Genomic DNA, 72,089 nt, shown 5'->3' with positions numbered 1-72,089 from the left:
GCAGGATTCTCTGAGTGGGACACTAAGAAAGCAGAACAATTTCAAACCTTGAAGGAAATGAGGAATTCTGAAATATAAAGGTAAGGAGGAAGCCTCCAGGAATAAAGGAGGCAGTGTATAGACATTTGAGAGAGCTATGTATCAAGAACAGAAAGAAGCTCAATTTGACTTAAATGGAGTATGTGTAGGGAGTGGGGGATAATGTTTAAGATTTCTGGAAAGATAGTGAAGGTCTTTCAACATCAATAGAAGAGAATATATTTTATTCTAGAAGAATAGGAAATCACTGGATTCAAAGAATGAAATTGGCAGATTTCAACTTAAGGCTCAGTTAAGTACATTATCTACTTGAAATTTTTCCTGATCCCCCAGAAGCTAGCGCTTTCCACCAAAAATCATTTCTTATTTATTTTGTATATGTCCATGTAAGTCATTTGGCCATTCTTACTGGGGCAATTGTACTAATTGAGAGGTGGGGGGAAAAAACAGTTGCGTGAGACCAATGGAAAAAGCATCCCCATAAAGAAAAAAATACTCATTCAGACTATAGATAGTTAAAATGTGCTGTTTCCCAGAATCTAATTTATGAATGATTTGACAAGAGAACTTTAACTAGGAAAGCCTGATACCTAGAATTATTTAGTGACTATAAAACCACTGTATTTTGCTTAGGTGTAATTTAGTTTATTGAAGTGTGGATTTTGTTTAAAATTTGGTTAAAGTTTAGGTTTGGATAAGAGAGAGATTTTGCACAAGAAATCTTGCTTTGGCACAATAAACTTGGTCAAGAACTAAACATGCAATACCAGATCAAACTTCCCAGAGGATTTGAGAGTACTCACAGAAAGATTTCAGGATTTCCTTCATGGAAAAGCTGATTGAAGGAAATGCTTTGCTACTGGGAAGAACTGGTATGAGAAAGAAAGTTCTATCTTTCCCTTTCCCTGCACTGCTGTTTATTTCTTGAGAAGCAGAAACTGATGAAAGTTTAGCCAAAGGAGCAAAATCTATACAATTTTTAAATTTAGGGGAAAATGATTGATCAAACTGTGAAATATTGCCTTAGAAGTACAAAAGAGTAATGCCTCAAATGCAGCAGCCTGCAGAGAAATGTCCTCACCCAGAAAGAGAGTTCAGAGTCCCAGGTAAAAACTCTGCCCATCAATGAGTGGTGGAGTAGAATCTCTCTGAAGGAGACCAAAGCTACCACTTGTAAGTTGTCCCAAGTACAGGTGACCCTATTCTTATGCCTCCAAGTTTTGATTTTGTAATTGCATGACCATTCTCTTCCGCAGATACTGTGTGCTTTGGTGAAAAAATATATTCCAGTTTTATGAGAGAGTTGTTATGTTTTAATCATCTTTGCATAATCTAAAACAATTCTAAAGGACTCATGATGAAAATTCACATCCAGAGAAAGAAGTGAATGCAGATCAAAACATATGTAGTTAATTTTCTTATTTTTTTTTCTGGAGTTTTCTCGGTCTGTTTTTTTTAATATCATTACTAATATAAAACTATGTTTTATATGAATGCATATATGTATATATATATATATTATCTATATCAAATTGTTTACCATCTTGGGGGGGGAGAAAGTAAGGGAGGGAGAAAAAACAAAATTAAGAAGAGCATTAAAAATTGTCTTTACATGTAATGAGGGAAAATAAAATAGTATTTAAGAAAGAAAAGGGGAAAAAGCAAGCTTGCTTTGCTCTTGATTTGTCAAATATTTCTGATGGAGTTAATGGTATTATCTTGGCTGGATTATTTTAATTAGGATGTTGAATGTACAGTGTTGCCTCCCATCAAAGTTACTCCTCAGACCTGACAGTGAATTGTAGTATTTTGGCCGTTCTGTCTGAGAACCCCCTTTTCTACCTGTTATCATGAACGTGCAGATTCAATTTAATGAACCAGCCTAGAAAGTAAAAAAGAATGATGGGATGATTTGTCACATACTACACACACTCACATATACACACACACATAAACACAGACATACAAACCCCTATTCATAGACATACAAACATGCATATATACTATGTTTATATATACATATATATATGTGTATATATATATATACATATATATGTATATATATATAATATATATATATATATATACTATATATATCATCTGTCTGCCTATCAATATAGTTTTTCCCAGATAATTTCTCTAGTACAGAGCCTACTGCTGGATATTTGCTTATGCCTATTCTAGTAAAGGATCTGGCAAAAAGTAGATCCTTAATAAATATTTGTTGATTAGTTGTTATATAATAGTACTTTTCTGCTTCTCTACAAAGTTAATTCTCATACTGTTGGTGATAACAAAGTGTTAAATAGTTTTATACCCTTTGCTCTATAAATCAGAATTTCTTTTAATCAAAGAAGAGTATAATTAAGTTATCATTGAGGGAAAATAATTTCACATTATCCAGATTTTAAGATAAAAGTGTTCATACAGTTTAAAGACTCTTTCCTTTTATTATATAAAGATCAGCATGTGAATTATATTGTTGGGAAATTTTCTGCAGAAAATAGATAAAAGGGAATGTTTACTCTTTTTGAATGAGGCACATAGTAAGAAACATCACAGAGATCCAAACATTTTTCAATCCAACTGTGGTCTCGATTACTAGATGGAAGAAAGTATTCTTTTGCTATTCTGGATTTTGGAAGAAAGAGGTGGGTGATAAAATAAAAGTACATAGTTGCCAAAACAAGTATATATATTCTCCATCCCTACAGACCTTTGAAAATAGATTAGATGATCATGTGCTTTAGAGAGAAGGAATTGTAAAAAACAAAAACCTTTTAGTAGGAGGCAAGAGAACTGGGTTGAAATTAGTGGGGTTTATTGCTAACTTTGTAGCCTTAGGCAAGTAACCAAATACAGCTGGACTTGTTTTCTTACCTGAAAAATAATAAGCCACAAGATCTCTTACAAATCTCACAATATATGATCTTACGATAGGCATCCACCTAATTAGATAAAGTGGTTTCTTAAAGCATTCATACTAGTGTTGTTCAAATGAATAAAAAAATATAGATCTTCTCTGTGAATCAAGTTCATCACCACCATCTATCTTCAATCGCTTGGGTTCTTAAAAAAATTATATTTTAGTGTATTTGTTTTTGTTAAATATTAATACATTTTAATATTTTGAATTTTCTAATTATATATAAAAAACAATTTTAACATTTAAAAATTTCAGTTTAAAATTTTCTCTCTTCCTCTCTCCTTGGTTTTTCCTTCCTGCATATGATAACAAGCAATTTGATATAGATTATACACATCCATTTATACAAAACATTTCCCCATATTAGTGATGATATAAAAGAAAACAGACAAAAAATCTGTAAAAGTAAAAATAGTATGCTTCTATCTCCTTTCAGAATCTATCAATTCTTTCTCTGAAGATAGATTTTCATTTTTTCATTTCATTTTTTGTCTTAAGTCCTTCAGAATTATCTTGGATCTTTGAATTGCAGAGAATAGAAAAATCATTCACAGTTGAACTTCATACAATATTGCTGTTACTGTATACAATATTCTTCTGGTTCTGCACATTTAACTTTTATCAAGTCATGTAAGTTTTTCCAAGATTTTCCTGAATCCTACTCATTTCTTATAGCATAATAGTATTTAATCAGTCATATCCCACAACATGTTCAACCATTCCCCAATTGATGGGCATCCCCTCTGTTTTCAATTCTTTGCCACCACAAAAAGAGCTGCAACAAATATTTTTGTACAAATGGATACTTTTCCATTTTTAAAAAATTTCTTTGGTTGATCTAGTTATTATTTAGTCAAAGAGTATGCACAGTTTTATACTTCTTAAGTTATAATTCTAAATTGTTCTCTAGAATGGTTCAACCAGTTCACAACTCCATCAACTGTGAATTGGTATCAATATTTCCCTAAATTCCTTCCAACATTTGTCAGTTTCTTGTTTTGTCATATTAGCCAATTTGATGGTGATTCCTTTGAAGATGATACCTTAAAGTTGTTTTGATTTGCATTTCTCTAATCAATAGTGATTTTGAGCATTTTTTATATTATTATAGATAGCTTTAATTTCTTCATCTGAAAATGGTATGTTCATATCCTTTGACCATTGTTTTGAGGAATGACATGTGTTCTTATAAACTTCTCTATTGAGAAATGAAGCCTTTATCAAAGATACTTGTTTGATGATTCCCCCCTCTCAGTTTTCTGCTTTTTTTCTAGAAGATTGTTTTTGTTTGATTTGTTTTGTGCAAATATTTGCTAATTATTTGCTTTCAAAATTAAAAACTCCTTACCTAATTTGATCCTACATTCTTTCCTTATCATAGATTTAAAAGGAAAGCTATTCTGTTATCACCCTTTAATGTCTAAATCATATGCTCTTTTTACCTAATCAATATATAGTATGAGATATTGTTCTATGCCTAGTTCCTGCCAGAATGCTTTTGTTTTCCTAGCAAATTTTTGTAAAATAGTGACTTTTTTATCCAAAAGCTTAGATCTTTGGCTTTATCAAATACTAGATTATTATAGTTGTTTAGGATTGTGTACTATATACTTAACTTATTCCAATTATTTACTACTCTATTCTTCACCAATGCCTGATTATTTTTTTTTTATTATACAGTTTGAAATCTGGCATGGCTAAGCATCTTCTTTCACGTTATTTTTCCCATTAATTCCCTTGATATTCTTGATCTTTTCTTCTTTCAATATAATTTTATTATTTTTATCTGAATCTAAAAAAACTTTTTTGTTAGTTTGATATGGCACTAAATAAGTAAATTAATTTATGGAAAATTGTTGTTTTTATTATATTTACTTAGGCTGTCCATGAGCAATTAATCCATGAGCAATTGTTCAGATCTGACTTAATTAGTATAAATGTTTTATAATGTGTTAAAATGCTAATTAGATTTGACTTGGCACATAGACTCCTTTCCAGAATGAAGTTATTTTAAATGGAATTTTGCTTTCTATCTCTTGCTACTGGATTGTTTGATAATATATAGAAATGCTAATGATTTATGTGGGTTTATTTTTGTATCCTGCTATTTTTCTAAACTTGTTAATTACTTCAACATTCAAGTAACTGCTGCCAATCCTATCACTTGCTTGCCAGTGGCTTACTAATATTGCTGGCTTGCTAGGTGTGCTCTGGTTCTCTTGCTTGTGTATAGTCTGCATTAGATTGCCAATGAACTCTTCTCTCACCTCATTGAGGCAGACCTTTCTTGTTGACTTTCTAATGATCTATCTTTTTAAAAAATAAAAATAAAGAATAATGAATAATAAAAGAATAAAGTATTTATACAAAAGATAAGAAGGGAAGATTTCAGTTGAGAAAAAAACATGTCAAATTTCTGGAATTAGTTGTCCCTCAATTTCCTCATCCATAAAATGGTGAGAACAGCACCTGCTTTCCACTGTTGTTGCAATGATAAAGTGATAATATTTGCAAAACATTTAGCACATCTTAAATACCATCTGCCATAATTATTAATTATTATCTTGTCATTGATAAAATAAAGTGTTCAAATGCAAAAAAATTTTATTGTGGTTAAAAAAGGAAACAAATTAGGTATCCATCAATAAATATCTAAGGAAATCATGGCATATGATTATAATGAATATTGGTACTGTGAAAAATCATGAATATGATATATCCTCACAACAACCTGGTGTGGTAGACTTTATTATTTCCTAGATGAAAGAAAGGGAAGGAAATGGGCATTTATTAAGCACCTGCTACTTGCCAGGAACTCTGCTAAGAAATTTATAAACATTATCAAATATCATGTTCACAACAAGCTTGGGAGGTAAGGACTATTATCATCCTCATTTTTCAGTTGAGGTAACTAAAGACAGAAGTCAAGTAATTTGCTTAGTGTGACACAGTAAGTATCTGAGGCTGGATTTGAATTTGTATCTTCTTGATTCCAGTTCAATATCCTGTCCACTGAAGAACCTAGAGGCTGATATATGGGAATACTATTACAGAAAGAAATTAAGTGACTTGCTCAGGGTCTCTATCCACAACACTACCTAACTGACCAAACTTATGTTACTAGAAGAAATGACAATGCCCTAACCCAAAACTGGGAAACTTAGAGAAGCTGTGGGTTTAAAGGAAAAGATAATCATTCCCATTTGAAATGACTGTGGGACATCCAAGTACAGGTTTCCATTAGATAGCTAGTGATGGGGGATTCGCATAGGAGAGAGACAATCTATGTATGTAGATTTAAAAATTCTATGCATGGTATGCTAATTATACCCATGGTTTCTGGAAATGAGTGTGAACCACTACATAGAATTCCCAATCCCTCTATTTTTGTCCACCTGCATTTTTTATTTCCTTCACAGGTTAATTATACACTATTTCAAAATCCAATTCTTCTTGTGCAGCAAAATAACTATATGGACATATATACATATATTGTATTTAATATATACTTTAACATATTTAACATGTATTGTTTCTACCTGCCATCTGGGGGAAGGGGTGGGGGGGAAGGAGGAGGAAAATTGGAACAAAAGGTTTTGCAATTGTCAATGCTCAAAAATTACCCTTGCATCTATCTTGTAAATAAAAAAACTATAATAATAATAAATAAATAAACTCATGGTTACTGATGAGTTCATGAAGAGAAAAAAATATAGAGAAAGAGAAAAGAAAAACCCTAAGACAAAGATCTAGAATACTTCTCACATGGAATACAGGATGCAAAGAAACAGTGAGGCCAGCAAGTGGAAAATGCAAGATACAATGTCAGGAGATATTCCTAATAAAGATTATCTAGGGGGTCAACTATATAAAATGCCATAGAGATATCAAAAAATAGAGACTGAGGAATAATATTGTGTGAAATAGTTCAGATTTTGCTAGGATGTTCTTGGAGAAAATGATTTCAGTTGAGTATTGAAGCCAGAAGCCAGATTGCAAGAGTTTGAGAAATGTGACAAGTAATAAAGTGGAGGCAGAAAGTACAGAAGGCTTTTTTCTAGGGAACTGATTTGGGAAAAAATGATATTAGGATGATAACTTGGAGAGATGTAAAGTTCAATGAAGGATTTTGAAACATGGGATATACTTGGGCATACCTTTAGGCAAAAAAGAAGTGATCAGTAAATAATGAACTAATGAACTAAATAATGAAATAATGACTAGAGTAATGAAATGGAAAGGCCAACTCTTGGAGGAAATTTGATGGAATGATATTAGGGAATGTGTAAAAATGTTGATCTTGACAAGGAAAAAACTTACTCAGATACTAGAGAAAATGGGGGAAAGATTTTGAGTTAATATTGAGGGTATTTGAAATATAGAATTGGTGAAAGGATGGTTAATCAAATAGATAATTTCAATTTTCTCAGAAAGTGTGATTTATGACCTCTTCAAAGAAGACAGGCAGATATATAATAAGTCTGAGGAAAGAAAAAAAGATTTGAAGCAGACAATGTAGGAAGTATAAGAGTTAATCAAAAATGAGTAAAAGGTTTGCAGTGTCATGATGTGTGTCTAGTAGTGATGAGTACAAAGATAAGATTTGTAGTAGGTTAAGTCAATATGGTTTTGCTACTTCATCGACTGGAATTTATAAAAAACAAATATAGGGGTGGGATTTAAACAAGACAGCATCAAATTGATCTGGTTAAGCACAGGGTCAAGACTGCAAATGGGGGAAAGTGAAATCAGAGCAGTTATAATAGACTAGATGGAATGAATCACTAGTTTTGGAAGAACAAAGTTCAGGGTCACATAAAGAACCAGGAGAATGTGGTCAGGTGGAAGAATTTCAGAAATATAGGTAGTAGAATAATCAGAATATCATGAGCATAATAATTCCTGGCTATTAAGGTACAAATTGTGGGGAAGGAGGAAGCTGATAACCTTGGAAAAACAAATTGTTTGAGGGTCATTGCCATGACTATTAGGGTCACAGAGTACAACAACAGGTATTGGAACAAGAAGACCACAGTCCGGGTATTAATTTATTTGAGACAAAAGGAAGATTTACCAATAGATTACTGCTCAAGAATCTAAAAAGGATAATGTAATGTATCTGGATTTAGTGACATTTAAGAAGGAAAAGTTTCTCAGCAGTGGAGGCAGGGCAAGTGTCCAAAAATGGCAAAAAGGAGGAATGCATTTGACTACTTCACCAGGCCTAGTGATTTTGAATGCATGAAAAAAAAAGTATACCCGTTATCAACTAGCAAAGGATATTATAACTTATTGGATGATCCATAATACATATTTATTGAGCATCTAATATGTGCAAAGTATTTTGCTTAGTGTTGAGTATAAACTTTCTCATACTAAAGACTTAGAAATGTGTCTGTTCTCCCATTATTACTTCATATAGACTGTAATTCCTATGCCTGCTTTTATTTCTCATTTAATTTGCGAAATGTGTCTGTTCTCCCATTATTACTTCATATAGACTGTAATTCCTATGCCTGCCTTTATTTCTCATTTAATTTGCCCTAACCCATATACTTAATTCTTTACCTGCTTATGACTCAGGGCTATCTCATTAATTAGTAGAGACACTGGAATATATAGTCCTCATTCTGAAAAAATTGAAAATGGGGTTAATCATGTAGACACAGTATTTTATCATGTCACTGCTACCATCACCACCACATCTATATGCTGGATAGATTATTTTGATTTAAATAAAATATTTCAATATAGTATTCCCTTTATCATGGTATTTTCCCCCTAAACCCACCATGATTGCTACAAACAATAATGCAATTCTTTTAGGATGTCTCTTAAAATAAAGCAAGAAGATACATAGCTCCAAAAGTTTTTCTTGGAAGTATTCACCTAAGCTTTGACCCTAGCCAATATAATGCCATTATTTATGTATTGGTGCCTGGTCCAAGAGCCCCGCAGATTACAGATTCCATTTTTATCATTCAAAGTTGTAAGTGAATGGGGAAAAAAAATGAAGCATGCCTTTCTGCATACAATCAAACAGTTTTGAATCTACTTTAGGACCAACATAATCTACCTACTCTCCTGCCAAACTCATAAGATGAAGGAAAAATAGCAGGACTAAGGAACAATCGTTTTTATTTCCAGACAATTTAAAACTTCTTGGGATCATTGGAGCCAAATCACTTGTACATGATGTGATTTTAAGTTCCTGATGGTAAAGGTTGTAAACAGTATAGATAACTACTTGCTTGAGTGCAAACAGCTTTGTGAGAGCCAGAACCTATTCCCCTTTTCTTTTCCTCAAACTCTAGGACCAGGATTTGGTAGATAGGCAGAAACCCAATGGGAGATTGAGAGTCAATAGGACTGGAGGCAATTTACCATTCAGAAACCTCTTCCAACTATGGATGGAGGGAGGGGCATTTAGGCATCCAAGGAAACATGAAGTGCAAACAAAAGAGGCAAACTGAATTGGAAGTTGTTCAAGTCAAAATCAGATGAGATTGCATAAGAATTTTGTAACTGGATAAAATTCCTCCCTTCAGCTAAATGTTAAGACTCACCTTCTGGTTTCATTTACTGCTATATTTACCAAAAGTGGTTTCCTCTCATGAAAAAGCTGTTTTCTTTTCCCTTTCAGGAAAATTTGCAAAATGTAAACTGTTAGATATCTGTAGTCTATCTCAGAAGATGCAGTTGGGGAAAATAAGGATATGTAAGCCCTGAAATGGTTTGGGTCCAATTCAAAGTTTTACTCTAGCTAGGCCTTATTATGCATGAACCTAGGAGAAACTACTGAATGTCCAGTCACTGTCCTTGACTAAATTTCGGGGACTGATAAGCCAAAACTTTTAAAGGAAAAACTTGTTCACTCTTAAATAATTCTAAGAAACTATATTTTATTTTCAAAAACATCATTTGAAATACACAGAGAAAAGCACATATATTTCTGAAATATAAGTATAACAGTAAGAGTTAATAAATTTTGTCTTAATAACATTTATATAGTTATAAAAATATACGAATATATAATATCATTAATTGGCTTACAAAAATTACAAAATGTTATCACTTTTTTATTGTTATGAACAAAGTTAGCTGAAACTAAGATATGCTTTATATTTTCCTTACAATTTCAACAGTCTCTTATCTACAAACTGATAACTTTTGAGTTTATAATTCTGACTAATTATTAAAATATTTTTAGAGGATATTTTGATTTTGGAGAGCTTTTTTCCAAATGTGGCTAAAGATAAAGTATGTATGTATGCAAATGGCCATTACAAAAGTAAGCTTGGCAGCTGGTAGTTAGTTGTCAGCCATAGAAGACCAATCAAATTATTCTTGTAAATTATAATTAGTAACTGACCCCAAAGCAACCTCTGTTAAATCGAGTAAAAAGTTAATGGGAAAAAATACTTGCAATTATATTTTCTGATTACCTGCAGACAGATAATAGAATTTGAAGATGATAGTGATCTCATGTACATCTATTGACTTAGCTCTTTGCCTGTTATACTACCCTGGCCGATCTGTACTGTATGAGTGGGGTTCTCTCTGTCTTTTAGGCCTAGAAATAAAAGGACTAGGAAAAAAAGACCATGCAAAATGGTATAATTATCCACTTATAAGATGTTACATTAGGAAATCTAGAAAAGTTTTTCTGACATATTGTATGTCTTTCACAAATAAAATTCTTTTATTGGGAATATTGTCTTTAACTCTATAGCTAAAGAGAAGATAGGACTTAATTGTCAATATCTCTGGGTGTGGTGATACATTGACTTAAATTTACACTAATAAATTAACTGACTCCAATTAGACCTTTTCCAGAGCAGTTTCTGATGGAAGTAATAACAGCTAGGGTCCAAAGAAGAGAAGTAGAGAGGAAAAATTTAATAAAGATAGATACAATTGAATAAAGAGGAAGGGGAACAATCTAAACTTCTTAGTGCTGAGACTTAAGAATGAACAATTATTCAATCAAGAATTTTTTTAGAATAATGTCAATTCAACTCTGAGATACCACCACACACCTCTTAGGTTGACTAGGATGACAGGAAAAGATAATGGTGAATGTTGGAGGGCATGTGGGAAAACTGGGACACTGATACATTATTGGTGGAATTGTGAATACATCCAGCCATTCTGGAGAGCAATTTGGAACTATGCTCAAAAAGTTATCCAACTGTGCATACTGCTGGATGCAATGTTACTACTGGAATTATATCCTAAAGAGATCTTAAAGAAGGGAAAGGGACCTATATGTGCAAGAATGTTTGTGGCAGCCCTCTTTGTCATAGCTAGAAAATGGAAACTGGGTGGATGCCCATCAATTGTAGAATGGCTAAATAAATTGTGGTATATGGATGTTATGGAATATTATTGTTCTGTAAGAAATGACCAACAGGATGATTTCTTTTTTTATATAGTATTTTTTTACAAGATATATACATGGGTAATTTTACAGCATTGACAATTGCAAAACTTTTTGTTCCAACTTTTCCCCTCCTCCCCCCACCCCTTCCCCCAGATGGCAGGTTGACCAATACATGTTAAATATGTTAAAGTATAAGTTAAATACAATGTATGTATATATGTCCAAACAGTTATTTTGCTGTACAAAAATAATCGGACTTTGAAATAGTGTACAATTAGCCTGTGAAGGAAATCAAAAATGCAGGTGGACAAAAATAGAAGGATTGGGAATTTCATGTAGTGGTTCATAGTCATCTCCCAGAGTTCTTTTGTTGGGTGTAGCTGGTTCAGTTCATTACTGCTCTATTAGAACTGATTTGGTTCATCTCATTGTTGAAGAGGGCCATGTCCATCAGAACTGATCATCATATAGTATGTTATTGAAGTATATAATGATCTCCTGGTCCTGCTCATTTCACTCAGCATCAGTTCATGTAAGTCTCTACAGACCTTTCTGAAATCATCCTGCTAATCATTTCTTACAGTTTGATAACTTTTTGAGCATAGTTCCAAATTGCTCTCTAGAATGGCTGAATATATTCACAATTCCACCACCAATGTATCAGTGTCCCAATTTTCCCACATCCCCTCAAACATTCTGCATTATCTTTCTCTCCTCAGTTTGCACTTGAAATCCCTCTTCGATCTGGAATTCTTACTGTGTATTTTCAAGGATAACAAACTTATGAGTACATATAGATCTTAAATTTATTCCTAATTTGATATTGCTAATCAAAACATCATCGAACAAATATATCTCTTTGGTACATTGGTCCAAGAGTTATGTATATATGATCTAAGCATATGAATGATGGACAGCAAGTTGGAAGAATCTTGTGGCAGTTTGTTCTATAAAGTCAAACTCCATTAATTTTAACTGTATTGTCTGAATGCTTTAGTCATATTTGTAACTGTGATCTACAATAGAAATAATCTGTCTGCTTGTCCTGGTTTCATATTTTAATTAAAGCCATCTATGCATAGGCCATTTTTATAATACAGATGAGGTTGTTGCTGTTCACTCTCCTTAAGAAGAAACTATATCATATATAATGTCCCCATACTTTTTATATTTTTCTCTTTGAAATATCTTGGAAATTGATTTCTGAATGTCATCAAAATTGTATTGCCTTCTGATTTTTACAGTATCTCAGATTCATTATCTTAGCATTATACTGTACTCCTCATTCTCCTTCATTGCATATATTTGATCAGTTGCCTAATCCTGCCATTTTATAGTACCTTTCTTATCTGACCCCTTTCCCCACCTTAGTTCAAGCTGTCATCACTTCTCACCTAGATTATTGCTACACTCTTAATTACACCTTTTCTAATTCATCTCTCACCATACCAGTACCTCCTATCAGTACCAAAGTAATTTGATTTAAGTTTAGATCTGATCCTCCGGTTTCTCTGCTCTCATTCCAGTGAATTCCTATTGCCTCTGGCATCAAACATAAATTCTTCTGTTTAGGTTTACATTTACCTGACCTGGCCCCAACTTGTCTTCTTAACTTCATTGGACAATACTTCTTTCCCTCACTCTGCTAACTAGCCAAACTGGTGTTTTTGCTGATCCTCACAAATGGTACTCCATTTCCCAATTCCATATATTTGCTCTGACTGTCTCCCATGTTTGAAATGCATACTGTCCTCACTTCTGCTTCAGAGTTTCTCTCCATTAAGGAGTTCAATCATCATCTTTTGCCTAAAGTTTTTCTTAAACCCCTGAAATGATATTGTTTTCCTCCCAAATCCCAATCCAAATCACATAAATATTCTATGTGTGTTTTTGTTTATTAATTTTTATTCATGGGAAATATATGTTTTATATATTTGTTTTACTTTTTAAAATGTAAATTTCTTCTGACTAGAGATGGTTTAATTCTTGGAACTTGTATCTTTAGCATCTAGCATATGCTAGATAAATATTGCTTAATAAATATATTGTATATTTATATATTTGTAATATATAAATATTGCTTAATAAATATATTGATTGATCAGTGTTAAAAACATAGAAGGGACTTTAGAAGATCTCTGGACCAATCCTTACTCTAAGGAATTCCTAAAATTACATACTTAACAGGTATTTAATTCAGCCACTGCATGAGGATCATGTCTAAAGAAGAACTACCTGTCTTTGTCACTTCCAATCAATTTATCCTCTGGGGTCAAATACAAAAAATCTATTCTCTTTTCTATATGATGGCCCTTCAAATAGTTAAGGAAAGCTATCATATCCTCCCTGAGTCTTCCATTCTCTAGACTAAACATCTGACTCTTTTAACTGACTTACTTTCATATGAATATGTAGATAGATAAATAAATATGCATATTTCAGTTCAAAAATGTCTAACCGACAATGGCAAATGATCAAAAAAGTTTAGAGAACTCTCTTGAGGTGAGTTACCTTGTAGAATATTAATCTGCAATACTCTACATATTTCTATCTTGAACTATTTGAAATCTACTTTCCCCAAATCTATGGTACATAACAGACTGTGCCAAAATTTCTTCTCCTTTATCATAAAGTAGAAAGGGCTGAAACTCTGAAAAGGTATACTTGAATTTGAGACTGCAGAGTCCTTAAGGCTAATTACCTATTTGCTGTGAGATAATGGCTCTATAAGCATATATTTAGATGATGGCTCTCCTCATTATTGAGCTTGCTGAATGTTTGGTGGAGAGGTAATCATAGGCAAGGATTGGAGGGAGGAGGGAGAGAAGTCAGGGTCACTTGGCAGCAGGATGAGGAGGAGAGACACTGGAGACTCTGGACTCCAGAATCCAGGATACATCTTTGGTAAGCCGCATGGCAGCTTGCCTGCCTCCTTCACTTCTCCCTCTAAAGACCAAGGACTTTGATTTAACCTAACTCTGACTGATCCTGAGGGAGCTAGCCCGTACTTTACAATAAAGTCTAAATGGAAGTTGATACTTCCTCTAGGTTTCCCAATATTTTTATTCCAGTAACTAGTTTTTCTTTGTTAAGAATCAGATTTAACTTTTTAAGGATGGTAATACCATTAAGCAAATCAAGAAGTTATCAGTTGATTTGCTTTTAGAACAGAGGACTCTAAAAAATGTCTAGATAACTAAAATCATTACTACATAATCCTCTCCCTGAGCCCAACCTTATAGTCTCTTGGCCAAGCTTCTTATCCACTTTTCTCTTTCTATCCAGGTGGTCTATAGCAGACTTGAATGACAGAATCATTTCTTTTTCTCCTGCTGTTGACCTTCACCCAAATGTTTTCTATCTTTATCTTTTCTTTGATTTCTGATTTTTCATAAAAGCATACATTCTTCTTATATAGTAATATCTCACTACCTTGTGACCTATCTTGTTTCATCATGCTCTTGTCATAGGTTTCAATCCAGCAAATCTCTATAACACTTGGATAATCAAATTTCCCTATTTGCATTAGGAAATCTAGTTCCTCTTATATGTTGCTTAAACTTTGGGCACTTATATATTTGATACTATGGATTTTACTATTGGCTCTATTCTTGGGTTTTGTTTATTGTGTCATTATGTGTTTGGTAGCTTCCTTTACAGAAGCTATTTTCTATATTATCTACTATAGGGAATATGCATAAACAATCTTCTCCTTTTCCAATCACCTTTTGTTTTAAAACTTTTGAATATATTTGCAAGACTCCAGAGAAATACATTGTTACTAGTCTTCATCTCTAGGAGGAATCTATCATCTTTATCCTGTTTTCATACATTATCTTCTTAGAGAATTATTCATTTCATAAATTCATTTTCTTTATCCTTTGTCTTTATGTCTGGGTGAGGGAATGACATACAGAAACACACACAGGCACACACATATGTTATTTTCAATTCCTTCCCAAAGTTTAATAATTTTTGGTAATATTTTTAGGGTCATTTTGGCAGGAGAGAGTTTTTTTCCCTTATTTTGATAGGTCTTAGTAAGTTCTTTCATATCTTGGATGTGACCTTGGAAAGCCAATCAGTCTCTCCAATATCGTTACCACATGGACAGATGTCCAAATAAGTATCCCCAAGAAAGGAATAAGCAATCAAATCTACTCTTCCTTTTTTTTTTTTTTTTTTAACTATACTAGATATCTTCTATGGCTCCACTAAACTATTCTTTAGGGGATAAACAGAAATTGTTTCTAAAAACTATGCAAGATAGTTGCTGGAGCACTGATCCTAGAATTACAAAGATTTGAGTTCAATTCTAGCCTCATTTACTTGCAAGCTGTGTGATCTTGGTCAAATCACTTAATCTCTATCTCAGTTTCTTCAACTGTAAAACGAAGTTAATCACAACACCTATTCCCCAGGGTTATTGTGAAGATCAAATGAGCTATTATTTTTAAAGTGCTTATCATGGTGTCTGGCACATAGTAGGTCTTATATAAATGATTGTTCCCTCCCTCTTCCCTCATCTTCAACAACATGGAATGTAAGGATACATTCCTGTTCTCCTTTTGAAGGAGAATCATTTAGAATATAAATAATTTAATAATAATAATAGCTGAAATCTGTATTATAGAGTTTGTAAATTGCTTTCTTTATGTACTTTATGTTTTCTTCAGAACAACCCCATTAAGTAGGTTCTGTGATTATTCTATAAGTACAGTAACTGAAAACAAGAAAAATTAAAGTACCTGTGAAGGGTTACACAGCTAGTAAGTATCTGAGGCAAAATTTGCATTAAGGCCTCCCTGACACCAGGTCCTCAACTAGATCTTTTACTTTACCTAGCTGCCTGGTGATAAATTCAGTTGACAATGGCTGACATAAAAATATCACATAAAATTCAAGTTTTGGCACAATTTCCTTATTCATACTCTCGTGATTCCTTTAATTTTTTTTTTAAAGTTGAAAAGATACATCAACCTTCCTTTCCAATTTCTATTTGTCCTACTCTTCATTCTACTCTATTAATTTGCTTCCAATTTTTCTACTTATCTTTTCTTACTTACTTTGCCTTGTTTTGCCAACTCTCTTCTTTTTTTTTTTTTTTTTTTTTCCCTTTTGGAGTCTTCTTCAGTTTTCTTCTTAATCCTTCTTTATAATATCCAGGCTAACTCTCTGGTGGGCCTCAGAATCAGCCTGAGACCTTACTTAGTGAGGGAGTGAAGTGAAAGAGTCAGGAGAGCAGCCAAGTGGCTGGTCAAAGATGGAGTCTGGAGTCTGGACTCTGGAGTCTGGAGCCTAAAGTCTTCTCTGTGGCTGAGATCCCCGTGGCCAAGAGAGCCCTTTGTCTCTGGGACAACCTTAAATACCCAGTATGAGTACATTATCACACCACACTGGGCACGCGCAGCTGTAGAATAGAACATCACATCACCACATTACCTAAGGGTATGCCAACTAGATTGACCACATCATTACATTACATCAAGTATGTGCTTAAAGAAACCACCATCTCACATTGAGTAAGTACTTAACATCCTGCTGTATTAGATTCAAGTACACCCTTTCAGAGTTCTGGCCTGCTACACTTCTTGATCCTTCTTAATTTTTCAAGATCCTTCTTAATCCTCTTTGATCTTGCCCTTTCCCTCTCAAGAACAAAATATGTTGTCATTAATGATAATTAAATTATGGTATTATTGACAGTGACAGATTGCTATAGAAATGCTAGTAAGTCTTTTATGTATTCTATGCATTTGTTGGACTCCTTCCAATTTTACATATAAATGCTCTTGATGTGATCTGGCTTACTTGAATTTCTTCAAATTTTCTTCAGGAATATTTCCTTCTCCACTGTTTTTATCATTTTATTATATGATACTGCCAATAATCAGCCTCCTCTTCTATAATATTTTGCCAATGATCATGTGTTTTAACTTATTGTTTTGTTGCTTGTCATTTATCTTTCTTGGCAAAAAGGAAAATCACATTTGCTATTTGAGAAGGTTTTTAAGTCTTTTTGATGGTAATTTAAATATACTAAAACTTAGAAGTGTCTAAATCAAGGTTTATTCAAATCACATTTTTCAGAGTCAGCCATTTTTCAAATTACTTGAGCTTGGAATAGTTATAATTTTACATTTTTCTTCTCATCTTTTTCTTTCTTCTGATTGTTTTTGATTTTTATTTTTATTCCAACTGGGTGATGTCTAATTGATATGACTCACATCAGTAGTTTTCCACTTCGTTTCTGTTATGATAGTCAATATCTGTGGGGTTTTATATGTTTATTTCTCCAACATTTTTTTCCTTCTTTTTGAAAAAAGTAGTGTCAACATATAGATATGAACTTTCTGAATATTCTATAAGTTCATATTTATATGAAGCTAGGGGTATAGTGAATAAACTGCTGGTATGGGAATCAAGAATACTCGTGTTTGTATCCTTCTTCAGACATATATTAATTATTTGACCCTGGGCAAGTTATTTATCTTTGCTTATTTTTAGCTCAGCTTGTCCTTGGGTAGTAAGCAAGGACAATTTTCATGCCCAGGGTCAATGACTTTTTTTTTTAAACTTGGTAAAACTTGCTGGAGATTGTACTCAATTATCATAACTTTTCAGAAATTAGGTTAACCTGTGGAGCATCTTAATAGGATTTTTTATAGAGTGTAAATACTTGTAATATTAAGAAATACATGACTAAGTAGATAATATCTCTCTAGTTTTGAACAGAGGAATGCCATGACTAAATCTATCTGTAAAATAGATGAATTCAACATATTCAAAATTAAGCTCATTTTTCTGCCTCAAACTTATCCTCTTTCCCTTTGCTATCTGTTTTTTGTTCATTTGTTTTATAATGATTCCTTCTCTCTGTCTCCTGCATTCAGAATCAATGATCTTCCCCTCCCCTTCCCTTTGAGCCACATCTGATCAGTTATTAAGTCCTGTGAATTTAATCTCTACAGCATTTCTCTTAAATACATTTCTTATTTTCTAATTCTATTTGCCTTGCCTTATCTTGCTGAGGTAGATAAAGTGACTTATGCCCCCTCCTGGGTGGGATCCATCTAAAACCAGGGAGTTCTACTTCATTTTCTTCCTTAGTGCTTAATACAATATATTGAAAATAGTGGATCATTAACAAAAGTTTGTTCAGTCAAAATGTATATTTCTTTTGTTTTTATTATAGCTTTTTATATACAAAACATGCATGGGTAATTTTTCAACACTGACCCTTGCAAAACCTTCTGTTTCAACTTTTCCCCTCCTTCCCTTCATCCCCTCCGCTAGATGACAGGTAGTCCCATACATGTTAGATATGTTAAAGTATATGTTAAATACAATATATGTATACATATTTATACAGTTATCTTGTTGCACAAGAAAGATCAGATTTTGAAAGAAGATAAAAATAACCTGAGAAGAAAAAAAAATGCAAGCAAACAATAACAGAAAGAGTGGAAATGTTATGTTATGAGCCATACTCATTTCCCAGTGTTCTTTCTCTGAGGAATTGGAACTGATTTGGATCCTTTTATCATTGAAGACAGCCATGTCCATCAGAAATGATCATCATGTAGTATTGTTGAAGTGTATAATGATCTCCTGATTCTGTTCATTTCACTCAGCATCAGTTCATGTAAGTCTCTCCAAACCTCTCTGTATTCATCCTGCTGGTCATTTTTTATAGAGCGATGATATTCCATAACATATACCACAAAAATGTATGTTTCTTTATATTTAAATATCTATTGAAAAAAATCCACCTAGGGCATTTTCAGAATTTAGTATAAAGTAGTTGTTTATTCCCAAATTTGTAAAGAACAATGATTAAGTGCTTTGTCTATCAAACATAGTACATTATATAAAGTTTGTGCTCTTCCTGAAAGACATTGAGATAATGCAAAAGGGATAATAACAATATCTTCTCTGGGTAAGGGGAATGAAGTCATTCATAGATGACTGCTCATTTGTAAATAGTTTATAAACTGTGACACATATACTTTGTTGAGACACTTTGAAATAGGGGTTCTCAACTTGGGATCCATGATTTTAAAAAATATATTGAAAATTTGATGTAATGGGGATTTTTTCATTTATAAACATTATTCTGAGGAGTTCATAGATTTTCCAGATTGCCAAAGGGTAAGATATAGGGGAAGGCACTTTGGAAGAGAATGCATTAGCTTTTCTGAAACATGAGAGTTATAATCAAAAATGTGTTTGAATGTATCAGAATCTCCACAGTTAATGTGATGAGACAGAACATTTTTTAAAGGGATGGGTAATACAGGGAAGGAGAGATGTTTTCCCACCTCTAGTTGATCAAAGATAACAGAAGTAACCATGTGTTATTACAATAGGGTATTAAAAATTATGTCTATACTGTTATTCCTTTATGACATATGAAAGATTTTCCCTGATAGAATTGGAAATATTGTAAATGACTAGAGATTGGCCATAATCTTAGCAAACTTCCTAAAATTATCTTGTGGTTAGATATAACTTCTGGCAGTGATCTTTCTCACAAATGATATTTTGCAAATAATTATTAATGCCTTTGTTTTATTATTTGTTAAAGTGTTGATAGATTGAATGGCCAATTAAAAAGAAAGCTTATCTTGTGAGCCTTCAAAAAAGTTTACATATAGATAAAGTTGGTGATCATTTTGTTGACAAAGTTAAGAAGAACTGGTTCCTTATCTTCTTCATCAATGGCCTTGATGTATTGCAGCAGAGCTACTTACTCAGGAGTAACACTATGTTCAAACACAGAAAAGTGTTCAGTGAAGTAAGCAGTTTAGGAATTTAAAGATTATATGAGAGCCAACTATGGATTCAAAGGAGAAGTAGGCCTGAATTTGGAATTAAAGCTGAGAAAAAGAGCCCAGTGAGGAAGAGAATAATGACACTAGATGAAAAAAAGACATTAGAGCCTCAGCAGTTCTGAAAGTTTGGTTGACTTGGTCATATATATTCAACATTACCAGTAATTCTAAATTTGTTGCCATGTTCCTGATGGATGTGTAATTGTGTAGGAGGATAAATCCTACTATATAGTTACTGGTATTACTATGTCATCTTTTGCTTTGAGTTAATTGGCAATCACAGGTTAATGAATCAATGACACATCACAAACTATAATTTTAGGAATTCAGACTTACAGATTGGGAAGAGAAGAGATTTGAGTCAAGAAGACAGCAAGATGTGATGAGGTCCTGAATTAATATGCTATTAACACTGATAGTGGTTAAGGAAAAGGTGACAAATAAAAGAGATGTATAAAGGTAAAGATGGAAAGATTTGGTAACTGACTCATTTATTTGGGTTTCAGGAGAGCAGAAAGTTAAAAAATAGCCAAAATTATGAACTTACATGACTGCAAGAATAGTGATGTAAAAACATAAATACAGAAATCAGGAGAATAGTTATCATATAACATTACACCTGAACCCTCAAACATAGGGAAAGTGAAATTTAATGCAATGATTTTATTTTCAATTAATGAGTTCATAATGGTCTGTATAGTCTATGCAAAATTTAGATTTAGAATATGAATTAAGGAACTTTATGGTGTAATGGATAAAGAATTGATAATGGCGTTGGGAATACTTGAGTTCAAGTCCCACCTCTGACATATATGAGCTGTGTTATCTTAGGCAAATCACTTAACTTCTCAGAACCCTAGCCAACTCTCTAGACTAAGAATTTCTGAAAAGGGGTTGGCCTATATTGATAGAGGGTTTCCTCATTTAAGTTTCCTATCCCAGTGAAGTCAAAGACACATGTCCATGTTTCATTACTAATTGAAAGACACTGATTTTTGCTTTGGGTGTGGGACCAGGATGGATAAGGGGGTTTGCCTTTGCATTTTTGAGTTATAAGCTACAGTCTTAGGAGCAGTCACTTAGGAACATTAGTTCCAACTCTTTTCTCCGTTTTGAAGGTTCTTTGAAGCTCAACAGAGAGGAATTTAAATAAAGCTTTGTTTTTCTACTGAGGAAGAAAGAATTTGGAAAGACTAATGGAAAGAAACTATGAATGCTCCTATAAGTTGTAAGACTCAGTGGGAGTTATTGATTGACATTACTCTTTAGGAACCAATGACACAGGTTCATCATTACTGGAATGGAAAATAAAATTTTGTTAAAGGGGGTCAGAGAAGGAATCATGTGTTTGGAGAGATAAATTGGTTCTTGCATAGGCATATGTGTGTGAGCACAAGCGCACGCACGCGCGCGCGCACACACACACACACACACATCAGGTTTCAAAAGTCACAGAGATTTTTTTTAAAAGAGTTGTAACAGTATCAGCAAAGGAACCAGGGTAATTTTTCTAAAGCCCAGCTACTTAAGAGCGTGGTCCCTCACAGATAAGGTTGTTGGAGACAATTGGAACACAGAAAAATTGCAGACACCAGCAAAAGGGAAGAGGAATGGAAAAGAAAGAGTTAACAAGCACTATTATGTACTGTCTACTATGCTAAGTGCTTTACAATATTACCTAAATAAAAGCAGTTAATTTTAATTTGAAAAGGAATCTAACTATTAAACAAAAAAAGGGGCGGGGTCATGGATGTAATAAACTGTGCCTGTTCCCAAAGCTTAAGCAAAAACTAGAAGGAAAAGAGTATTAAGAGACAATGAGAACAAGCACTAGTGTATATCACTTATTGAAATCTCAAAAGGGACATTATTGGAAGTCAAGGGGGATTATGTAGGTTATAGAAGGAAGATAATTTTTTAGATCTATCTAAAATGTGTTTCCTCTACAAACATTACAGTAAAGAATGAAAAATGTACCAGAAGAGACAATTATACCATAAAGTAAAGAGAAATACTATATGATTCTCCATTCAGTTCAGGACTCCCTAAGAAAACTGCCAAAAAACTGCATTGGTTCTGAAAGGAGACAAACCAAAACAGGCAGATAGATAGAGAGATATAGATAATCTATCATTTATTAAATGTTTACTCTGTGTCAGGAATATGCACTGGGGATATTAAACACACACACATACATACACACATACACACATATATACACAAAGAACTCACAGTCCTTATTTTTTTTTTTGATAGCTCAATTGCTTTTTTTTATTTTTTATTTTTTATTTATTTTTTAAATAATAGCTTTTTATTTTCACAATACATACAAAAAGTTTTCACCATTCACCCATGCAAAACCTTGTGTTCCAAAGTTTTCTCCCTCCCTCTTCACCTTCAGGAGTTCTAAAACAAAGAAGAAAAATATAAATATATAACTGTAAGGAGAGGAAAGCAAGAAGATAACTACTGGCAAAAAGAGTTTGCCAGTAAGAACTGAGATAAAATCCTAAAGAGGATGATCCATTTCATTCAGGACTATGCATGTCCTGTCTACACTATCTAAAAATATGGGAAGGTATAGAATCTGGATCAGGCAGAAATTCAAAATCTAGTAGCTGAGGAGTATATATGAATAAACAAGAAAATGAAGGAATCATATGGATTGAGAGAAGTCCAAGAGTTAGGCCTGAAGGAATGGAATAACTTCACAAGTTCCAAAAGAAGTTCTCAGATAAAACAATGACTTGGCCTCAAGGATCGCAAGAGGTTGGAAGATATGAAACCCGTGATATAAACTGTAATGTTAGATAAAATAAGATCTCAAGAGAAAATAAAAGCAATAAAAGAGAAATAATGAATACAATAAATAAAGAGAAATAATAAAACAGAAGGTTATAAGCCTTACTCAACAATTAAACTCACTCAGAATGGACTAAAACAGAAAGTGGTCATTCTATGAAAAAACAAAAATTAATATGAATGAAAAAATAGAAGAAACTATAAAGTACATACCAAAAAAAAATCTGAATTGGAAATCAGGTCAAGGAGAATTAATTGAAGAATCATAAGACTACCTGAACATCCTCCCCCCCCAAAAAATAAAAGCAAACACACACACACACAACAAGGAAGGGATGTTATATAATGTTTTTAAAAAATTATAAATGGAAATAGAGCAGATCTGTTAGAATGAAAGGGCAAAGTAAAAACAAAAAGAATTCAATTATCACCTATTGAAAAAATTCCCCCAAATGTTAAGTACTAGAAACACTGTGAGAAAAATTCAGAGATTCCACATCAAAGAAAAAAATATTGTAAGCATCCAGAAAGAAAAGTTCTTTTCTAGTAGTGATGTGGAACTAAAATAGAAAGAGGGAATAAACAGTTAGTAATGGGATCAAAACAATTGAACAATAGCAACAATCCATACATCATAAGGATCCTGTGAGTTTCTTGTCATCCTAGTTTTAAAAAGTAATAATTACCTAATGTATTTTTATTCATTTTCCCAGCTACTTTTGTTTTAAAATTTGGTGTGTTTAGAATTCAAAAGTGTTGGGGGTTGCATGTGGTCAGTTTGGAAGATGGGAAGAAATAAAAACTTCTTATGACAAATATGTATAATTAAGAAAAGCAAACATGTGTGTAACTTCATGGATCCATAATTTCTCTTGGAGGTGGTTAGGATTCTTTACCAACAGTCTGTTGGAATCATGATTGTTCAGTGAATTGATTAGAGTTCATTGACCTTGAAAGTTTTTGTTTTCTTGGCAAAACTGTTGTTTTACAAATTGTTCTCCCCATGAGGGAAGAACACAGGGTGGAGAGACAGAAGAATTGGCACTATGGTTGCAAGATAATTATAATAATAGTAATAACTAACCTTTCTATAGCACTATGTGCCAAGCATTGTGCTAAATGCTTTTTAATCTCATTTGAATCTCACAACAATCTTAGGAGGTAGGTGCTATTATCTTAAAGATAAGGAAATTAAATAGAAAGATGCTCAAGTAGCTTACACAGAGTCACCTGACTGCATTCCCAGTGCATTGCCCCACCTAGTTGCCATTAAAGTTTTATGGAATTTTTGTTGTTGTTTTGGTTTGGTTTTGTGAAGGAATGCTAAGCAGGAAAGGGAAAAACAACCCATATGTACAAAAAGCATTTACCGCATCTCTTTGAAAACCATATATTGAAATTATTACATACTTTAAAGGGGAAAGCTAGAGTTTTAAATCTGACCAGTTATTTACTCTCTGTGGGACCCTGGGAAAGTCATTTAAACTCTGTCAGTTTTAGTTTCTTCAATTGTAAAATGGAGATAATAAAAGTCCCTCCCTCCCAAAGTTGTTATAAGGATCAAATGCAATGCTGGCACACAGTAGTGTAACAAATGCTTGTTTGCTTCCCAGTTTCATTTCTAATTCTCATTTTCTATTTACATTATAAATAAAATATTTATTTCACTCAGAATTTTTTTAGGTTAAAAAAAAGAAGAAACATGGAATGATTTAGGAATCAATTCTAGTCTCAGCTTTGCCTCTATCTAGCTCTGTGAACCTTGGGGAAGACAATCTTTTTTTTGTCCTATAAAATGTATGCATTGGATGAAATTGTTGACAAGTTATATCTTGCTCAAAATTTGGTTTTCTCTACTGGAAATTTCCATCACCATTTATTAATAAAAGAGCAGTGATTTCCAAAGTATGTTGAATATATCATACTTATTATATTCCAGGAAGTGTATAATACAATATATGAAAGTTGGGGAAAGGAGGGAGAGACGGTAACATTTTTTGTCACCAACCAAAAAGATGACTCAAAATCAATCCTTATGGTTATAGACAGTACCTCAAGTCTACCTCAAGCCCTTCACTTTAACAAGGGGTATAATTAATTTGAGTGCCAATATTTGAGAAACTTCTGTAGCTAATCTGTGCCTAGTTCAGCAAAACAAAGCTCAGCCAGACCCTTGCCCTTGGTGCACCTGCTAAAGTTGTCATTGCCCACTCCACAACTGGTACCTCCTGAATGAAAGGGCTTTGTGGACGTTCTCAGTTAGCCAAGACAAATGTTCCACTGCTGATGCTCTTGTTCTTACTACTACCTGAGTCTGAATAGAGGCCTCCAGGCCCTATTTCCTCTCCTTCCATAATTGCTGCCACTATTACCACCTTCCCCTTAATATTTTTAGACCTACTCCTACTCCCTTTACCCTTTACAAGGCAAAATAGAAAAATAGCCATCAACTTCCCAGAGCAACTTTGGTGCCTATTCATGTAATAAAGGTTTGCTAGAACTGAATATGTGATATTTTTTTAAGGTAGTCGTTTTGTCCCTGGGCAACTTTTTGTTTTTTAGACACAGGCTTAACCAAGTGAGAACATCCTAGTTGGTTCTTATGTCAGTAAAGTCTCCTCGGCATAGATTCACCATTTTTCTTGGCTTGGGTATAATATATATATATATTTTTTAACAAGGGTTTTATTTTTCTTTTCAATTGTAAGTGTATAAGTGGTAGTGATGAGTGGAGTGAGAGATGAAAAGAAACTAATTTTTGTTTAATTTTAGAAAAGAAAAGAGAATTAAGGAAAACCTCAGTTAAATGGGAACAGGACAGAGACTACATGGGACACTGGGAACAGTATCCCAGAGCTCTAAATTAAATGCTGCATAAAAATTTAATTAAGTGATGATATATCAATTAGTGATGCAAAATGGCAAAAACAAATCTTATCTTTGGAAATCTCAACACTTTCAGTTATTTTAATACTACTAATAAGTCTTTGGTTTCTGGATTCTGGGGCCTACTCTTATCTTGGCTAGTAGCACTTGGAATAAACTTGTGTAAATCACTTGACATGGCAGTTTCCTTGAGGCTTGTTCAGTAGGAAATTGGGAAGAAAATTATTCAGTTTTTCATAGATTCCTTCAGAAAAGAAACAAGGAGTTTCTTACTTGTCTTCTTTTAAGTACACAGATTCCAGATATGATTCTTATTCTTATGAACTAATTGCTTTAGCAATAAAGAGCAATAAAATCTCTAATATAGAAATATAGACCTGTTTAAATCTCTTATAAACTTTTCTGTTATGGTTTCTTGGTCTAGAATTAACTGAAGGACTATATCATTTGCTTGCCGTATATTATGTTTGCCTAAAATTAATTTTTGTTTCTTTTTTCTGTTAAGGCCAGAAGTAGTTTTCAAGAGACTTCTCGAAGCTATTGTTTAGTGTTTCTGGAATTAAGTCATCTGTCATGTGTCCATCACAGACTTGGCTGTATTTTTTATATGTGTTAGTGTCTGCATAATGCTTTTAAAGAGTTATATGCAGACAGATACTGTAATTCTAATAAATCAGTGTGTAAATGAAAGAACAATATGTTCTGAGATTGTTAATACAGACTGTGTGATAACTAATGAATTTGATGACCTTTCTCTTTTGCTTAGACATCCTTTGGCATTCTTCTACATTTTCTTTTTTTTTTTTCTTTTTTTTAAGTTTCTGGCAAGATTTTATAAAGTTTATAAAGAAACAGGTTTCTAGTTTTGTTGTCTTGCAACCTGATGTGTTGCCTTCACTCTGCTATTCTCATTTAGTGCAATGCAGTAATGATTCCAAAGCTCTGCTAGTTACATTGTTGGTTCAAAACAGAGCTTCATTGAGAGTAGCAGGGCTCTGGAGCCAACAAACTTTGTCTGAAAAAAGAGATCACATTTAGATGGGGTGTGGTGTCCAATGGTTAAATCTTTATAGACCAAAAATGGGGCCAGCACCACAGGAGGAAAAGAGAATGATTAATATGGTGATCACTTTGTTATGGTGTTAACATACTTCTTCCTGGGTTAATAATGGCCAAGATGATTTGTTTGTATGTGTGTAAGTGTATAAACACGTTATGCACATAACCTCATGCATTTATATACCTGTAAATCTGGTACTAAAATCAATTAAATGTACATGCCATAAAAAAAGAATGCATAATGACAATAACAGCTGCTTATAGTTTTCTCATGAGCCAGGCTACACTAGTAAGAAAGCATGGCTATAACTATAATCTATTCTTAAGATTATGAAGAATCTTTACCCATACTATTTTGCTTTGTCAAAGCTGTTATCTTCAGCTGTGATAAGAAAAATATCTTTTTTCCCCCATACAGGATCAGGTCACATAAAAACCTAAAGCTGTGATTTCATAGATAAGGATAAAGATTGTACTAAATAATTCTTGCTTATGAGTCATGAAAATTATAAAATTTTTGAGTTTGAAAGGATATCAGAGGTCAACAAATACAATTCATATCTGAAAAAGGAATATTCACTACAACACGTTCAACAAGTGGCTGTTCAGTCTTTGATCCCCAGCAAGAGAGAGTCCATTTCATATTATCACAGAACATCCCACCTTTGAGAAAGATCTAATATTTTCCTTATGTCAAGCCTAAATGTGTCACTTTGTGACTTCCACAAATGGGTCATAACTTCTTTAGCTGGGGCCAAACAGAATGAGTTGAATGCCATACCCACATAATAGTCTTTCTCATACTTGGCAACATTGATCAATTCGGGAACGTACTGGAATTAGTTTATAGTATTAAATTTTTGTGATACCTATATTTCATAAAGTATTCATGCAAAATGAGAAATAACATACCCTACCATAATACTTTGATGAAACAAATATATATATATTTTTTTAAATTATCAAGTGAAATTTATACCAAGCATATGAGGATGGTTAAACATTAGAAAAACAATCATGATTAATCATGAATTAATGAATTAATCATGAATTTAACATCCAAAGCCACATGATCATCTCAATAAATGTAGAAAATATCTCTGACAAAGCACAATTGTTTTATACTAAAAACTATATAAACTACAAATTGGGACTCTTTTGATGATATGATAGCTTACTTGGAAAATCCTAGAGACTTAAATCCTGGGGGAAATCAAGATACTGATGGAAAAGATTATTAGCTTAATCAAAATGATTCTTCAAAAACCAATAGCATTTTTTACATAATATTAGCAAAACTCAGGAAACAATAGCAGTAAGAGAAATCTCATTTCAAATAACTACAAAATATACAGTATCTATAATAAGTTTCTGAAAGCACACAAAACACTTGATAGATTAATTATAAAATGCTCCTTTGGAAAATAAAGAACAACTTAAATAGTGGAGAAATATTTAGTGCTCACGCCTAGACCATGCCATTATGATGATGACAATACTACCAAAACAAATTTATACTTTTAATGTTATACCAATCAAATTGCCAAAGGGATTCTTTATAAAACTTGACAAAATAATAACAAAATTAATTTGGACAAATGATAGAATTGGAATATCAAGAGAAATGATGAAAAGAAGACAGGATGAAGGTGAAGTAATATTTCTAAACCTTTTTTTTTTTTTTCCGCTGAGGCAATTGGGATTAAGCAATTTGCCCAGCGTCACACAGCTTGCAAGTGTTAAGTGTCTGAGATCAGATTTGAACACAGATCCTCCTGACTTTAGAGCTGGTGCTCTATCCCTTGTGCCACTTAGCTGCCCCTAAACCTCAAATTATATTGTACAATAAGTTTTAAAAACCATTTGGTATTGGTCTAAAAATAGATAAATTAATGGAATAGACAAGGAAGAGTAGAAACAATAGAATTCAATAACTCAGTGTTTGATAAGATGGAAAACATAAATTATCTAAGGAAAAACTCTACCACTGATTTAAAAAAAATAACTTCTAGGAAAACTAGAAAGAAATCTGGCAGAAATTAGACTTAGACCAAAAGCTTGCATATACTCACAATACATTTTTAATGGATATACAACCTTAATGTTAAAAAATTGTACTATGAAAAATTGGAAGAGAAATGGATCATGTACTATTTTCAACTATGTAATCTCAAGCCAAAAACATAAATAAATTAATAAAGGCAATTACAAAAGATAACAAAGTTACTTTGATTACTTAAAACTGAAAGGTTTCTATACAAACAACATTAATGCATCTAAGTAAATAGTTGAATGTGGTTAAAAAAATTGTATCAGATTTCTCTATTGAGAATTTGGTATTCAAGATATATTAGCAATTTATATATATATATATATATATATATATATATAAGTGTGAGACTATAGCATTCCACAAAAGAAAATTGGGCAAAGGGTATAAACAAACACTTCTCAAAAGAAAATTTGAAAAGTATTCATTATTTGAAATGCTCCATATCATTAGTTATAAGAGAAATACAAAACAAAAACGTTTTGAGGTTTCACCTCATGCCCAACAAATTGGAATGTTGTAGATGTTATGAAAGGATGGGCATATCAATACATTATTGGTGGAGCTATGAAATATCACCATTTTGGAAAGCAATTTGGAATTGTGGAAAAAAAAAAAAAAGGTGACTAAATTTCCCATGCCATTTGAGCCAGAGATTCCATTACATGATTTCCTCCCCAAGGAAAACATCAAAGAAAAGAAATCAAGATAGATGCCCATCAATTGGGTATGGTGAAACAAATTGTGGTATAGGATACTTTACTATTAAAAATGATGTCTCTGATGAATACAAAGAAGTATGGAAGAGTCTATATAAATTGATTCAAAGCAACAAGAAAAAAATGTGGATAACAATGTAAATGAAAATAATTATCCACTAAAAATCAAAAGGAAATGAAGCAAAATCATAAAGATCAAGCAGGACTTAAATGAAAGGAAATGGGAAGACATTTTCAACATAGCTCTACTATATACCTCTGTAGGTGAGTGGTTCAGAACTTTTCCACATTGCACATGTTTTCAGATTTTTCAATATATCACTGATTTCTTCCCTCTAACACTATTTTTCATATAAACTGGGTCTCTGGAAAGGGAAAGGGAAGGATATTTAGTATAACTGTGGTGATATGAGAAACAGAAAATATAACTTGAAAACTTTTGAAAAAATAACAATATGAATTTTTATACTTCAGAAATTGCCAAATGCTATCAGAACTCTTTGTAATCACTGATTCATTTTTGTAGTTGTTCACTACCCTCTTTAATCCTAGAATTTCTCCACAAATTGAAGTCAAACTCAGTAACCTATAGAGTTTTTTAGGTTCAGTTTTCTTTAATTTTTTGAAAGCTGAGACAACATTTACCATTTTACAATTCTTTGATACTTTTCTTATTCTTCATTTGTTTGTTTATTTTGGGGTGATTATCTAGACTTTAGAAAATGATGAAGAAAATGTTGAAAATTTGGATTAAGTTTAAATGTATTGCACCTATATTTTCTGGGGGAGAGAGGAAGAAGAGGGGAGAAGTGTGGAATATTTACTAGCTCATTCCTAGTTATCAAGTCCTATCTTTTGAGCCTCAATATCCCTAGTTATTTTAATTAATCCTCAAATTAAAACTGTCTAAATTTTTTTCAGACAAGCTTTTATTTAATCATGATTCTCCACTTGTAAAATATTTTTTGAACTCAAGATTCTATCTTTATATTTGACCCTACTGAATTTTATCTTATTAGCTTTACAAAGGCTGTACTCTAGCTTTTCAAGATGTTTTTGTGTCCAGACTCTGTTATCAAGTATGTTAACTATTTCTTCTCTTTGTGAGTTACTTGAAAAATTTGATGAGGATGCCATCTGTGCTATTATCCAAATCATTGATAAAAACGTTAAATGGCTGAGCACAAATCCCTGGGGCACTATAGTTGAGAGCTCTTGCCAAGAGCAAATTCTTTTAAGTCCAATCATTTTACCAGTTGCCAATATCATCAATCCTGAATCTTGTTCTCTCTTTTACAATAGCATGAGATATTTTATCAAACAATTTGCTAAAATCTAGATACCGTAAATATTCAGAATTCCCCTTGATCATCCAGTTTAGTAGCCCTGTTAAAAAAGGAAATAGGGTTAGCCTGGCATGACCCATTCTTGGCAAAAACTTTTTGTAATCACTGATTCCTTTTTTCTAGTAGTTCACTAATCTCTTTTAATTCTAGAATTTCCCAAGAAGTTGAAGTCAAACTCTATAACCTATAAAGTTTTTAGATTCAGTTTCCTTTAATTTTTTGAAACCTGGGACAATATTGATACTTTTTATAATTCTTTAATCTCTTATTCTTTATGTTTTTCTTTCTATTATCATTAACTGTGCCTTAGAAATTGTAGCTACCAGTTCTTCAGTATCCAAAGATATAGTTCATTTTGGCTAGATAATTAAATTCAGGTACTATCTCCTTACTTACTTTGAATATCAGTTTCTTGTGAGTTAGTTTTTTCCCCTTGGTCTTTTAAGTTCCAAAGGCACCTTCTTTGGGAAAGAAAAGAAAAACAAAATTATAGTAAAGTAGCTGTTTTCTTGTTATTATCAATTTACAATGTCCCACAGACTACATGAAGTGATCTATCCTTTCTTTGAACCTTCTTTTTTCTCTAATATAGTTTCCTTCCCTCCCCCTTTTTCCCCTGGAAGTAATATTATTCAAATTTCAGGATGCATATAGGTTTAATGATTACTTCTAATTGATAGCATATAAAACAAATTAATAGTTAAAGCTTTCCTAGCTTTAAGATTCAGAGCTGAAAGATTCTATATATAAATCACAGATATTTCTAGTTCATTCCAATTGTCTATTATAAACATATTTTAATATTCATTAGAATTTCATTTTAAAATCTAAAATAAGCAACAAATAAAATTTATTTAAATAACAAACTTAAATGATATGATATATGAATGCTTACTAAGCATTCTCCCAAAGATAGATTTTTTTTTTTTTTTTAAAGTCTCAGCTTTCCTTTTGTAAGAAAGCAAAAAATAAAGATAGGAAAATCTCTTAAAACATATTGGCATATTTGAGGGAGAAAAGAGATGGGGTTAAATGTTTTCTCTCCATTCCTACTCCTCCTTGCCCTTTTCCAGTCTGTTCTGGCTTATTAGTCATTTAAGTCAATCAACAAGCATAGCCTGAGGTACACATTGCCCCATATGGTATTAGGTGAAGAGGGGAAGATAACCTCTGAAATATTTTTCTACCTAGATTCACTTGTTCCACTGCATTCTTTAAATAAGGGCAAATACATTTTAAATATACTTTAAAAGTACATAAGAGACTCCAGTCTTTTAGTCCTTTCACAAATAGCCATGATTGTGAAGTATATATTAAATTGGCCTACAATGGCTTTTCCAGGGTGGGTGAGCAAAAGTTCTTCAGGGACAAATATAATTCAGTCTTTGGGCACATTTGGAGATGACAAATGGTTGGTTGCTTCAAGTCATAAGGTGAACCAATGTTAAAAGTATTTGTGTCCTTTCTGGTATGATGTAGCAAAGTCTGGTTGATTTTCTGCTCTTATCCCTTCCTGTTCAGCATTTATTTTGGGTAAAGGAATCAAATATCTGAACCATAACTAATTTTTATTGCACATTGAGTACCTTTTTCTTATCTCTTTGTGGAGATTAAGATATTTTTTCAGTGGAAAAAAAAATCTTATCACTTATTTGATTTACACAAAAATAAAGTAAACTGCATAGGAACAATTTTAAGGTCCAGCTTTTTTTTAGGACTATTAGCAGATGACACAGAATCTCATTGCTATCTTCTCCAGCCTTCTTGATGTACTACACTCATACATTCAAAAACCTGTGTCTATATAGGGGTTTTTGAACAATTCTGTTCTTTCTCTGTCCATTGCCATTATATCTAGAGCTATGAGATGTGGGATCCAATAATCAAAACAGTTGGAAAGCAAAGTGTATGCCTTTCTCTTCTTTCCTCTTCTATTTTTTTAAGCAGATTGAACCCACCAAATTAAGATTAATAAATGCCCATTAAGATTTGTGACAACAGAGTAGGTTTATCCTGGAAAAAAAATATTGGTATATTACAGCCCTGCACCAAGGGAATAGCCAAAGAGAAAGCTGAGCAGGTAGTAAAGATTAAGGAAATTCTACTATGGGGGTGGTGGTCTTCTCAGACTATGTCTGACCTCAATCCTTCTCCCCATCCTTCCTCTTGATTTAGCACTGAATTTTTTCCCTCCCTCCAAAAAGACCAAGTTTATCAGTTCTATAGTTGGAGTAAAATGCCTCTTCCAAGGCAAGGCTAGTAAACAGAGTAAGCCAGGTTTCTTATGAACCATGTTAATAGGCTCTTCCAACCCACCCTACTAACCTTATAAATTAATTTATAATGGTTCCCCATCCACCCCACCATTGCCTTAACTGTTTTTTTTTTTTTTTTGGTTTGTTTGTTTGTTTTTTTTAAGCCCTTTTCTTTAGTTCAGTGCTAAAAAAGAACAGAAAATATTACTTTTATTTTTGGTAAAGAAAAAAATTTCAAATTAACTATTAAAAGATTAAGGTATGGCATTATTATAAATGAATATTTTGATCACTAAGAGAAGGGGGGAAAATCCATTTGCAAAAACTTCTAAAATCTACATGAAGAAATTTTTGATAGAATTTGAATTTCTTATTATTAGAAAGAAGGAAGGAAGGAAAGTAGGATATGTATAGTCTATCTCAGAAGGCACAGCTGGGAAAAATAAGGATATTTAAGTCCTGAAATGGCTTGGGTCCAATTCAAGGTTTTACTCTTGGCTTTATTATGCATGAACCCAGGAGAAGTTGTTGAGTGCCCAGTCATTGCCCTTGACTTATATTTTGGGGGCTGGCAGGCCAAAACTTTTAAAGGAAAATTAGATCACTCTTGAATAATTCTAAGGGACTTCCTTCTTTCATTCCTTCCTTCCTTTCTTCCCTTCCCTTCCCTTTCTCTTTCCCTTCTTCTGTTCCTTCCTTCCTTCCTTCCTTCCTTCCTTCCTTCCTTCCTTCCTTCCTTCCTTCCTTCCTTCCTTCCTTCCTTCCTTCCTTCCTTCCTTCCTTCCTTCCTTCCTTCCTTCCTTCCTTCTTTTCTTCCTTCATCCAATAAACATCTATCACATGTAGAAAGATATCCCCAAAATGTTGTCACCTTCTTCAGGTCTTCACTCCCTTTCTCTTCAGCTTCTTTTTGCGTCTGCTCCCATTAGAATGTAAGCTCATAATAAGTGCTTAAGAAAGGTTTATTAATGCTCATTACCTATATTGCTTTCCCTATTGCTGAGCAACTGTATGATTTTTTTATTGCTTTTGAACTCTTTGTGACGCCATTTAGGTTGGGTTTTTTTTTGATAAGGATATTGACGTTTTTTCAAAAGCACATTTTTATAGAGAAAAAAACAAAACAAAACAAAATACTGAGACCAATAAGGCAGCCAGTAAGTGTCTAAAGCCATATATATTTGAACTTAGAAAAATGAGTCTTTCTGATTCCAGATCAGGCACCCTATCTGTTATGTCACTTATCTGCCCCAGATCAATCAAATGAATGAATAAATAAATAAATTCTTAAATGCTTTGTTACAAAGCACTTTGTTTAGCCTTGTGTATACACATACAAAAGAAAGATAGCCCCTGTTCTTAAGGAACTCATGTTTTAATGAGAGAGACAACAAGGAAGATTTCAGCACCAAGTAAGATGGAAAAATCCCATGGTCCTTAGAGTGCAGAGTCAAAGCAGATATCAATGCCTCTTCTTTAATGCCTTTTCCACTAATAAAATTATATCAGTGTCTCATGCTGAACTATTTGACATTTACAGAAACTATTCACAATGGCTCACACTGTCATTGGAACATCTGGCCTACAATTTATCATTTTTCCATGCTGCCTCTTTATAGAACTGAATGTGGATATTTTATTTTATTTTGAGGATATTTTATTCTGAGAAAAAAACAGGACATAAATGTGTCTATAAGATTACATTTTTATAAAAAAAAAAAAGATTACATAGAAATTCAAAATGATTAGGTGCGAATGTATGTAAATGTTTGGTTTAAGGGATCTAGCTATATTGCCCAAGTTCAATTGAATTAATTTCAACAAATATTTACAAAGTATATACCATGTGCCAGAATTAGTACTAGGTGCTACAAATATAATGCTACAAAAAAGGATAGATACTGCCTTCAAGAAGTTTACATTCATCAATTATTGCTTCTATTCATTTTTGTCTATGTATCTTTCACTGAATAATTCAAGGATTCTGATTATTTGCTTTTATTTTATTCAAGAAACACATGACTTTTGTCAGAGATACAGTCCTAGCCCTTATGAAGGTTGAATATGAATACATTGAGAATTTTTGTTCTGTTCAACAAGCATCTGGCTTCGCTGCACTCTAAATATTCAGGTAAAGAAGTGTTATACTAGGATTAGATATGCCTCTGGCACATGTGATCCATGCTATATCAAGCTCCTTGTCTCAGCTTACCTGAGGTAAGTTATTTTAATATATGTTAGATACTCTCTTACAGTACTTCTTATACTTTTTCCACTTGCAGCTCCTTTTCACCTGAGAAATTTTGACACGATCCCAAATAATTGGTATATAAAAGAAGTACACAAATCAAACATTTATTGATAATAAATTATAATTTTGCAACCTGCATATTCAGTTATAATACCCCATATGGGATCACACATCACAGTTTAAGAAGCTGGCTTCTATTATATACTTAGGCCCCAAAGACAAACATAAAATAGTCCCTGCCCTCAAGAAGCTTCTCTATCAGAGAACTGAAAGAGCTACATCATACCTGTTTTATAACACTGTTAGCAAAGTTTCCATATCTCAGATTTCCTATATTAGCAGGCTTTCCTGGCTCTTGCATTTGGTGAGAAGTTGATAGGAGTTGCTACTTAATAAGACAGTTCTTTGAAGGTCTTTTTCCTCTCTGATCTGCCTCTTAGGTCCAGGAACCTAGTCCCATGGGTCCATCTTCTCAGATGGAAAAGATGGGTCCACATGTTAGACATTTTCCAATCAGAATCCTTCCCATTACACCACACAATATTCCTTTCTTTTCATAAATACCAAGGGCAACTATGAGTCAATTCCCTCCTGCTATCCCTCTGCATACACACACACACACACACACACACACACACACACACACACACACACACACACATACACATACACACACACACACACACATACACATACACACACACATACGTACACACACACACAAAAGGTATGGATACTAGTGGGAAATGAACAAAATTAGTAAGGCATATGCCTGAATATTTTTCAGGTTTCCAATAAGATATAATACTTTTTATTTTCCCTTGTATTGCCTTTAGACTATAAAGACAAACAATTTTATCACCTACCAGCCTGAAGAATTAGGAGAAGAAAATAATAAAGTAGTGTGTAACGGAAGGTAAGGCAAAAGAGAACTATCCATTCTTTTGCAAGATTAGGAAATGTTTTTTGCACCTATTTACCCAACTTGGACAAAGGAAACTTGTGCTCTATAATCTCAGATATGCTAAGCTTTGACATCTCACTAAAGTCACTATAAAATGCAATTGCACACCTTAGAATAGGTTACAGATTGAAAGATATGTATAAAATAAAGTTGATACAAGGGAAAAGACTAAGGAATAGGACACAGCTATTTTAAGCCTCTTAGACCTGTTTCCTGGTGAAAGCTATCTAGTGATGAGAGAGCAGATATTTAACTTGGAATGAAATCTGAGGTACTTACTATATTTTCCCCTCAAAGATATAATGGAAATTAAAAGTATAATATTTTCAAGGCCCCAGATATTTGATATGTAATAAATATACTAGAAAAATCTTTCTTTTAATCTTTTAAATTGCTAATTAAGTCCTAAACAAGAATGACTTTGCCCATTATAATATCCAGTTGCCTTTTGCATAAAACTTTGAAGCTATTTAAAATCACCTTGCAACATAACTAAAAAATTACTTGAATTTGTATAATACAAATTAAAATCACTTGAAATTGTATATATATAAAAGAGTAATAAAAGAAGCAATTTTCTTAAATTGACCCATTTGCATGATATTTATATCATTTCAGGAGAAAGTTCAAGGTAATCTATTCATATCTGAAAGTTACCATTGAAATAGAGTAGTGAATATAGAGCAAATCATTATAAATCTTGAAGGGATATTTCACCTTAGACATAGGTTTGGGGCTTAGGGAAATATCCATTACATTCTAAGTAACTGACTCCTTAGACTTTGTTCTAATTTATATAAAGTTCAGTAACAGTTTGTGTATGAGAAAATATACTCATAAGTATATAGTTTCCATATGGAGATACCTTCATACAAGGCAGTAATTTAGTCCAGTGGTTAAAAGACCTACAGTCTTCCAGGTGAGTGTTCTTTGAAGCAGGATTTTTTAAACTCTTTCCATTTGCACAATGGAAATTTTGCCAAAGAAATTTTTATGTGACCCCCATCTTGAATCATAGCCTGGGTGCTTCTAGCAGCATTGGTGCATGTGCAGTGAAAAGTGTGCATATTGTGAATGCATGAAGTCACATTATGTAACATGGACAAGTACTGCTAGAAACACTTCAGATTCATTACGTGTTTGATTTTTAATTAATTTTTGGTTGTTGCACATTCAGAAATCTTTTTCTATTGCCAAATTTTTCATGACCCCAACACATTCAGTTACATGACCCCATATAGGGTCACAATGCATTTTTTAAGAGTCTTTGCTCTAGAGTCAGTAAACTGGCATAACTCCAAAGTATTTGTGTAACTTTAAATTGGTTATAATATCTACAGAGAGTGTATAATTTAAACTAACCACAAAGCTTTACATCTTCATTTTGACTGTTCTCTAGCAGAATAAAGCACTTGAAAGGAAAAGATTCCCTTTCATATGAGAAAGATTCCCTTTCATATTGATCCTGTGATTGAACAGCTTAACTCTTCAGGTCAAGATACCTAGAATTTTTTTTTTTAATTTTTAATTTGAATCTAGAAATTATCAAAGATCTGAAAAAGGCTTGCACTTTTTATGGGTCTACATTATCTTATGCTAAGTTGTTATTACAGAATTTGGCTTATGAAACTTTAACCCTTAGTGACTGGAAATCTATAGCAAGGACATGCTTAGAAACTGGACAAAACTTGTGCCTTTCTAAATACAATGAACTCTGTAGGATACAAGCCCAACAAAATGGGCAAACTGGAGTTAATACTCCAATCACCTGTGACCAATTAACAGGTGTAGGTTCTTATGCAGCTACTTCAGCACAGATTAATTACCCCATAGCAGCATATGAGCAAATTGCTTCTGCTGCTATCAAAGCATGGGGCTTTTCCCCAGGTAAACAGGACAGAGGAGAAGCCTTCACGAAAATAGCACAAAGTCCAAATGAACCATTTGCTGATTTTGTGGGACATCTGCAGGCAGCTGTCATACAAACTATTGGTGAAAATGAAGCAATATGATAAGGCAACTTGCTAAAGAAAATGCTAATGAGGTTTGTAAAAGGATTATACTAGGATTACACAAGGATGTTCCTTTAGAGGAGATCATAAGACACTGTGCCACAGTGGGCACAAATACCTTTTCTACCTAGGCTATGATGCAGACTTTCCAAGATCTGAACAGGAAAGACAGGGTCCCTTTTGACAAGGGACTTCCAGAGAGACTCATCAATGCTTTCAATGTGGTAAAGTAGGGTACTGAAAGCTCAATGTTGGCATAAAGACAGAGTGAGAAAACAGGGTGGGAGAACAAAACCCAAAACCCCATGTCCAAAATGCAACAGAGACTTCCAGCATGGCGCCAGCTTGTAGATTGATTCAGGGAAAGGGGTTGGGGAGCTCAAGGCAAAAAACACTTGGGGCATGATGGCAGCCAACATTATATTCAGAGAGTCTTTAGAAGTTCAGTACTCAGACATGACCAATCAGCCAAGAAGCAATCTGAGGGGACAAAGGGATTATATAATCAATCAGCAAAAAAGCAACCTGATGGGAGAAAGAGATTACAATTGGGGAGATTAGAGTTATATGCAGCTGGGACTACTGAGATACCCCCTGAAGAGATGAAATCTGATCTGATCCCTTGCCTCCAGGCATAGTAGGCTTGATCATTTCACCTCCTGTGAGTACTTACAAATATTATTCACCCATACACTGATGTGGAAAACTGGATGGATACAGGTAATCAATGCGTGACTTATTAACCAGGAGAAGTAGTAGCATCAGGCTTACTGATATAGACTCCTAATAGGCAATCTGGTGATAGTCGCCAGATTCTGACTCCAAGCAACAGAATCCAGGAATATTCTAGACAGCAGCTGTTATAGCTGACTGATCTATATTCACTATCTACATAAATGGCATACCATTGGAAAGATTGGTAGACACTGGTGCAGATTATAAATTCATTAGAGGTGCCAGCTGGCCCAGTCACTGGTCAAAGGATAAGACAAACATCTATATGTTTGGCTTAGGAGGATCAATAGCAGCTGAAGTTAGTGCTACCCCTTTGAGATGGACATTTGAAGGTGAAACAGGAGTTTTTATTCCTTTTTGTAGGGTTAATGTTAGAATGCTTACAAAGTGCTAAGCCAGTTATCTAATTTAGCATGGTACTTAACAGTTCTCTAGTTCACTAATGTACTTAGTACTTATTAGAGTTCTGTAAGATTCACATCTTTAAGAGAGAATAAATAAGGAGGAGCCCACTAAAGGACAAGCCCACTAAAGCACAAGCCCACTCTTGGAGGTGGGGACAGATTCATTCCATTTTCTACCTTTGTGCTGGCTGGAGGCTCAAGTGAAGGAGATAAGATTTTAATGGAAACAATAAAGGATCTGGACTTTAACTCCTGGCTGCATTTGGGGTGATTACAGTGAACTGAAAGGAAGGCTGCTCCCCTTCCTTTCTGCTGCTCCCAGGAGCTCCCCCAAAAAACCTGCTCTCAGAGAACATTAAGTTTTAGAGAAGAATATTGCATTTTGGCGCCATTGATGAAGGTTCATCTGTGACCCAGAAATTAGGGTGAGTACGACAAGGAAATTTTCTTAAAGGGCTAATATAGTATTTTCGCTAAAATGGGACAGATGTTTAGAAAACAGCCTTCTGTTTCTCTTCTAGGAAAATGTGTAGAGAGCATTGTCAGGGTTATGAAAAGCCAAGATTTGATTATAATTTGGGAGCAGATCACTGAACTTTTAAAAACTGTACAGTATACATCTCCTTGGTTCTCTGTGGGAAAAGAATTGGATCTAAAGGAGTGGAAATTAGTAGGAGAGCAACTATGTCAATTCTACAGTGAAAATGGATCTGACTCAATTTCCAAAGATACACTTAATACATATGATTTAATACAACTGGCTTTAGGAAATTATATAAATGTTAGAATAAGGAAAAAGTAGAAAGAGCAGGAGGGGGAGGTGCCAAATAAACTAGGTGAAAAGGATGAGGAATCAGATAAGAATGGAATTAAGTATAATTCAGAGTGTGGCAGGCACTTCACAACAGGAGCATTTCCTATCCCCTGACCTACTTTCCTCAATTAACCCTCCAAGGGTGGAGGGAGAAGGAAGAAGGGGAGAGGTAGTGACATAAACAGATTAATTAAGCAGCCTATGACAAGATTACAAAAGGCATTGGCCAAGGCTAAGAGAGAAGGACAGGATATATCTGATATATCAATCTGTGATTGAAGAGTTTGACTTTTCAGGTCACAAAAGGAGAAGATACACTCCTTTTGATTTGAAAAAAATTAAGGAATTGAAAAAAAAGGTTGCACTCTTTATGGGACTACATCGTCTTATATTAAGATGTTACTAGATAACATGGCTTATGAAATCTTAACCCTGAGTGATTGGAAATCCATAGGAAGGACATGTTTAGAACCTGGACTAAACTTGTTGTGGCTTTTGGAGTGTCAATGAATTATGTAGGATTCAAGCCAGACACAATAGGCAAACAGGAGTTAATGTACAAGTCACTTTTCACCAACTAGCCTGTGAAGATCAATATGGAGAGAATTCAGAACAGATTAATTACCCCAGAACAGCTTATGAACAGATTTCTACTGCTGCTATAAAAGCTTGGGGTTCCCTCCTAGGAAAAGATAGAGGGGAAACCTTCACAAAAATAGAGCAAGGTCCCAATGAACCCTCTGCAGATTTTGTGGGATGTCTGCAGACAGTTGTCATAAGAACTATTGGAGAGAATGCAGCTACAAGAATTATGATAAGACAACTGGCTAAGGAAAATGCCAATGAAGTTTGCAGAAGAATTATATGGGGACTACACAAAGATGCTTCTTTAGAGGAGATCATAAGATGCTGTGTCACAGTGGGCACAGATGCCTTTTATAGCCAGACTATGATGAACGGGGGAAGACAAGGTCCCTGTTGGCAAGGGACTGCTAGAGAAACTCGTTGATGCTTTCAATGTGGAAAAGTTGGACATCTTAGAGCCCAATGTAGATATGGAGGTAGAGTGAGAAGACATGGTGAGAGAAGACCCAAAACCCTATATCCAAAATGCTACAAGGGCTTCCACTGAGCCTCAAAATGTAGATTGACCCAGGGAAATGAGAGGCAGGGCCCAACCCCAAGATATCATACAAAAGACAGATGGGACATGACAGCAGCTGAGTTTACACCCAGAGAGTCCTTTAGACGGTTAGGACTCTGATGTGATCAATCAGCCAAAAAAAGCAATTCACATGGCAGAAAGGGATTATATGATCAGTCAGCCAAAAAGCTATCAGATAGCAGAAAGGTTGCAATTGGGAAGAATACAGGCTTTTTTTAACCCAACAGAAGGGCAGTGTCCAGTGCAAATAGCTCCAATGTAATTGCCAGATGATGAAGAGAGATTTAGAAAGTGGTAAATAGAAGGGACTAGATAGGTTGACTGCCTGGAAGAGAGGTTTGATTGTATTCCTACAGATGGAGAAAGAAACAGATGGGTGGCAATGAGCGCCTGGAGAGAGACAGGAAAGGAGAAAAACCTCAAAACAAAGGAGAAGATCTAAGAAACATCTGACACTGAAAGAACATAGATGATAATGAGATTGTTGCAAGATTTGAAAACCAGCAAGCCTAACACAAGATGAAACTATTGCAGGACTTCAAAGCTTGATGGAATTATTGGATTCTTGGCACATAAACTAATGGACAATAGATTCCTTTTGGACTATTTCTAAGACTTATGGACATATATAATTTCTCATGTTGATTCATGTTATTTGTTACATCACTACTAGCCTGTGTTATGTTACTATGTGCTTATGTAATTTTTGTAATTATGTGTAATACCTCCCATATTGATGGATTTATGTATACCTGTTTCAACTGAGCCGTTCAGAAACCCACTAATCTGATTTGATTTCCCATTTCCTCTGGTGTTTTCATCTCCCTTCCTGAGATGTCAGGAAAGGCGTGATCACGTTCTTTTTTTGGGTTATCACCTCCTTGAGAAGTCAGGGAGGTCATGACTACCCTATGTTCTAAATCAAAAGAAAGCAGGAGATGTTAGAATTCTTATAAAGTGATAAGTCAGTTATCTAATTTAGCATGGCACTTCACAGTTCTCTAGTTAATTAATGTACTTAGTACTTATTAGAGTTCTACAAGATTCACACCTTTAAGAGAGCATATATAAGGAGAGGCTCACTAAAGGATAAGCCCATTAAAGCAGAAGCCCACTGAGGTGGAGACAGATTCATTCCCATTTTCCACCTTTGTGCTGGATGGAGGCTCAAGTGAAGGAGATAAGATTTTGATGGAAATAATAAAAGATTTGGATTTTAACTCCTGGGCTGCATTTGGCATGATTACACTTAACTGAAAGAAAAGCTGACTCCAGAAGCCCCCCAAGAAATCTGCTCCCAGAGAATATTACATTTTGGAGAAGAATATTACAGGTTAGGGTTTACTCCTTCTATAGGGAAGAGACATTTTACAACAGTTAGGATTACAAATGAGCACTTTGGTATTTTAGGCAGGGCTGCTGTTGAAGGTCTGCCAACACTTTTACCTGTTCCTATCCAATGGAAACTGATATACCAGTGTGGATAGAACAGTGGCTCTTAGCTAGTGATAAAATTTAGGTCTTATTAGATATAGTACAGGAGCAACTTGACCTACAAAACTTACAACCTTCTCTAAATCCGTGGAATTCCCCTATATTTCTTGTAAGAAAGAAATCTAGAAAATGGAGGATATTGACTGATTTAAGAAAAGTAAATGAACAGATGGAAACTATGGGAACTCTTTAGCCTGGACTTCCATCTCTTACTCACTTGCCTAGAGAATGGCCTCTTTGAGTTAAAGACACTAAGGATTGTTTCTATTCTATCCCTCTAGACAAGGACGATATGAAAAGATTTGTCTTTTCATAGCTGAGCCTTATAAAAGATATGAATGGACAGTTTTGCCATTGGGAATGAAAAATAACCCTATTATGTGTCAAATGTATGTTGCTGCTGCTCTTACTCCAGTAAGAAAAGCATTTTCAAAAGTTATGTTGTTACATTACATGGATGATATCTGGGGGTGTGCACCTGAGGAACAAATGTTAGAAGCATGTCTACAAAAGACAATAATAACACTAAGGAAATACAAATTGCACATAGCTCCAGAAAAAATTTCAAAGACATGCTCCTTTTCAATATTTAGGATATGAAGTATGCCCTAAAGTGCTTACAGTACAAAAATTTTCCTTAAGGACAGAAAAGTCAAACACCTTAAATGACTGTTAGAAATTGATAGGAGATATCTAATGGATGTGTCCAGTGTTAGGCTTGACTACTTATCAATTTCAATCACTTTATGATGTTTTAAGGGGAGACAGTACTTTAAATTCACCACGCCAGCTTACAAAAGAAGCTCAAGAGGCTTTGAGAGAAGTTGAACTTGCTTTATCCAATGTAGTTGAAAGAGTCACTCAAAAACCCTTGGAAATATAAGTTTTTGCTTCAAAAGAGGCACCCACAGCAGTCCTTCATCAAGGAGACAGTGTGATAGAGTGGGTGAACCTCCCAGCACAACCAGAACAAAGCCTTTCTCCTTACCCAGTGCTTGTGGCTAGAATTTTATTAAAGGCCATTAAATGAGCAGTACAATTATCGGGGATAAGACCTGACAAGATATATATAACTTTTATACCAATGCACAATTTTTTAAAATTAATTTTTATAATTATAACATTTTCTTTGGCAGTACATATGCATAGGTAATTTTTTTTTTTTTACATTATCCCTTGTACTCCCTTCTGTTCCGAGTTTTTCCCCTCCTTCCCTCCACCCCCTCCCCTAGATGGCAGGCATTCCCATACATATTAAATATCTTATAGTATATCCTTAGTACAATATATATGTGCAGAACCGAATTTTGTTGTTGTTGTTGTTGCAAAGGAAGGATTGTATTCGCAAGGTAAAAACAATCTGGGAAGAGAAACAAAACAAAACAAAAAAAACAATGCTCACAGTTTACACTCATTTCCCAGTGTTCCTTTTCTGGATGTAGCTGATTCTGTCCATCATTGATCAATTGGAACTGGATTAGCTCTTCTCTATGTTGAAGATATCCACTTCTATCAGAATACATCCTCATACAATATCATTGTTGAAGTGTATAATGATCCCCTAGTTCTGCTCGTTTCACTCAGCATCAGTTGATGTAAGTCTCTCCAAGCCTCTCTGTATTCCTCCTGTTGGTCATTTCTTACAGAACAATAATATTCCATAACATTCATATACCATAATTTACCCAACCATTCTCCAATTAATGGACATCCATTCATTTTCCAGCTTCTAGCCACTATGAAAAGGGCTGCCACAAACATTTTGGCACATACAGGTCCCTTTCCCTTCTTTAGCATTTCCTTGGGATACAAGCCCAGTAGTAGTATGGCTGGGTCAAAGGGTATGCACATTTTGATAACTTTTTGGGCATAATTCCAGATTTTTCTCCAGAATGGTTGGATTCTTTCACAACTCCACCAACAATGTATCAGTGTCCCAGTTTTCCCACAGCCCCTCCAACATTCATTGTTATTTGTTCCTGTCATCTTAGCCAATCTGACAGGTGTGTAATGATATCTCAGAGTTATCTTAATTTGCATTTCTCTGATCAATAGTGACTTGGAACACTTTCATATGAGTGGAAATAGTTTTAATTTCATCATCTGAAAATTGTCTGTTCATATCCTTTGACCATTTATCAATTGGAGAATGGCTTGATTTCTTATAAATTAAAGTCAATTCTCTGTATATATTGGAGATGAGGCCTTTATCAGAACCTTTAACTGTAAAAATGTTTAAAATTTTTTTCCCAATTTGTTACTTCCCTTCTAATCTTGTTTGCATTAGTTTTGTTTGTGCAGAAACTTTTTAATTTGATATAATCAAAATTTTCTATTTTGTACCAATGCACAAATTAATGTATCCTGTGAAACCATCCCAGAGTAGCAAATTTTATTGGCCATAGCTCCAAATTTTACACACGGGTCTCCATTAAAGATAACCAGACTATTACACAATTGGTGATGGGATCCTTGAAGAAAAGGTTCTAAAGTTCCTCTTAAAGGATGAAGTATCTTTACAGATGCATCCAAACATAATATTTGCGCTGTATATCCTTGTGACTTAACTATAAAGAGAGTAATCAGAACTCCTTTTCAGTCTATTCAGCAGAATAAATTGTATGCAATCATTCTAATTCTTACTTATTGTCCAGGAAATATAAATATAAATCTTATTCGGCCTGAATAGTAGGTGTGGTATAAAGAATTTCCACAGCCCAAAAAAATTTTGTAGCTTCTAATATATATCAGCTCTTTAAGGTACTTCAAGAGCAAGTAAGAAGGCATCCAGGTAAGATTTATATTTGCATGTCCACTCTCATAGTGGACTTTCAGGTCCTATTTTTGATGATAATTCAAAGGCAGATAGCCTTCTAACCATGTTGGCCAATACTCCTTTATTTCAGGCAGCCCAAGAATTTCATTCTAAATATCATCAGGCTGCTTAAATTTTATGTTTACAATTTGGGATAACGAAAGAGGAAGCTAGGAGCATAGTAAAAGCCTGTACAGCTTGCCTTCCTTTCCATGCTCCTTCACTCCCTCCAGGGAAGAACCCTCGTGATTTGAGACCCAATGAAATTTGGCAAATGGATGTGACTTATTATAAATCATCTGTTTTTTTATCCCTGTTGTAGTAGACACCTTTTCAGGATTCACTTTTGTAATACCAGCAACAAAAGAGACAGCCCAAGTGGTCACTGAATTCCTTATACAAGCTTTTGCAATTATGGGTGTGCCACAAGCAATAAAAACAGATAATGGACATGCATATACTTCTAAACATTTTGTACACTTTTGTACACAGCATAAGATTTTACACACCACTGGCATAGACTTTAATCCTCAAGGACAGGCAATAGTAGAGAGAAGAAACAGAGACTTTAAGACACTCCTCCAAAAACAAAAGAAAGGGGGAGCCACAGGTAAACCTAGAGAACTTCTAAGTTTAGGTCTTTATACAATTAACTTCTTTATTTTTAATAAAGATGCACTGACTCTGGCAGACAGGTTTTATAACCCATTGGAAGGGCAGTGTCCAGTGCGAGCAGCTCCACTATCTTTAGATAATCACCAGGTGATGTAGAGAGATCCAGAAAGAGGTGAATGGAAGGCCCTATATAAGTTAACTGCTTGGGGGAGAGGGTTTGCTTGTATCTCTATAGATGGAGAAGGAATCAGATGGGTACCAACGAGCTGTATTCACCTTGTCTATTAGAGAGAGATGGAGCAGACTCTTGAAATGAAGGAGAAGACCCAAGAAACATTGGGTGGTTCTGTTGTTGACTGTGTCCATCACTGAATGAGCATGGCAGTTATGGCAATTGACTCATGGACATCAAAAATTGTTAATGAAACTGATGCAGGAATTGAAAACCCTCAGGAATCATTGGATTCCCTAAGACATGATAAGACTATTGCAGAATTTCAAAATTCAGCAAAAAGACTATTGCTGGACTTCAAAAATTTTCAGGGATCATTGGATCCCCTGACACATGAAGTAATGGTTTTGGACTATCTCTTGGCTGCTGAAGAAGGCATATGTGTGATTGCTATTTACATACCCTCCTTCTAGGACTTCTGGAAATCTTTTACAATACCATGTTGATTGATATTATTTATTATATCATTACTTGCATGTACAATTCCTGTTTGTTACACCACATTGAGTCTGCACCAGCTTTCGGAAGAGTCATCACTAAGAGCCTATGCTTTATTGCTATGTGATTGTGTAATACCCCCCCCCCCCATGCTGATGGGTTTGTGTATACCTGTTTCTAGTAAGATCCTTTAGCCCAGAAACCCACCAACAATATTTGGTTTGACTCCCCACTTCCATTTGGTATTTTTCATCTCTCTTCTTGAGAAGTCAGGGAAGGCGTGACCACCTGTGTTCTAAAACATAAGAAACCAGGAGATATAGAGGGCTGAAACTCCAAAAAGGTTTGCTTGAATCAGACAATTGAGCACTTAAGGCTAACTACCTATTAGATATGAGATGACTCTATTAGCATATATTTGGATAAATGGCTCTTCTCACCGCTTACTGAATGTTGGTGTTAAGATAATCATAGGCAAGGATTGGAAGGGAGAAAGGCCACAGTGACTTAGTGGAAGGACAAGGATGGAAGAGACTGACTCTGGTAAGCCACGTGGCAGTTTGTCTCCTTCTCTTCTCCCTCCCTCTAAAGACCAATTTATCCTGACTCTGATTGACCCCGAGGTGCTCCAGGGAGCTAGCCTGTTCTCTACAGGGAATAACCCAAGAAAATGGCCAGAGCAGAGAGATGAAGTGTCTTGTATAGGGAACACCTAGGAGGTCAATGTAACTGTATCAAAGAGAACACGTCAGAGAATAGATATAAAAAGAGTGCAAAAGTAAAAGAGGGGTGGATTATGAAAATATTTAAAAGCCAAACAGTATTTTGTATTTGATCTTGCAGATGAGAGAGCCATTTAAGTTTATTGAATAGTGGGGGTGAAAGTGTGAGATGATGAGGGTCTACAACACAATGGTGGCAGAGGAGAGAAGTAGCAAACAATTGCTACTTACAAGTAGGCTCTATCCAGAAAATACATAGAGATTTAAAAAAGAATAATGATGAATATTCAAGAGTTGTTGTAAAGATAAAAAAAATCAACAGCCTTGACAACAACTTGAATATGGAGGGGTGGGAGTGGGAAATTAGAGATGACTCCTAAATTACAAGTCTGAAGGATTAAGATGATGGTGTTTCTTTACATGTAATGGTGGGATTGGGTTATATGGGGGAATAATGAATTCCATGTGGGGCATGTTTATTTCAAGATAACTACAAAAATAAAATTTGAGATGTCTGAGAAAATTTGGAAAAAATGTTGTCGATCAGCAGAGAGATTGCTATAAGACAGGTAGATTTGAGAATCAGCATTTAGGATGGTAAAGAATTCTGAGTAGCTAATAAGAACGTCACTAAGAGAAGTTGTTAAAAGAAGCACAGAAAAGAGTCTAGGATAGAACTCTGAAGGGCACCTGCAGTTAGATGTTATGTTCTGGTTAAGAACAAACTTCTCCATTTCTTCTCTTCTGTACTTGCATTAGCCCACATGACAATTATAATTTACCATAAACCAGACACCTACAATTATCATTTTGGAAATGTCCTCTTCCTTTGTCCAATATACTTATACCCTGATCCCTTCCAATATCACTTTGCAATATAAAATTAGATTTTTCTTGAAAGGCACTTTGCCTTTAGCTATACATAATTAATCAATTATGCAAAATGTACAGCTAAGGGTAGGTTATGACTTTTACTGAAGATAATATTATGAACTTATACTAATCCTCCCCCAAAACAGCTCACTTTCCTTTTTTATTTTTAAGGCATCCCCATTATTCCTGTCACCCAGTTCTATAGCTCTGTATTATTCTTAACCTCTCACTTTTATGCCCCTAGCATATCTAAGAAGTCATTAACTCTTGTTTTTTCTCTCTCCACAACACCTCTTATATGATTCCTTTTCACTTCTCAGGTAGCTACTGGAAAATCACTGAATTTCTCAGTGCACCAAACATAGACAATAATGGATTTATAAGTTTTAGAGAGAATTTCCTCATAGAGAATTCCCTATGCCAGCAAAATCATACATCTGGTTCAGATAAAACAAAAATGTTATGTGACACAAAATACAGTATACTGACTATATTATTATAAAATTATATTACATAATTAATATATATTACATATATAATATATTATAATATATTGACATATTATATAATATATAATTATGATTATAAAATATGAATATTTTTCCTGTTTCTTTTTCATTAAGTAGGGGAGAGTTAATTGTCACAAATTCCTAGAATATGTTCAGTTTATTCAGAGGAATGACAATTATAGAATATTAGAACTAGAAGTGTCCTTAGCAGTCATCTAGTATTACTAGATCATTTTAGAGATGAGATTACTGAGGATTGCCTAAACTGTTACTGAGGTATTGAGGATTGCCTAAGATCACACAAATAGTAAATGATAGAGTCTAGTTCAGTACCTTGTCACCTCTCATCTGGATTTCTATTGGTATCTCTGGTTTGTCCTTAACTATTCTAATCCAGCAAAGCTGTCAAGTGATTGCCTATAAGGAGCTATATGGCACTGTGGGTAGAGCACCAACTCTGGCTGGAATCATGAAGCCTTTAGTATAAACCCACTCACAGAAACCTATTAGCTATGGGACCTTGGACAAGTTATAAAAACTTCATTCGTTTGCCTCAGTTTCCTCATCTGTAAAATAGCAGCTACTTCACAGAGTTATAAGGATAGATCAAATGAGAAAATAATTGCAAAGACTTAACATGGTGCCTGGACATGGTAAATGCTATAAGCTAGCTTTGATCATGTCACTCAGTAAATTCTAGTGGCTCCTTTTTGATTTTATGATGACATACAAATTCCTGAAATCACTTTGACAGCTTTTGCATCATACTTGAATATCTACACATAAAGGAACATAACTTCTACTGAAAAGCTATTATGATCACTGAGTGACAGGAACTATTATCTACTTATTATATTACATAGCTTTCTTTCAGTTAGAAACTATCTTTTAAAAAAAAAGCAATTTATTTCTTGGCTAATTACATCATTCATCAACTGAATTTAATACATATTATTAACAAACAATTTTTCCCTACAAGTGTGCCCTATTTAATAAAACATACATAGGGATTTTAAAAAGAATAATGATGCATACTCAATTACTTTTGTTCTTTAAAAAAGCATTAATAAATAAAATTTGGTTTTAATAAATTTGGTATTAATAAATAAAACAGTTAATAATAAAAATAAATTTATAATATTAATTTCATTATGTCATTCCTTTTAACTTTAATTGTGTATGTATATATTAGTATAATGGTATATGTATATAATTTTAAAATCATCATATATGCACAAATACACATATTCACAAATACACACATATATAAATGCACATATATATATCCAGAGAGAGAGAAAGAGTGAAGAAGACAGATATAGATTGAGAGAGAGAGAGACAGGCACAAAGACAGAGAGAGATAATTTAGTTTCCAATTACTTTTTAGTCTATTTTCCCCTGGCTTTTTATTGAATGTAATTTTTATTGCATTGTCATCTGAAAAGGATGCATTTACTATTTCTGCCTTTCTGCATTTGAATTTGAAGTCTTTATGTCCTAATATATGGTCATTTTTTTTTTGTATAGGTTCCATGAACTTCTGAAAAGAAAGTATACTCCTTTCTGTCTCCATTTAGTTTTCTCCAACGATCTATCTATCATATCTAACTTTTCTAGCGTTGTATTTACCTCTTTAACTTCTTTCTTATTTATTTTGTGGTTTGGTTCATCTAGTTCTGAGAATATTAGGTTGAGATCTCCCATTATTAGCTTTGCTGTCTATTTCCTCTTCCTCTTAACTTCTCCTTTAAGAATTTAGATGTTACACCACTTGGTGCATATATATTTAATATTGATATTGTTTTATTATCTATGCTATCCTTTAGCAGGATATAGTTCCCTTCCTTATCTCTTTAATTAGATCAATTTTTGCTTTTGCTTGATCTGAGATCAAGATGGCTATCCCTGCTTTTTTGACTTTACCTGAAGCATAGTAGATTCTGTTCCAGACTTTTACCTTTATTCTGTATATATTGTGCTGCTTCAAGTGTGTTTCCTGTAAACAACATATTGTAGGATTCTGACTTTTAATCCAGCCTGCTGTCTACCTTTGCTTTATGGGGCAGTTTACTCCATTCATATTTATAGTTAAAATTACTACTTCTGCATTTCCTGCCATCTTATTAACCCCAGATTGTGCTTTTCCCTTTTTCCCCCCCTTACTCCTCTCCCCAGTATTAAACTTGTGAACACCACTTGCCTTATACAGCCCTCCCTCTTTTGGATCTCCCCCCCACCTTTGAGTCCTTCCCCTTTTCTTAAATCTTTACCTTACAATTTTTGTATTTCCTTCTATTTAGCTTACTCCTTTCCTTTTTGTTTTTCCCCTTCCACTTTTCAATGAGGTGGGAGAAGTTCTATAAATCGAATATGTCTAATATTTTCTCTTTTAGCCAATTCTGATGAGAGTAAGATTCATATTATGTTCATTGCCCTCCCTTATTTTCCTCAGATATAAAAGGTTTCCTATGCCTTTGATCTTTATTTAGATTTTATGAGATGTAGTACCTCCACTTTTATCTTTTTCTGGCACAATTTATTTTCCACCTCTAGCTTCTTTTTTTATATCATAACAGTAAAACCAAATTATACATGTATTCTTTATGTATACTCAAAACAGAAATGTAGTTCCAAGATTTTTTTTACCTTTTTATGTTTCTCTTGTATCATATTCTTGGAGGTCAAACTTTTGTTTAGTTTCGTTTTTTTCATCACAAATAAATGGAATTCACCTATTTCATTGAATGTCCATCTTCTTCCCTGGAGAAAAAATGCTCATTTTGTCTGGGTAAGTTATTCTTGGCTGCATACCAAGTTCCTTAGCCTTTCAGAATATCAGATTCCAGGCCTTTTGATCCTTTAATGTGGATGCTGCTAGATGCTGAATAATTCTTATTGTGGTTCCTCTGTTTTATTTTCTAGTTTTCCTTGGTGTGATAGTTCCAGAATTGAACCACAACATTTCTTGGAGTTTTGATTTTGGGATCTCTTTCAGTAGGTGATAGCTGAATTCTTTCAGTATCTATTTTATCTTCTGTTTCTATAACATCTGGGCAGTTCTCTTTGATGATTTCCTGAAAAATAGTGTCTAGATCAACTGATGCTGAGTGAAATGAGCAGAACCAGAAGATCACTGTATACTTCAACAACGATACTGTATGAGGATGTATTCTGATGGAAGTGGAAATCTTCAACATAAAGAAGATCCAACTCACTTCCAGTTGATCAATGATGGACAGAGGTAGATACACCCAGAGAAGAAACACTGGGAGGGGAATGTAAATTGTTAGCACTAATATCTGTCTGCCCAGGTTGCATGTACCTTCGGATTCTAATGTTTGTTGTGCAACAAGAAAATGATATTCACACACATGTATTGTACTTAGACTATATTGTAACACATGTAAAATGTATGGTATTGCCTGTCGTCGGGGGGAGGGAATAAGGGAGGGGGGTAATTTGGAAAAATGAATACAAGGGATAATATTATAAAATATATATATATATATAATAAAAAAAAAATAGTGTCTAGGCTTTTTTTTTTTTTTCATCATGATTTTCAGGGAGTCCAATAATTCTCAGATTATCTCTCCTAGATCTATTTTCCAGGTCTGTTGTTTTCCCAAGTAGGTATTTAACATTTTTTCTATTTTTTTATTTTTTTGGTTTCCTTGACTTGGTGTCTCCTTGAGTTGTTCATTTCCTTTTGTTCAATTCTGATTTTTAATGAATTATTTTCTTTTTTATTTCTTTTTTTAAATTTCTTTTTGTAATTGTCTAATTGAGCTTTTAAATGAGTTGTTTTGTTCTATGGAACTTTTTTTCCATTTTGCCAATTTTAGTTTTTAGAGAGCTATTTTCTTTTTCCAATTCACTAATTCTATTTTTCAGGGAGTTGATTTCTTTATCCATTCTATCTTTTAATGAGTAACACAACTTATCCAGACCCTCTTGCAAAGCTTCCCTTTCCTTTCCCCATTTTTCTTCTACCTCTCTTTTAAGTGCCTTTTTAATTTCTTCTATGAGAGCTTTATGTGAGGGGCCCAGGTTATATCACCATTTGGGACTTCATCTGGAGACAATCTGGTTTTAGTCTCCTCAAGGTTTGAAGTCTGCTCTCTTTTGGTATAGAAGCTATCTATAGTTAGATTCTGCTTTGCCTTTTTACTCATTTTGACAAAAACAAAAGCAAAAACACAAAAAAGCCAACAACAACAACTTCAGTCTGCTTTTGTGGCAGTGTAGTGTTTCCAAGCTTCCTCTACAGACAACAGGAAGTAGCAGTGAAGCAGCAGTGGGACAGCAATGGCTGCACTGGAATCAGCTTCTGCACTGGATCAATGGTTGCACATTGAGATTGTGCTGAGTCCCTCTTGGTCCTGGGTAGGTGTGGCCAGGTCTAGAAAGACTCTAGCGTTTTGGAGTTATAATCTTTACCCCCTGTGTTTTTAGCTTCTCTGCTGATCTACTGGCTTGCTGCCAGAGCAAAGTAGCCAAAACTGTGATAAAGTTCTCCCTGCAAATTTTCCACTTAGCTGAGACCACCCCTCCCCAACCCCTTCTGGTCTGCTCAGTGTGAACTGCCTTCCATGCTTTCACTGCCAATTTGCCCGATGCTGAGCCTGGCCTAGCCATTCCTGCCCATGAGGAAAAATAGACCTTTTCTGGCAAATTTCAAAATTATCTTCTGTTGTTAATGTGTTGTACTCTCTGCTTATAGTCTTTTCAATTTAAATAATTTACTGTCAGTAGGGTAATTGACTTTTATGCCATTTCCATCCTTGTTGAAGGAATCTGATAACATTGCTGAAAACATCATGCTAAAAAGCAAACACACAGCCTTGATGAATGGGAAAGTATGAGAGCACTGTCCATTATCCAGAAACTTTGCATGCATGCCACCATAAAACTTTTATATAATATTGATGAACTTTTCTGGGTAACCAAATTTCGTCAGTTTTTCTCAAGCATTTATGACTGATAGTATCAAAGGCCTTGGTCAGATAAACCAGTGTTGTGTACAGACCTCCCTTTTGCTTCTGATGTTTCTCTTGAGGTTGTTGGGCAGCAAACACCATTATCAATGGTTCCCTAGCTCTTTATGAAGCCATACTGGTTCTCGGGTAGGTGACCATCTTCCAGGTGAAGGAAGGGTCAGCCTATTAAGGAAGATTCTGGCAAGAAGTTTGCTGGCAATGACCAAGAGAGAGAGCCTTCCATGATAGTCACAAGACTATCTATTTACCTTATCTTTATAGAGATGGACAATGGAGACATCCTTGAACTACTGGGGGTTAATCTTCTCTTGTCACATAACCCAGACAATTTTAGTAAACTTTTGCAAACAATGGACTTCCAGTCTTGTGAGTCTCAGTTGGAATATGATCAGTATCAAATGCTTTGCCACATGAGAAGAGCCTAATAGCATTCACAATATCTTCTTCAGTTGGAAGTTCAGCAAGAAAGGGATTGACTTCAACCTGAGGTATTTGGTCAGTGGCTTCAGCATTAATTTATGATTGCCTGTGGAAAACACCATGAAAAGGATCGTTCCATCTCTCCAGGATCATGTCCTTTTCATTAAATCAATGTGGCTCCAACAACATTGGGTAGTCGAGATGCACCATAAGTTTTTGCTCATAAACAGTGTTCAGATCATGATAATACCACTTTGGACTGTTTCTATCAGTGTAAAACTAAATTTAATCTGCCTTCTTACTTAACCAAGAATCTTGCATCTCCCTAAGTTTCACTTGCACTTTACTTTTTAAAAATACTATTTATTTTTTTTTCTAATTACATATAAAAACAATTTTAACATTCATTTCAAAATAACATTTTATGTTACAATTTAAATAAAATTTTGAATTTCCAACCTATATCCTTTTCTTCCTTCCTAACATGATATAGATAGATATGTTATATATAGATTATATATGTGCAGTTATGTAAAACATATTTCCATGTATCATGTTTTATAAGAAGAAACAAAACAAAAGAAAAATATGAAAAAATAAAATGAAAAGAGTATGCTTTGATCTTTATTCAGATTTCATGAATTCTTTCTCTGGATATGGATAGTATTTTCCATCATGAGACTTTTGGAATTGTCTTGCATCATTGTATTCTTGGGAAGAGTCAAGTCATTCCTAGTTATTAGCAATACATTGTTGCTCTTACTATATATAATGTTCTCCTGGTTCTGCTCACTTCATTAGTTCAAATAATTCTTCCCATTTTTTTTCCTGAAATTATCCTGCTTGTCATTTCTTATAGCACAACAGTATTCCATAACAATCATATGCCACAATTATTTCAACCATTTCTTAATTGATGGCCCTCCTCTCAATTTCCATTTTCCCTACCACAAAAATAATGCTACAAATATTTTTGTTCATCAAGGTCCTTTTACTTTTTGTATAATGTATTTGTGATACAGAGACAAAAGGGATATTGCTGGATTAAATGATATGCCCTTTGGGCATAGTTCCAAATTGCTCTCCAGTATGGTTGAATCAGTTCACAACTCTGCCAGCATGCACTTTTACTTTAAATAGACTTTAATGCTGCCTTCTTAGAAACAGATGAACTATCCTTCTGGCAAAATCTGTCGATTTCTCATTTTTTTGTTTAACAGCTTCTGAATTTCCTTATCATTTTGTCAAACCAAAGTTGATATGTACAAGTGTTCTGATAGATAAGTAAATTCAGTGAAAAGGATCGGTCCATCTCTCCAGGATCATGTCTCTGTCCCAGTACTTTTCTGCTCAATTGTTGCCAACCATGTGTTGGCTCAGTTTTTCTTCCAACTTAGCAATGAATTGTTTCTGTCAAGTCCTTTGATTATCTGTTGACATTGTCTCTGGTTTTGACTTGGGGTAGCTGCTGAATATATTGAATTATGAATATTTTTAAGGGAAGAGAAAAAAATCTATTATCAGTCTAGCACTCTGCACCATACATTGCCTTGTGCATTCTCACATCTTGACTGTTTTTCTCTTTATAATGATTAGTTTATTAAATGCCAATGTTTACTGCAAAGAAGTTTCATAAAGCTCATAAAACAGGAAGTTTTATTGCATTTAGGTAAATTGAAGACAATCTTGGTAATGAAAAGATCATGAGATGCATAAATCTTCAGTAAAAATGACTGATGCTGTTGTTTCTAACTCTAGCTTCCCAAGGACTTCTTGCCATGTCTGATAGTCTATACCTACTTTTGCATTAAATTTACCCAGAATTATAAGCTTATCCTCTTTTAGCACATTGATGATGAGGGTCTCCAGGTCTTCATAATTTTTTTTTTTTTTTACTTCATCAAGGTTCATCATGGTGGGAGCATAGACACTGATGATGCTGGTATGGTGTTTTCCTTCAACTAGAAATTGAATTGTCATGAGATTTTACTCCTTTTAATAGGCATACAAACTTATTGACTACATATGTTTTGATTGTAAAACCTACACTAGTTTCACAGTGCTCCCTATTACTATAGTCACTCCAGAAAATGTGTATCCATCTCCAACTCCTTTTTTTCAGTTAGGGCTCTTGCTTTTTTCTTATGCAATACCTTGAGTTGCATGCAAGTAGGGTTTAAGTGCAGTAGAGTTGCTTATATTGCATAAAATATTCTGAGAGTTGAGATACTAGATTTCTTTCTAAAAGCTTGGACAACATGCTTTGTCCTGTTCTATTTTCATCTGTGATTTTTTTAAAATATAGTTTTGAAAAAAAAAGTTTTAAAGGAGTCCATTGATTCTCTGTACTAGCCCATTGTGTTTTACATGGAACTACTTTACTATGTGTCTATTTTTCTACAAATGAGTTCACAATGCCATACTCTTCCAGTGCTGGTATGGCTGTCAATAGGATTAGTTTTGGGGGACCAGTTATGTCTAAGGAAAGGCCTGTAGACCAGACAGAGTCATTGGGGAAAACAATCTCTCTTTTTTTTTTTTTTTTTCCCTGAGGCTGAGGTTAAGTGACTTGCCCAGGGTCACACAGCTAGAAAGTGTTAAGTGTCTGAGATCAGATTTGAACTCGGGTCCTCCTGCATTCAGGGCTGGTGCTCTATCCACTGTGCCACTTAGCTGCCCCGGAAAACAATCTCTTAAGAAGTATGGAGGCTGAAAATGACATATAAAACAGTGGAAATCATTTCATTTCAAAGGTTTATTGCAAAGAATGCTGAAGACAGGAAAGGGGAAAAAAGGAAAGTGAACCTGACATACAACCTAAACATACACCAAAAAAAGTATATAACTCATTGTATTGGCAAGCACAGAGATAAGGCTTCATTTAAGTAGGAAGGGGATGCTCCCTTGGGAAAGTATTCTTCTATCTTAAATAAAAAGGAAATAATTAGTTATGGACCTGGATTCCATTCTCAATTAGATTTCTATGTACAATCATATCGCTGTAATATCAGAACCAAGTTTGGAATTAAAAATCAATTTAAAAGGAGAAAAATGAGAAGAAAGAGCATATAATGAAAACTAATTATTACTTGAACTATTTAGATGAGATATTAGTAGTAATTAGATGTTAAAGTGGATTAAAAATGCATGTTGAAAAAACATCTCACCACCTGAGGAAGCTAGGGGATAAAAATCACTCAAATGAGATCTAAAAGGCAAAAAACCCCACCTAGTTTCCTTGCCAAGTAAAAAGATGGGAGTTGAGATAAATGCTAATATAGAATATAAACTAACATATAAACTAATATTATATCACATGAACTCATTTATAAATTGGAATATAATATAATCTCATAAACACATATCAAAGAAATATGTGACTTGGAAAGGAGGTAGACTGATGGATAGTTAAGTAGCTCCTTTGCTATGTAAGAAATATGAATTGTTTCAGGGAAAGAACTATCCCTGTGGAGACAAAGTTCCTTGATTCAAATCTTGCCTCTGATACTTTTGACCTTTGTGACTTTGGACAAGTCACTTTTCTGATCATAAGTTCCTTCATCTATAAGTTTGAAGTGAAGATTTGGACCAAGTAATCTTTCAGGACTAGACATATGATCCCATGAAAGAGATCTAGAAGAAAAAAAATCCTCTAATAAATAATCATTCTGTCAACAACTTACAGGAAAATATAGACAATGACTGCAAATAGATTTTGATCAATAGCATTGGAATGTATATATAAATTGATAGCATCAGAGATTCGCTGAAGAACAGATAAATATTTAAAATACCTAGCTAAACATTCAATCACTGGTGGTTGTATGTAGACAATAAGCTTCCCCAAGTAAAATACAAAGTTCTAAAGGACAGGGATATTTGTGTGTGTGTGTGTGTTGTGTGTGTGTGTGTGTGTGTGTGTGTGTGTTATTTTTATATTCATAGGACTTAAGCAGTGTCTTGTACACACAAAGTACAAAAGTATTTATTAGATTGGATTGAACTAGAGTGGAAGGTCATTTGGGTCACATGTTAGCTTTTTTTTTTTTTTTTTTTTTTTTAGTAAGTAAAGTGTATTTTGTAAAGTTGTAGTTTTCATGGGTATTTTCAGATGTCTCCTTTTGCAAATATTATGGAAATAGGAAACTTAACAAAAAAACCCAAAAAACAAAAACACTGCTTTATGACCTTAAAGATTTGGTATGTTATCATTGCTTTTATGATTATGTATTTGAGAAGTGATATTGGCCTCAGTTAATGATTGTAAAATGTTCTGGTAAGAGTCATCTCCTCAGAAATGCTATATGATCTTAGTAGAGAGTGCTACATTTTAATGAGTTTAATATTTTAATTTTGTAGATGCACTGTGCTGTTTCCTGGCAGTTCATAAATTACATGAACCTATGCAAATTCAACAGACATGTTTTATGCAGGGATAGATTATTGTCTAGAGAGATAACAGTAGAGAAAAAAAGAATGATGGAAAACCTAGAGCTTAACACTAAAAAAAAGAAGCCCCAGGGAATACATGGCAACCATGCATAAATATATTAAGTGTTGTTATGACAGGATAGGAATCAATTATTTTTGAATGCAACTGGAATATTCATTCTTGTACAAAAAGAAAAATGAAGTTTCAGTCTTTGTGCACATTGAATTTCTTGGCCAATGTAGAAAACTAAACAGTTCAAGTAAAAAACTCATTTGGGTTTTAAAAATTGAATTGACTAGGTGTTGCCTGAACTGATCAAACCTATTACATTCTTTGACTTCATTTAAGATACAGCTTGTCTTTAAAAACAGAATAATTTGAACATAGACTCAAGCTTTATGGGAAAAATAAAATAACTGGATAGAATTGTGCAGAATTCTAGAAGGCTAAAAGTTTGTTTGTAACTAAAGCAAACATTATACAATTCATAGTTTTATTTTCTAAACAACCTGATATCAGGTATGCAGGCTCTGAGGGCAGCATGGAATGTTAAATCAGAGATTAGATTTACTAAACTCCATGCTATCCATTTATCCAAATAGTAAATTGAAGAAAAACAAACAAAATAAAACCTTATCTCTTTTTCCAAAGAAAGAAAGAATACTTGTGAGTTATAGGGGAAGACATTGAATATTAAGCTATTTTACATTTTAACTTTTCTTCTCTTTTCCTTCCCTCTTATATGACTTTTTCCTTTTTCTCTCCTTATCACTTTTCCTTTTATGGCAACTTCCCTAACTTCCCCTCACTTTCTCCCCAAAGAAGATTGTGAAAAATCACCAGATCTCAAATCCCAAAGTCAATTTTCTTTTAAAGTGGGAGTGGTAAGCTAATACTAATCCTTCCAGGTTCCCAAAGGAAGAAAATTATTCTGACACTAAGAAAATGACAGTGATTCTTCAGAAAACATAGAAAAGAAAAAGAGGGGTAGTACTAATGGAAAAAGCTTTAAACTGGTACTCAGAAAAAGGGGTTGTGATATTTCAGGCAATCTTGATCTCCTCATCTATGAAATAAGAGGGTTTGACTATATTATCTATCAGATCCTTGAAGTCTGCTTTTATTAATACAACCCTATTATAATCAAATTTTAAAATAACAGTAATCAGTTCATCAGTTAATAAACATTTCAATAATTAAAATTAAATTTCAATTTCAATAAACACCTTCTGTTGTTGGGCATTGTATTAAGCACTGGGGATGCAAAGAAAGGAAAAAAATCCCTGCTCCCAAGAATCTTAAAGTCAATTAAAGGAAACAACATTAAAATAACACTATAAATAAGATAGGATAAATTGGAAACTAAGGAAGGCTCTAGAATGAAGAGAAATAAAGAAAGGCTTTCTATAGAAGATAGGATTCTAGTTAGGACTTGAAGAAAGCAAAGGAAAGCTGGGGATAGATAAAAGAAGGTAAGTTAACAGAGGATGAATTTAAAAAAGTAACAGGGCACCAGTATAGGAATTCTGCCAGGAGCTCTAAAACTGAGAATAAGCTCAGACAGGCTTAATCAGTATTAAATATTAAGAATGATGAAAAAAATTGTTTTTATTTTTGAGCTATGTTAGGCACATGAAGAGGATTGAAGGCTTAGATCATATATAAAGTGGAATTATATTTGGCATCAGTTCTAAGTCTACCCTATTCTTTGTGTCTGTTCTCATGGACTCATTCCTAACTGGTTATTAAACTCCCACCCACTTTTATTTTCTATTATCAATGATATTACATTCCTGTTTACCTAAAGGTAAGCTCTTCTCCAGCTTTCACCCCAAACGTCCCCAAGTGTCCACTCGTGAATAGTCATGCATCTCGTCTATCCTTCCAATGTCCCACTTCAATCTTGACTTTCCCTGTGTGCTCTAGAACTCTCATTCCACAAGTAATAGATTTCATGCCTCTTCCACACAAGTTTCTTCTATCTTCTAGCTCAAAGAGGTCAAGCTCTCTAGATGACATTGCAGTGCTTTCCATTACAAACTAACTGTTTTCTCATAAGACAGCTAAATAGCATGGAGTCAGTAAGACCTAAAACACATGTCCCGGGCAAGTCACTTAATCTCTGTCTACTTCATTTCCTCATTTATAAAATGGGGATGAGAGCACCTATGTCCCAGGATTATAATGAGTAAAAAAACAAAAATGAGATCTCTATAAAGTACTCCACAAACCTTAAACCACTATGTAAATGCAAGCTATTATACCCTACAATCTTCTGTTCCTAGAAAGAAAACCAGATTATTCTTGGCCTTTTATTATCACTACCAGACTCTTCCTCTACGGCCACCATTCAACAATCTCTGTTCCTTAAAGGTTTATTCTATCAAAATTTATCACCCAACCCATATACTTGCAATTGTTATCTAGTGGCCCCAACACTTTCTGATTGTTTTCTTAATGGGTTCAGTTCTTCTTTATCTCAACTCTTAACATACATATTAATGCTCTCTCAAATAACCTAATTTCCTACATCTTCAGGCTCCTTAACTGTAATGACCTATTTTTTCACTTCACCTTAGATACATACTGGTCAGTCTTGATATTATCACCTACAACTATTTTACTCAGTGATTCCCAAACTCTGACATTCCTTTAGCTGATCGTAATCTTTTATCAGTCTTTCTCTTCTTATTTTTTAAACTATTCTTTATCATTCAATCCTAGTAATCTCTAAACAATTCTTCTAATACTACATACTTTCTCAGCTATAAGTTACACATTTTCTCCCTTCCTTCATCCCCTAAATAACTGTTTCAACTCTATATGAGGCTCAAATCCCTTAATCTACTGACCAATCACACTCATGAAGTGACAATAATCATTCTATTTTTATAATTCCTTTCACATGTGGAAGAATAGAGCTAAATGAAGTCAGACCCTTGGTGTTTACAGGATTCACCATAAATTTATTATTACCCAATTTCAGATGAACCCTCCTTTTACTTTTCCTTAATGGATTCTCTATCCTAAGTATTTCATCCCCTCCTCATCAATTCTTCAGAATTCATAAAGTTCCCTCTTCTCACAAATGAGGATTTCATCTTAATGAGAAAATTGAGGTCCCCATTCTTATCATCTCACAATCATTTGAAATCTCCCCACTATCTTTGTCTTTTCCCCAATCTTTGATGTAGTCTTCTTCCTCAACCCCAACTCTTCTTCATGTACCTCTGCAAATTTCTCCTATAATCATCCTATCTCTTTTGTCATCTTATCTCCAAACTTTGCTGATTTACTGGATCCTTCCCTTTTGCTTGCAGACATACTACAGTCCCTGCCATCTTAAAACATACACACACACAGAGACCCAGAGACACACACACACAGGAATACACAGACACACATACACCTCACTATATACTAAAGTATTTGTTAACTATCTTTCTCTATTTCTCTTCTGTTCCTCAGATAAACTTCTTTTTTTATTTTAATAGTTTTTATTTACCAGATATATGCATGTAATTTTACAATATTGACAATTGCAAAACCTTTTGTTCTAATTTTTTTCCCTCCTCCCCCTACCCCAGATGGCAGGTTGACCAATACATGTTAAATATGTTAGAGTATAAATTAAATACAATATATGAATACATGTCCAAAAAGCTGTTTTGCTGTACAAAAAGAATCGGACTTTGAAATAGTGTACAATTAGCCTGTGAAGGAAATCCAAAATGCAGGGGGTCAAAATTAGAGGGATTGGGAATTCTATGCAGTGGTTCATAATCATCTTCTAGAATTCCTTTGCTGGGTGTAGCTAGTTCAGTTCATTACTGCTCTATTGGAATTGATTTGGTTCATCTCATTGTTGAAAATGGCCACATCCATCAGAATTGATCATCATATAGTATTGTTATTGAAGTACACAACAATCTCCTGGTCCTGCTCATTTCACTCAGCATCAGTTCATGTAAGTCTCTCCAGGCCTTTCTGAAATCATCCTGTTGGTCATTTCTTACAGAACAATAATCAGATAAACTTCTTAATAGATATTTCTATGCTTGGGGCACCACAGAAGGAGGAGTGGTACATGATTTGGGTATACAGGGAGATACTATAAACAAATTAGGAAAGTAAGGGATAATTTACTTTTCAGATCTTTGAAGAAGGGAGGAATTTATGACCAAAGAAGAATTAGAGAGTGTTATGAAAGGCAAAATGGACAACTTTGATTATATTAAATTTAAAAAGTTTTTGCACAAACAAAACCAACAGAGACAATATTAAAATGGAAGTACAAAGCTGAGGAAAAAAATCTTACAGCCAGTGTTTCTGATAAAGGTCTCATTTCTAAAATGTATATTAAAAAATTATTTCAATTTTTACAAATATGTGTCATTTCCAAATTGATAAATGGTCAAAGGATATGAACAGACAATTTTCAGATGATGAAATTAAAGTTGTCTATATGAAAAAAATGCTCTAAATCACTATTGATCAAAGAAATGCAAATTAGAACAACTCTGAGGTCCCATTCACACCTCTCATATTGACTTAGTGTCCCAGTTTTCCCACATTTCCTACAATTTATTGTTATTTTTCCTGTCATCTTAGTCAATCCAACCATTCTGGAGAGCAATTTGGAATGATACCTAAAGGGCTATAAAACCATGCATACTCTTTGACCCAGCAGTGCCACAATAGAAATTGAATGTATGCTATAGTCATTTCTTTTTTCTGATTTTTCTTCTCTCCATTGATTTATCCCTTTTGTTCTGATTTTTCTTTCCCAACATGATTCATAAAGCAATGTGTATTAAAAATAACTAAATCAACTAAAAAAAAGTTCTTCTATTTCTCCTACTGTTGATCTTCACTTAAATATTATCCATTATGTCGATTGGTTCCTAGACTTCTTTATAGAAATGTATATTCTAAATATATAATATAGTATTATGCCCCCTTTTATCAATCCAGTTTCATTTGAATAAAGTATGACCATCCAGAGTTATATTCCAGTTATGAATTTAATTTGAATAACCCTCAGTGGTACTTAGGCAACTAAAATTGTTTCCTTTTATTGTGATATAGTTCTTCTTGTTTGTTACCTAAATGCTGTACATGTGCTCATAGATATTTGAAATCAAAGATGATTTACTACTCACTCCTTTCTAATTTGTCTTTTCTCTTGTTAAATGTTTTCTTTCCTGTATCTATGTAACATATACATACATGCATACACCTGTACATTTACATGTATGCATATGTGTGTATATATACATTCAAAGGCACTAAGCAGCTACAGTCTTAATAATCTATGTTAAATATACTACATTCCTAGTAAGAAGACTGTCCTTATGTTTTAAATTGTGATAACAAAAATCTAAATCCCCTTCTGAAACATCATCTTCTTGACAGTTATTCACTTTCCAAATTGTTTTTTTTTCTCTCTTCCCTGTATATTATGACTTGGGTATATGTATCAAAAAGACAAAAGACTTCTATATTATTATCAGACTGACAAATAGTCTCAGTGCCATTCTCCTTGGCACAATCATGTTTTCTCTTTGTTCTTTTACATTCCTTTTTGGCTCACCAAAGCCACACTTTCATTTTTTCTTATTTTTATTATAAATATATCTTACTTTTAAGGTATGGATTGAAATACACATTTCCTTAACATTATATAATGAAAAAAGATGACTGCACATAGAAACTGCAAATTTACCATGTATAACTTGCTCTCTTCTTCAAACATAGCAATGAAGTTATTGTGTAAATTTCCTTTTTCTTTTGTTTCTTCTCCCCTCCCTTTAAACATATACTATTTAACATACTATTTGGCCACAAAGAAAATAAAGAAAAAAGTTTATTCCAAAGTCCATAAAATACACTTTCATTTTTATTTTTAAAGAATACTAATCTATCCCTAATAACCTGGAATGCCAAGAAGTGTTCCTTGCTTTTAACACACCTGTAGTCCTTGCAACTAGGATGGCTGAGACAGGAAAAACATGTATTCCAAGAACATACAAACATATGAGATAAACACTCTAAACACAAGATGTCAAGTACAAATTAGTTTGGGAGAAGGGAATCAGCAACAAGAGGTAATTATGAGAGGTTTCATATAACTCCACTTGAGTGGAGTCTTGAAGGAAACAGTAGATTCTGTGAGGCTAAAATGAGGAAAAAGGAAATTCTAGGCACCAAAAACAGTAAATGAAAAAGCATTGAAACAAGAGGTGAAGTTCTATGTGTATGTGATAGAATGCCCATTTGAATAGCTTAGGGAATGATATCTAATGAGGCTAGAAAGATAAGTTGAAATCAGCCACTTTTTGAAAAGCTTGAAAAAAAAAGGAGGAATAGTAGGAAGCCAATGGAGTTTATTGAATAGGGAATTACATAGATTAACAATTTAGGAAAATAATTTTGGCAACTATTTGGAGGATGGATTGGAATAGTGAGAGATCTGAGACAAAGAGACCTATTATGAGTCCATTACAATGCTTTTGGTGAGAAGTGATGAAGGTTTGAACTAAAGTGATATTGAGTGGTTGGTGAGAAGATAGCTTAGAAAAATGTAGAAGTTAAACTGATAAGATTTAGCAAGTAAGTGGATGTATGGAATGAAGGAGAATCAAGAGTCCAGATTAATAGCCAGATTCAAAACTGGAGAAACTGGAATGATGGTAGTTACTTTCCATAATATACATTAAGTTATTTGTGGTCATATTATATAAATATAATACATCTTATGCTAGTATGGTCAAGGCTTTGGGAGGCACTATAGTATGTGTTACTACCTCTGTCCCTGGATATGTAATTGTGTATGTAAAATTCTACAATAAAAGCAAGTAAAAAGAACATCAACTGAGAGAGAAAGGTCCTCTTTATGTCCTGGGCATGGAGGCGAAGGTTGGTTTGCTATATTATTTTGTTTCTTTGAATGAAAAATAAGTTCTAGTGTTTGAGTCACATGCTGTCTTTGGTTGTAGTCATTCTTACATCCAAGGCCAACTACATAGCTTAGAAATGATTTCTCCTTTTAAGTTTATTCCAAACCAAGTTCTAGGGTTCTTTTTGTTTTTACAGGGAATTAGCCTTTTACCAGGTCTGGCCAAGGCAGAGGAAATTAAACCTAAACAGCCAACATTTGATTACACATGATATAGTTCAGATTACCCATTTAAAGTGTCTAAGCAGAATACTGATACATGAAATAATTGGATAATTTGAGACCTCACTATAGACCCTGATTTTGACCTTTTTTGGTAGTGGATGAACTATAGTAGCACAATGTCCATGAGATGAGAGCTGCACCATGCCCACTGTTGATTTCAGCCTCGTAGACAAGCATCAAACATAGTTTGATCTTTTAGCTCAGTCAATAGTATATTATCAAAGTTAGAAGGACAAAGAAAAGTAATACCATTCTTTTTTTTTTAGCTGTTAGAAGAAAATATGAATGTTTATGTCCTATGTGGATTCAGGTTGAAATAATTGATCTTGTATGATGGAAACTAACACTAAGAATTGGGTTTGTTGAGGTGGCTAGATGATGCAGTGAACAGAGTATCAGCCCTGTAGTCAGGAGGACCTGAGTTCAAATCTGACCTCAGACATTTAATAAGCCCTACTTTTGTGACCCTAGACAAGTCAATTAATCCCAAATGCCTCAGCAAAAAAAAAAAAAGGGTTTGTTGTTGTTATTATTCAGTCATTTCAGTCACATCTGACTCATTATGTCCCTTTTTGAAGTTTTCTTGGCAAAGATGCTGGAGTAGTTTGTCATTTCTTTCTCCAGCTCATTTTGCAGAGAAGGTAACTAAGGCAAGACTTGCCTAGGATCACAGAGTTAGCATATGTCAGGGGCCCATTTTGAACTCAAGTAGACAAGTCATCTATAAATCTGGCACTCTATCCACTGTAACACTTCCATAAAAATTTAAAAGGAACTTTTCAAAAGGACATCAGTTCACTCTTATTTCTAATGCAGTAATCACTTCCACAATATTTTTGACAGCAAGCTTTCTAGTTTCTGTTTGGGAACTTTCAGTAATGAGGAGCTCATTAGTTGACAATGTAGGCTATTCCATTATTTGACCATCTTAACACAGAATCAAAATCTTCCCTTCGACTTTTCTCTGTCAGTCCAAAGGTCACTCTTGGAAGTATCCTGGAACAAGTCTACTCCTTTCCCATATCAGTCTCATAAATAGTTGAAAACATCATGATGTCTCTTTCTCATCAAGGTAAATAAACCTTATAACCTTATAACCATCTCTGGATACCCTCTATTTTGTCATTGGGCCTACTTAAAAGTGTATGAAATGAACCAATTATTCTAGATGTAGTCTGCCCAGCAAAGAGTACGGTGGGATTATTAAGTTTCTTTGTTATGCATGTAATTCTCTACTGAGACAACCAAAAAATCCCAGATAGAATTTAACAGATGGTCTTTTCAATAATATAGTTCTGAAAAATTGCTATGATTTGCGGATTAGGTTGCTAATGATGTGATTGCTTAGAGGTTACATATTGATTTCTGTGAATAGTTATAATGTGCACTTTTTGTATTATTGAAACATGCATTTTTTTAATGGTCATTCAATTTCTGTACATTTTTTGAGTGCCTGGTTATTATTGGTACCCAATCCATGTTGCCTAAAGGTATGCTCCTATGATCTTATATCCATTCTAATTGTTTCATTCTACTCATGATACTAATTTTATTAAAAATTTTTAATTCAAGTATGACACATTTAATAATTAATATACCATCACATCATCTTCCATATAAGAAACCTTAGTCATGACACATTAGATCTTGAAAGAATAGGTTAAGTTGATTTATATTTACTTGAATATAATAGGGTGCAAAAAGATAAAATAGATACCAACTTCCTAAGAAAGTTTAACTGGTGTAACTCAAATATGACAAGAAGAAGACCTAATATCAAGTTTCATCTCCCTCTCAACTTCTACTGTTGGGTTTTTTTGTTTGGTTGTTTTTTTTAATAGCATTGTAATCTATGTAACTCATTTGAATTCTGTTAGCTTTCTTCTTCTATGAGGAAGAAGCTTATGAGTTGATAACGGTCTTTTTTATGTAACCAGTTTTTTTGTGTGTGTGTGACTCAAGGAGCTATGCTGGGGAGCTACCCTCCCTCTTCAGAGTAATCAAGGAAGTGGTTTACATTCTGAACCCATTCTAGAGATATTTGAGCAATAGCAAATGGTTATTAATTTTAGTCTAATGACCTTCTTTAAGACTGGAAGAGACATCACCTGTTTTGTAGTCCTGGACCTTTACTTTACTTTTTTTCCATCAGATAGGCTAGTAGTGTCATTAAAAATCTGCAGGAACTCTTTGAAAAGTTAAGTCATAGTCCAGATAATATTTAATCATTCCATTTACATCAAAATTTACAGCTTTCATAGACCAAAGAGGAAGAATATTTCCCCAGTTTAATATTCAGGTTGTAGGCAAATCAAGCACAGAGAGACTTTCTACAACTCTGCTAATTTATTGGGAATATTGCAGTGCAAAACCATTTTTTTGATGATGATGGCTCTGTGTATAAAGAGTGGGGCCTGGAGTCAGGAAGATCTGAATTCAAATCTAGCCTCAGATATTTACTCACTGTTTGGCCCTGGGCAAGTCCTTTACCCTGTTTACCTCAGTTTCCTTATCTGTAAAATAAGCTGAAGAAGGAAATGGCAAACCATTTTAGTACCTTTACCAAAATAATCCCATGGGCAATATAGTTTGTGAGTCACAGAGTCAGACATGACTGAACAACAACAACCACAATATTCTGTGAGCACATCTGAAAAGCACTGGTCAAACTCACATCAGACAAAAAATATTTTTTAGTGCCTACTATTTACCAGGTTTACATTCTCTGTTGAGTACGGCAGATACCAAAAAAAGGCACAAAACAGTCCTTGCTTTCAAAGACCTCATAGTCTAATGGGAGAGAAAATAGACAAATATAAACAAAGAAATATTAAATTAAATTAGGTAAATAATAATTAAATAATAATAATATTCATATGGTGCCTTAATGTTGGCAAAACATGGCAAATACTATCTTATTTTGTGCTTACAACAACTCAGGACAGGAGATGTTATTATTATCCCCATTTTTCAAATGATAAAACTGAGGCAGGACAGAGGTCAAATGACTTGTTAGGGTCATGAATCAAGTATCTAAATATCTAAGGCTTGATTTGAACTTGAATCTTCCTGACTTTATCCAATATGGAAGTATTAAGGACAAATAACAGAGGAAAGACTAGAATTAAAGATTATTAAAAGCTTCTTTTAGGAGGTAAAATTTTACCTGGGACTTGAAGGAAACCAGAAAAGGCAAAAGACAGACAAAGAGGAAGAAAATTCATGAGATGAAGCATCTTGGATGGGGAAGAGTAAGAAGGAATAGAGTATAAGAAGATTGGAAAGGTAGAAAAGAGGCAGTTTTGAATGTCAGAGGATTCTATATTTCATTTTGAAGGTTGAAGGAAGCCATTGGAGTTTATTGAATACTGGCAGAAGTTGTAAGACCTGTACTTTAGAATAATGAAACTGATAGCTGAGTACAGTATGGGAGTTGGACAAAACTTAAGACAGGGAGAGAAAGCAACAGACTATTGCAATAGTTGTGAGATAACAAAGGCCTGGTCAAAAGTTGGTTTTAGTGTCAAAGAAAAGAGGATATAGAAATGTTACAAAGATAAAATTGTAAGGACAGTACCATGGATGTTGGGAAGTAAGAATGGAGAGTGAGGAGGACACCTAGTCTATAAAGCTGGAGAACAATGATGCCCTTGATAGTAATAAGGAAGAAAAAAACATAACTTAGGAGAAAAGATAATGTTCAGTTTGGGACATGTTGAGTTTAAGATATTTGCAGGACAGTCAGCACATGAAGTCCAATAGGTAGAGATAAAGACTAGAATTCCATAGAGAGTTAAGGACGGATAAATACATTTGAGAACCATCAATATTGAGATGATAATTGGATTCATGGGAGATTCTGAGGTCAGCAAGTGACATGATAAAGAGATGTAAAAGAGGAGGGGCTACAACAGAATCTTAGATTTAAAATAGCAAGTTAGATCTAGGAAGCTAGGTAATCAGTGTGATACAGATGAAGATCCATCTTAGTTGACTAAGGAGACAAATTAAGACAGAGATATCAGACAAGTAGGAGGAGAATTGCCTAAAAATTTTGTCATGAAAATCTAAAGGAAAGGAGAATGTGATGTTTACAGTGTCAAAGGCTTCAGAAAGTTTCAGGTAGATGAGGTTTGAAAAAAAGCCCATTAGGTTCGGCAATTAATGGTAAGTGAGGGGATGTCCATCAATTGGGGAATGGCTGAATAAATTGTGGTATATGATTATATTGGAATATTATTGTTCTATGGGAAATGATGAGCAGGATGCTCTCAGAGAAACCTCCATGTACTAAGAAAAGTAAAATGTAATTTTAATCTGTACAAACTAATAGCAATGTTTTGGGATGATAAGCTTTAGTCTAATAAAATGACTTAGCTATTCTTAGCAGGACATTGATCCACGATTACTTCAAAGGACTTATGACAAAAAAATCTTATCCATCCCCAGAAAAGGAACTAATTGTATCTGAATACATATTGAAGCATTCTCTCTCTCTCTCTCTCTCTCTCTCTCTCCCCCCCCTTTCCCTCTCTGTCCTTCTTTGTCTCTTGTCTCTATCTCCCTCTCTGTCTCTCTCTCTCTCTGTTTCTCTGTTTCCCTCCCTCTCTCGCTCCCTCCCTTTCTCCCTCCCCCCCCTCTCTAAGTCTGTCTTTTTGTGTCTCTGTCTTTGTCTGTTTCCATTTCTCTATCTCTGTCTCTCTGTCTGTTCCTCTCTTTCTCTCTGCCTCTGTGTGTGTGTGTGTCTCTATTTTTCTTGGGCTTTTTTGGGAGGGTGGGAAATCTATGTTTTCTTTCACAACATGACTTTGTGGAAATGTTTGGCATAAGACCATATGTGGTTTTTTAATGGGGATTGGGATGGGGATAGGAAAGAGAATTTGAAACCCAAAAGTTTTAAAAACAAATGTAAAAAATGTTTTAAATGAAACTGGGAAAAATGCTAAGCAAACAAAAAAAAATAAGTGGTAGTTGAGATCATTGGTAAGTTTGGAGAGAATAGTTTCAGCTGGGTAATAAGGTGAGATGCCGGACTACTGAGTGTTAAAAAGAAAGTGAGAGAAGAGGAAATTGAGGCATTTATTGTAGATGGCCTTCTTGATAAAGAATAATAGAGGAAGATAAATATGAGATTATAGCTACCGAAATAGAAGGATCAACTAAGGGATTTTTAGGGGTGAGAGATATGTGTGTGCTATAATACTGCATAGGCAGTAAGGAAGTAGCCTGGCAATAGGAAATGATTGAACATGAGTGTAGGGATGGTAGCAGGGAACAATCTGCTTGAGAAGATGGAAGAGGAACATGGATAAGGAGTACTTGAAGAGGGAATAGCCTTCACTTGAGAGGGGTTGTTTCTTCTTGTGGGACAGAGATGAGGCAGGAAATAGTGGAGGAATGTATCAGAGAGATATGAGATGAAAAAGAAAAAAAAAAGGGGGATCTTTTGGCAAAGCTCCTCAATTTTTATGAAATATGTGATGATTCTCACCTGAGAGAATTGAGGAAAAGAACCATGAGAAGCTTGAAGAGAGATGAAAAAAGAAGTTTGGGAAAAGCTGTTATGTTGAGTAGCATAGTGAATCAAAGAGAGGGGTCTAAAATGATGGCCTTGCTCCCCTAAGCAAGATTATGTAACATAAATTTATAAACTTAGTAAGCATGTTGCCATAATTTTCTTCATATTTTTTTCTTTTTTTTTAAAAAAAGTCTATT

This window comes from Sminthopsis crassicaudata, chromosome 3 (genome assembly GCF_048593235.1).
Source record: "Sminthopsis crassicaudata isolate SCR6 chromosome 3, ASM4859323v1, whole genome shotgun sequence".
Classification (NCBI taxonomy): Eukaryota; Metazoa; Chordata; class Mammalia; order Dasyuromorphia; family Dasyuridae; genus Sminthopsis; species Sminthopsis crassicaudata.
Note: the sequence above shows the minus strand (reverse complement) of the source record.